Raw genomic sequence first — 62,603 nt, 5'->3', positions numbered from 1 at the left:
AGTGATAGTGGCTGTGCGTCTACCATACGCCAGCATGGACTTTCCTACTTACCATATACGTACATTCTTTTGTTCTGTACTTACTTGGCATCCTGCCATCCCTCCACATGATTCTGGTACGTTCTACGATGTTCCGGACTATTCTAGACAGCGTCCGGATTACTCGCATTACTCAGCCATGGACTATCTGACCTTATGTCGATTATGCTCCCTTACTCAGCGTTACTCATCGCTCAGTCAGCGTCCTCTGGACGTCACATGCTCTCTTCTTATACGCTTACTCATCGTCCTCCCCAGTAGTATATAAGGAGGACTCTGCAGGCCTCTGCTCTTCAGTCGTTCTCTCACAGACTGAAGAGTAAGTCCCACACTACCTATGCTTCCTTACATGTTTACTTACTAGTACTTGTAGCCTCTCTTTGTGCGGCTTACAGGTACAGTACTATGCAATCATAGTCGTTCTCTCACAGACTGAAGACCTCTCTTTGTGCGGCTTACAGCCTTCCAGGTTCAGAGTTCATCACAGAGTTCTGCGGCGCTCTATGGAGCTATGCATATCACGGCGCGCGCTCATGCGGCATGCTACCTCACTGCGCACGAGGTTATAGGTCGTTCTAGGGAGCTTTGCGCGGGGTTCTCGAGAGCTCTCGAGAATCTCGCGCCGGGTGACCCAGCATGATCGAGACTCGTGCGCGACGTTCTGCGTCATTACGCGTCGTGCCGCCCACTCTCCCGACATTCATAGCTCCCACACGTCATTTAGTATAATTACATGGATTACGCAGCACGACGCCAACGACGTGGCGTTATCTAGAGCTACACGTCAACGACACCCACTTTGCTGATGCGCTAGTGAACACCCCAATTCCGCGGCCCTCCTCGGAGCGAATATCGCTCTGAGGAGTCCGGCCGGGGAGCGAAGGCTTTGGACATCGTGTTCACTGAGAAATGCACAAACGCATGAATCTGTGCTTCGGAGCCCACTTGCGCTCCGTTTGGGCGCCGTATGCAGGACGCGAACGTACTTTGGGAGTACGAGTCCAATAGGACCCCAAAGTTGGTGTGTATTGCGCCATGGCGCACCTCCAAGATAATGCCTTTCAGAGATCTTCTTTGGCTGGATTTTCTCTGCTCATGAGCTCGTAAAAGCTACAGCATCAGCCATTTGTACCCGGGAAGCCACGTCATAACGTACCATTCTACCTGCCAACCGCGAAACTGCTTTCGTGGGTGTAAGGTGATGTTGGGCCCCTCTCTTTCTGGTTTCGGGTGGCGGCATGGCCCCGCGTTTTTGTGGGCAATCCTGAACGATGTTTCTCCTGCGGGTTCTGTGGAGTATAAGAGGAGGCTCGCGCGTGGAGATCGAGAGACGAATTCACCAAACTGTTCCTACACGGTGCATCCTTGACTACCCGTGCCTCCCTCTTACAATTTCTACCGTTGCCCTCGGTCGCATGCGGAGGATATGACAGACTCGACGTCGTATTGGAGTGGTAGGGGCGAGCATCGTCGCACGATCCTCGGTCGGGTGGTGTGGCTCTGCAGGCGATGGTCGGCATCGAAGCTGAGCTATGCACTCGCAGCGAGATGCCAAATACTACCTCTGGTCTACGGGCAAAATTCGCGTTCGAGGGGTTCTCCGTACAGAACCCACTCCCTCGTCACTCGTCTCGAGGTCTGCACGCGGTGTATGGTGAGTGCGATGCCCCACTCGATATGAGTTTGAGCACTGAACAATGGCGCAGGCAGAGAATGCCCGATTAGGACGCGTCGGAAAACAAATGAAACCTCCATTGTCGTCACGTTGTCGCGACACGGTCGTGTGCGTCGATGGTCAACAAAATAGAGTTCAGGCAACGACGCGACTCAAAAGGTGAACAGCGCTCCATTGTGGCTCGCTTTCGCGCTTTTCGTCTTACCCGCCCAATCTACACGCTACACTTTCCCGTTCAACTTCTCCCCTCATCATCCACACAGAATGGACTCCAACACCTTCGCACTTGCACCATTCGTCAACATCGACCCATTCGAGGAAGAAGTAGCGGACCAGACTGGGAGCGACGACGATTCGCAGTCTGAGTATGGAGGAAGCGAGAGTTCAAAGGTGCGTGCAAAGTCATGTGCTTCAATGTCTATGGTCTGAGATCTGGTTCTGCGATGCTCTGCAGTCGATGGGTAGCAGTCACGTACGCCGACCTATCTCCTCTGCCGCTTCGCCCCCGCGCGTCACCAGATCACAACGAGCACAACATGCCATCCATGCCGGGGAAGCTCTCCCAAGCAGCGAAGGCAACAAAGAGAATCGCATTGCTGTCAACCCATCTACCGTCGCCGTCGAGAAACGCGAGCCTCCCCTTCGGTCTCAGCTCGGCCCACCGCCAGCAAAAGCCCGCCGCTCTTCTCGCGGACACGAGGAGCAGCCTTCCGCAGGGCCGTCGCCCATCACGCTTTACATATCGGCGTCGGACAAACGTTGGACGCACTTGAACGTCGTCACGCGATTTAGGACCGGAAGCCAGAGGGCTCAACCCGCTCCGGTTCCATCGTCTATCACCATCGAAGACCTAGACACACAGGAACAATTGTCAGAGTCCGATGAAGAGACGAAGGAGGTTCCCACGAAGCGTCCACGAAGCACGCAGGACGAAGTAAAGGCCGTGCAAACCGCTGCTCGAAAGGTATCCGTGTGCGGGCTCGACGGCGGCCAATGCCAGCAGGCGCTCACGGACGACCCAACGTCCAACAAGCAGCACATAAAGTCAGCGCATCCTTCTCGCATCCCGCAGAATGCTGGCACGGTCTCCTCGACCACGGGGCCTCTGAAGACTCGCCAGAAAGGCGTCCTATCTGACGCGGAGGTGCGGGAAGAGGTCGAGAAGGGTTCACTCGCATGTACGTGGGCTGCTACACCTGGGGGCACGCGTTGCGGGACCGTGTGCTCGGGCAAGACCGCGCAGGCGAATCTTGCGAAGCATGTGGAGAACTCGCACTGGGGGCGGGAATTTGGGTGTGACAAGTGCGCCTTCAAATGCAATACGCTGTTTTCGCTGGACCGGCACAAGGAAGGGACCCACGACGCTATTGCGGCTGCACCGGAGAGCGAGCATGATAACAAGGACGCCGAGGATTAGGATGAAGACGAGCCGCCACTGAAGCGGCGGAGAGTTCAATGATGTGAGTAGACCCTCGTAATCAGGCTTCCATTTCAATCTCGACTGACAAGGACGGGTTTGTGCGATAGTATAGGATTCGGCCAGACCACCAACAGACGTCGAGTACGCGCGTTGCACCTGACAACCCCACACGATTCTTGGGCCACCACGCACGACGCTACAACGTCTCCACCAACAGGCTTTTCCATCCTCACCGGACATCCACCACATCTCGCCGCGGTAGACAAACCGGGCTCCAAGAGGCATCACTCTATAATACCAGCGCTAAAGCCATACAAACTCCGAGACGGAGGCAAAGATGCTTGCGCAGCGCAATCGTCGGTACTCTGCAAACCGCGCCGGGGCCTTCCCCTAGGACTGCCGAAGCGGATGCGATCTACGCAGATGCACCGGGCAACTATGAGTTCCCCTACAGGCACGTTGTAGTACAGCTGAGAGGGTAACACATTCGCGACCTGCGGGAGTTACTCAAGATTGTCGACGGCGATGCGGTGGTGCCCGGAGCTAATACATCGGTCTTAACGATGGTAGGACCCCCGAATTCGCTCGCCCCTGGTATTTACCTGCGTCCTCCATGTACACTTCTACGATATAATATAATGTACGAAGAACAGTAACACATTCCTATAGGATCTGGCGTACTACGTACACGCAGGCTGATGTCCCCACCTTGGCGTCCCAACACGGCCCCGCAACCGCGACGAGCTTTTCCGTCTTAAACCGCAATGCAATTAGCAGTGTAGACCGCCTTAAGAAGGCGTTAGGCACGCCGCGCTGTTACAGTCCTTGCCCTCATGTACGAATACAGTGTGTCTGACATACAGTATCATTCCTTATATCCCCTCCGGCCATGCACGAACCACTAGTACGTATCTCAGTATCGACAGGTAGGACATGTAGAGTAAGGTACTCATAGGGTCACACTTTAAGTGCACACGGAGCGGTGATTCGGACTACTAGTACACGGGCGAGGAATGCAGAATTCGCGCGCCGCTGAGGCGCGTGCTCCCTCGCACAGTCTCCGGATTTGGGATCCAACAGCGACTTTACGAGGTTGAAAGTGTTAAAGTCAATTACTAACTCTAGGTACATCGAGTAGCAAGGATCCATACAGGTCGGAGATAACTGTGGCAGCAAAGGCGACAGCGACAACGAAGGGAACATAGTAATACAGCAGAGCATAGTGTGACAACGGAGAGTACAATACCTGGGGAGATACGAGAACATACGACGATATCATAGCCACATGTTGTGGCTGTTGACGAGTCAGGACCAGTGTGCACCCCGCGAGTTATCACGAAGACTCACCTCACCTCTTCGTCCTCTTGGGCGCCTTCTTAATTCCCTTCGCCGCCGGTATCTTCTCGTGAAAGCGTCGTACATGTGTGGTCACCTGGTCCTTCCGGGGGTACACTTTATCGCAGCCCGGCCAATAGCAGCGCACCTCCCCGGTCCAATGCACCGACATGACGTGCCTGTTCAGACTTTGCTTCTTTTCGTAGCCCGACGTCTCCTTACTCGGATAGCCGGTGCACCCGGGATACGTACACGCGAATAAATTGTCGTCATTGCGGTCTCCGTGTTCCTTCTTGAGGTGATCCCAATCTTTGTCGAAGTTCTTGGTCAGCTGGTACTCGCACTGTCCGCTACCCAATCGACACCGCTGCGCCCCAGTGGAAGGCCCTGCTTGGGGCTGCGTTGCCACAGACGGGAGCTGCTCTTGCTGGTGTGAAACCTTTCTCCGCTTGCGGGGGCGAGAAGGCGCAAGATGAGATGTGGCTTCGTCGACGGACTTGGAAGAATGTTGCTCCGGGAGGTTCTCTTTCCCTTCCTGATTCCCGTTGTCCGTGGTGTGTTTCCTCTTCATTAAGCGTGTAGATCTTCGAGCGCGCAAAGGGCTATGAGAGTCGGGAAACGCCTCAGGGTCGGATTGAGAGATTGGAGGTCCAGAAGAGGCCTTCTGGGTTCTCGGAGATACGGTCAGGGAATCCTCGGATGATGCCGCAGACTCTTGAGAGTCTGGAACCCCGTAATCAACAGTCGGGCTTCCAGGGGTGATACATGCCTTGGGGGACGACGCTGCGATTGTTTCCAAAGCCTACCGTCGTTATACGTGAGCAGGAAGTATACAGGAACGTGAAGATTGGACGTACTGCATCTTCAGCCCCGTCCTCGTCACCTTCCGACTCGTTCATTCCCACGTTGTCCGCTCTACAACCTGAGGAAAATGACGGCGAGTGCGAACCTGGGGCCTCAGAACCGAGTAAGTCTGATTCTTCCGGAACACGCGGACTAGGCGGACACGAAGGGCTTGGGGACAGTGCGTTGATCGCTCGGTACGCCTCAGCAAATGCATCTTGAAAGGGAGTCGGCGACCGGGAGCGGAATGGAGCTGAGAAGCATCCGTGCTCTTGGATATCCCGTCCAGGATCTTTGGGCGCGTCGGAGTGCCATATCTAGTTGGGAGCGGTCAGGGTATGTCGGGAGGACATCGCGACATAGAAGGACTTACTAGGAAAGGTGACCTGCTCCCCGAAGTGACAATCTTTTCCTCGAGCGGACGTGGAGGCGGGAGAAGCTGGTCGAAGTGATCCAGAAGAGTGTCGATTGATGAGATGGCTTCCATGTTGAGAATAGCGTAAGTCGATGGCGTTGTGCGCACAGGGGTGGGGGTGGGATCCTAAAGCCGAACGAAAGTGTATAGGGAGGGAAGCCAAGGACGCGCGAGGGTTTATAGCCAGCCACAATAGCGAGCAAACAGAGGCAAAGAACGCGCAGGCGCGCCGTTGACCATCGACGCGCTCGACGCGCACTCCGCGTGACCGCGACAAAGCCATTGTCCGGGTAGGCTCTGTCTGACATCAGCCGCGTATGGGTCAGCACATTGTCCCGGGTTCAACCACTTGCGGCATGCACATACCTGTAGTCCCAAGGCTCTAAACCTTCGTCCGCGTGCACCCACAGTATCTCGACAGATATCTGCGATGCGGCCGGGATGGACAGTTTGGTTCGAGAACACAGTCCTGCGCGGTGCTCCATAGCGTTCTTGACGGCACCGGCATTGGGGCCCCGCTCTGGGCTCGAGATTCATCACCACGGGCTGGAGAGGCTAAAGGTATCCGGGGAAATCGAGTATCGGTGAGTGAGGTATACCCGCCGTGAAAACGAAACTGAAGTCATCCCCAGCGAAGCCTACGCCCGTATTTAAATCATGTGGGGGGATAGCGAAGGCCATTGATTGCGAGGCCTGTGATAATCCCAATCGACAATATGATGATATCGGCCTGGGAGGAGAGCTCTCACAGAACAAACATTTAGGATTGCGTATAGACTCAATCCACATGTCTCCGTCGGTGGTTGCGAGGACCTCGTTGTCCAGGGCTCCGCAACCGCCTAAACGAAGTTTGATGGTCTCAAGGCCCTTAAAACGCCAAAAAAATGTTCAACATCTATCACAAGTACAAAGCACGATGTAGTGTAATATTTTTTAGGTGCTTACAGTAGCTTTTCAGCTTTCTGGCCACGGTAAGCACCACCGCCTAGCCACGTGGCATGACGAGGACGCTCACCCTCGCGCAGTATCACGGCGATTCACGTCTCAACCGGTGCAAAGGCGGTTTTTGGACATCGGGAGCCTTGCGAAATGCGCTCAACAGCGGGATGTATCCCCTAGGTCTGCAGAAAGCAGTGAGACACGCATCAAGTTCAACGGCCCATTGGAAAACATACGTGCAAGTGTGGCATTTCTGAAGAAAGCTCTATCTCTCCCATAGCTTCGAGTACGTGCGCGCAACAAGAGATGCATTGACAGTGATCGATACGAGTTGAGTGGTTTGAGGAAACGATTGCCTCACTAAATAAACTTTTTCGACTAACTTTAAACGCGTGGCAGCTTCCGGGCCCCCGGAAGCCATGAGGTTTCAGCGTTGCCAGGGGTCCTAGCCGTTTCTCTCTCTTCCGTACCTCCATGATCCTGAGTTGTTATTCCTACGAGTTTCAGGACAAGTGTGGTGCGCTCGCGGAACATTGAAGCTCGCACATGAGTGAGTATGACGATATTTCGCGAAGGCAAAAACACACAATCATCCTAAGTGGTTTCACTCAACGCGAATGGAGCACACTAAATAAGCACCGGTAACGGTTGCCTGGAGATACGTCAGGAATTGCATTTCGGTCGGTCGTCATTGCTCCGTGTAGCTGTCTGCCCGCCATCGCATCAAGACCACGGCGGCTTCTAGATCGGTGCCAACCGCTGTAGGCATTCAAGTTGCTGCTGAGGCCGAGAATGAGCCAGGTAAAATATTCAACCATTCTAAGTCGGGACGCTAGCTGTGGTCAAACGGTTCTCATCGTTGCAGGAATGGGACAGATACCCACTTTAGTAACAACTTGAAAGTCATGGACGACTACCATGGGCCGTCGTATCGCTGCCCTCACGTACACCCACGGTTGTATATCTCATGCCGCGCGCTGCCGAACGTGGCGTCAAGCATACATAGGATCTTGCGTGTATTGGCGGCGTCGTGCATCTACACTAGTAGTAAAGGGTGCTGGCGTGTAGGCATGTGAGCCAATCCTCTCGTGGTTATTTTTAGACGTCACAGGGAACATTGGCAGCGCCGCGCATGGGGATGGTCAGGTCATCGTACGATGGGTCGCGTAGCGAAGATTGAATGTATCCTGAGCGGGAGAGGGAAGGGCACCAGGAGCGGCCGAACGAGCGAAGCAGAACCTTGTACGGTGAGTACCCCTTGAAGATACCGGTCGTCTCTTCTGAACATTCACAAACCTACTCCACCCGCGCTTCGAAGGCGTCCCGCACCCTCTCTTCCCCCGAACTTCAGAATGATGATCTACACCGGCTGCAATGGAAGCGCGTGCACGTGTGGTACTGTATCGACTTCGTGCACGCGGCTTGGAAGGCGGGCACGGTACCTCCAGAGTTCAGTCGACCTCAGCAGCCGCACGGTTCGGCATCAGCTTGGCAGGAGAGCGCTCGTATACTGGAAGGCGGAGGGACGCTCGTCATTTTTTAGGTTTCGCAAAGCGGTGAGTACGTCTTGGACAGTCGTGAGCATGTTCGCGGCAGCGTACGCGCTTATCTGTCCCTCGCTAATTTTGTCCTTGCGTCTCTCATCTGCCAGGTTTTACGCGGGCCATTCCAGATCAGAAGCGCCATCGTACGATCCCTCGTCCGCTAGACGCGATCGCGCCGCGCAGTACTTCATGCAACGTCTACGACGCGACGTGTTTGTGTACAAGACGGTAAGACATCCGCGTAAGGTGGCCACTGACAGCGTCGAACCGCAGGACAGTGAATATGGACGACGTACTGTGGGGACGGACGCTGCTATTGGCGTCGGCACAGCTATTGAACGTCGTGACAGAATACCTTCTGAAAGTCGGGATCCTGCGTCCGCCACGGGGGTCAATCGTCTCTTCATCCCGCGGTGTTACTGATTATTCTGTAGTGGTCTTGAAAATTCGCTTTCCTTCACGTATGTCTCGAGGCGTCCAATCGTATACACTACTACATGTCAGTCAGCGACGTGCACATCGAATTCGAAAATGCAGCTTCCCGTGGGTGATTGCTGGCGATCAGGAGCAATCTCCATCTCTGCCGGCGTCGTGCAAGGTAACGAAGTAGCCGAGTACTAGGCTATGAGGGAGGGAAGGAAGAGACGCTGCCAAGCAGGCTCACGAAGTGTTGACTAGGCGGAAGCAGTGGGGGGTCGGGGGAGACGTTCGAGCAAGCGTTGCATCTCCCGACTCCCCCTCTCAGGAGGCCGCCGTGTCTAAACCGGGCTTTCTTACTCACCCTACCCAAGCTCCCGTCTCACCCGCTTCTCCTTCTCCGGACCGCGATACCTCATATAGCACGTCATGATGTACCGAACGTCAGTGCGGCCCCGTGCTGCGTGCACGGCATGTCGAAGCACCGACAACACACTCAATATGGCAGATCCAGTCCGCGCAATCGGTGTCTTTCGCATTCGTCGGCGTCTCGTACGGCTACATGACGACATAGCCAGGGGAGGCGTGCCTGGGTGTCCGCGCTCAAGTCATGAGCTCGAGGTTTATCATGATGCGCGTCACAAATGTGCTGCTCAGCGAAGATGCCACTCGCCTTGGCCTTCGCACGGCTCCACGGAGGCTCCGACGAGCCTGGATCTATGATCTCGCTACCGACGGCGTACATAACCTGTCCGTCCTCGGAGCGGGCCCGCGGGGGTGATACGGCGGAGCGACGGTACCGCAGATCATGAAAGTTTTGCCCGACGTGTGTCTGCTATTCTTGCACCGCGACATGTGGTGTCCGCGGGCGTTGACGGGGCCAGTACAGGACTGCATGGGGGACGAAGGTTAGAGGGTACGGCAGCACCGACGACGCTGAAAGAGGATAGAAGCTCCGGTAGGCGCGGTAGAGAAGACTCACAGCAAGGGCACAGCGCTCCGTAAAAGACATGCGTACCGGTCGAGCACGCCAAGGATTCCCGGACGGGGGGGAGGGGGAAGGGTAAAGGAGCACATATGTGGTGCGGGTGCCTCCTAGTCGATTATTGGACCCGGAACACATCATGCGCTATTCGCAAGAGCTATTCGCCATAGCCGACCCGAGTAGAGGCCCAGAAAGGTGTAATGGTGAGAAGCTAGGAAGGCGTGACCGGGTGTACTAGATGTCGACAGTTCGTGAGGCCAACTTGCACCTCCGCGGATTCCCAGCCCCACCGTGTCGAGGTATCCAGGAGACTCATCAACTCGACGAACCGGACATCCTCGGGCGTGACGAGCTCTTGATGCACAGATTGCGATACCTTGTCTGCATGAGGCGGGACCGGCCTGCGCGCATGTACGTGAGTGCGTTCTCGGGAAGATACGGTACACGTACAAGTGGAGTTGGGTCCCCGAGAATCAGGCGAGGACATACCAGGTCAGGCGAGACGTGAGACAGCCGTCTCGATGTCTCTGCTGCGACTTCTGATCTGATGAGGCAATTCCATCCGGAGAGTGAAGGGCTAAAACAACTTTCGCAGAGAAGAATATCCCTGTAACATGGAAGCGGTGTCACTATATTGTAGGGTTTAGAAGTGCGCTGAGAATCGTACTTCTGGCCGGGAGAAGCTTCGGTGCTAACGGTCGCCGCGACAGCCTGGGCCGCACCGACGCTCCCTCCGCCCGCACTGAGACGGGCTCGAAGGAGACATCGCCGCCCACTTCCCGCGAAGTCTTGGGGAGCTAGAGGCGGCTAGAGACGAGAGGAATTGAAAACGTTCTCGCCGGCGCAGATCTGGACACGGTCGAGCACATCGTTGCACGAGGAAGACACGGCGGAGGGAACGGTCTCGCCTTTTGTTTGGCCTTGCTGTGGGCGGGATCTCCGATCTTGAGCGCCCGATGGCCCGTGGGAAGGCGAACTCTAAGCCAAAATTCTTGAGTTTATTCAACGCCTTCTGCCATCTACTTCCAACTAGCTACGGTCTTGCAGCTTTGGGCGTACAGTTCTACTCGACTATCCTCGTGAAATATGTTCATTCAATGCATTGCACACTCCAGTCAAACCATTGCGCTATCACCCCAACGCTCTGAACATCCCGGGCGCCTGCGAAACATGGCTCGTCACTTCGACCGCCTTATGTCCTCCGCTCCAAAATACACCACGGGAACGCAACATTCCTCGCCTGTTTCGAACCCCCTGATGCAGGATGGGATGTATATTTTGTCATCCGGCGCAATTCGTCCCTGATGTCCTCATCCTGCATCCACCGTTCGCAATCGTTCATTTGCTACGTACTTGGGGCTCTGGTAAAGAAGCCGAGAACACCTGCCTCCCGCCATCCTCCGCGGGCGATGAACGAAGTCTTCTATATCCGCAGTGTTGACGCCTCTTACCCAGGTACCGACCGAGTCTTCACGAGCGCTGGGCGCGCCTCGGCCCCCTATTGGTTCGCTAAGATGAATCAACACGCGGCATCCCGATTTTGGGGCGCGCACCGTCCGCCGCTCAATCAACGCTGTCTGGTCCGCAGTCATTGACTTTTCGCAATGCTCCCAGAACCGCAGAGTCACGAAGGGCGGCCTATTCACTGGTGGAGTACAAGCTACCGTGTGATCGATGTGTCTCTCATTGGCGTTAGCGCGCGGTTCGGCTGCGTACAGGCAAGCTGTGAAACGCCGAGCTCCCTCTCCCTGCAGTCGACGAAGTGGGCGGAACCGTGCATGCGTAATGACTTCCAAAAATGCAGATGGGGCTGCGACGCGGGTATAAAAGCACGCCCTTCCTGAGGTAGGTCGACATTGGCATCCAGTCAGTCTTCTCCCAAACTCATCCAGTCCTTCCAGTCGCTCAGACACTCCCTTCCCTACCCCCCACAGTCAAGATGTTCTCCTTCAGCACCATCGCCATCTTCGCCACCTTCGCCTTAAGCGCGGTCACCTCCGCCATCCCCCACCCGGGTCAGGCTGGTGAGCTCAACGCGGTCCCCGTCGCCGCTGCCGTCGCCCCTCGTGCCACGCAAGACAGCCTTGCGTCGATCTTTGCGGACGCCCAGAGCCAGCTCCTTCCCTTCACTAACCAGCTCAGTACGTCCACATCACGAGTCCCCCGGTCAGACAGCATTTACTGACGGCCGACGCAGAGTTCGCCACCACGCAGAACGCGACCGTTGAGGGCCTCACCCCCTCCGTCAACGGCATCAAGAACGTCCTGACCACCTCGACCACTCGCGTCCACGGACTTGCCGGCCTCCCCGTCAAGGTCATCCTCGCCTCGCTCGACGGCACCCTGGTACTCACTGCCGTCGAGGTCGCCCATCTCCTTGCCGCCGTCAGCATCGTATGTTTTCCTCGTTTCTTGTTCGACTTCGCAAACTTTAACAGCCTCCGAAATAGCTCGTCTTCGAGGCCGTCGGCGCCGTCATCACGCTCCTTCACGGCGGCATCGCCCCCGCTGTCTTCCTGCTCCTCGTTGGCGTCGGGTCAGTTCTCGTCCTTCATATGTATTGATTCCAGTGACTTACTGGTCGACAGCGAGCTCGTCGGGACCCTCCTGAAGGCCGTCACCGTCATTGTCGGAGCCGTCCTCGTCGACCTCACCGTCATCCTGGTGCCCCTCCTTGCTGGGGTCGTCGGCATTATCCGCACCCTCGGTCTCACTGTTCTCCTCGCCCTCCTCGGTCTCTAAGCAAACCAAGGTGGTACGTACTTCTTCCGCCACCGGCCTGCGTCTTCCACAACGGTCGCTGATTCGTACTGTATCCCCGCAGATCGCGGCGCGGCCATGTGCACGGTGGCTTGCCGCCCCAGCTAGACTCGCGCGAAGTCCCGCAGCGCGAGCCGGCGAATCCTAGATGGCGCTCGGAGCATCTGAGTGTCTTTCATTACTATCCTGTCTGAGCCCTGGTTATCTGTTTCGATGGACTGGATATGCTGTGTGCATGTATGACTGTGATCGTGATTGGAGATATATACGCGGTTCCCAGAAATTCGGCGTGCAGCGCGGCAACCTCACCTTGCAGTCCTATCGACTATGTGCTCATTTCAGCAGTATTTTGGAGCCGAGAGGAGCCCTGGGGGCTTCACCATCGCTCCACTCTACTCCCATTTCGCTTGAAAGATGGCCCAGCGACTGGCCTAGCCTTGCACATGGTTTGGAGCGCGAACGCATGCGTTTCCGGAGGATATCCCACGTTCCTCGGCGACGATCCACAGCACCTGCCTTTCTCGACGAAACGTGCCCTCCAGACGCCCGCTTCTGGTGCACGCGGCACTTCTGTCAAGGGGTGGTCAAGTGCCTACAGTGGAGTCTCGACTCGAGTCGGGAGGCGCGAATCGCGCGGGCATCTCAAGGCGTGGCATATTTCGAAGAGTCGTGGGCCCTCTATGTCCCCGACGCCATTCTGTGGTCTGTGGGCCTGTGATTATCTTGCGGCTCCGTGGACGGCGCATTGACAGCCTGAGCCGGAGCGTGCAGATTCTCAGGCTCTGCGGCTCCGCTCGCTCGCCGCCGCACAAAACGCGAAGTTGACCTGGAACGACTTTATGCAACGCATAGCGATCGTTCGCAGCGACCGGGGGATGTCCGGTTTGGTATCGATATGGGAGACACAGCACGGACGTCCTCTCTGAACTGGTCGTTTCGGAATGACATCACACGCCGGTTGGCGCAAGCCATGTTCTCTATTCGCTCGTCAAATTCTCCAACTCTTGTCGATATACCTACGCGCACGAAGATCGATTGAACTTGCGCGCGTCCGCGACGACAGGCTGGAAGGCCCAAAGCGCGGTCTTGATGGGTTCCGCGACTAGCCAGTTCTCGCTGCGAGGCACCACATGTCATCGTCTGAGGAAAGCCTCTCTCATGCGTCGTCCTCGCTCTTGCACTTGTGTGCGGCGTCGCAGTTGTGTATGCCGTGGCCCAGAAGCTTCGTCATGGCAAAGCTCGACTCGCCCATTTGGTTAACAACACCGATGACGTGTTCCTGGATTCCGAGGACGTGTCTGGGGTGGATCTCCCAACACAGTCACTGCAGCTGCAACAGACATACCTTCAACGGCAATGATGAACGTTCCTTCTCTAGACATTGATAAGAGAGATCTCACAAGGATAGCATGATCAATAGAGGAGAATAACTTCGTGGTCGTGGTCAAAGATGCTCACGAACGTCTAACGCGCGGGAATGCTTGTGTCTATTTGGCTTCGCTTGGGCGCCTTTCCAAACGCTACTCAACGCCACGAAGCTTCGAGCGTCTTGCCACACTGTTCTCGTACTTTCGTCGTCCCACCTAGACCTGGTTCAAGTAAGCCTCCTGATCAAATGATAACATTCCGGAACAGTCACGAAACCTCGGCGCCAGTCCATGCTGACGCTTAAAAGCGTCCTGCCCTGCGCTCGAGCAGGTCAGCAAAAAAACACAACAAAGCACCTGTTGAAGTCGCCCTTCTCCCTGAACATTTAACTGAACGCACCCCTACCACTTATCATCTCATACTTCTCTCCCTTACCTCATAAATGGCGCTCATCAACCTGTTCAACGACTCCATGTTCAGTGACCCCTTCTCCGAATTCGACCGCCTCTTCGACGAGGCCTTCGCTCGCCGCACTGACGGGACAGCATCTAACAACCAGCTGCAGAAACAGCAGCCCACAAACAACGTACCCCGCGTCTTGCGCCCTAGGTAAGCTCAGCATAGTACTCATTCTACATACCAAGCAGCAAGGACTGACGCGCGGCGTGCAGAGTCGACGTCCACGAGGACAAGGAAAAGAACCTCGTCAACGCGACGTTCGAGCTCCCGGGTATCAATAAGCAGGACGTAAACATCGACCTCCGTAGCAATGTGCTCACCGTCTCCGGAGAGTCCAAGGACGAGTCAGAGAAGCAAGAGAACGGCTTCGTCGTGCGCGAGCGACGGTTCGGCCGCTTCGCGCGTTCATTGCCCGTCCCAGAGGGGATCAAGGTATGTCGGCTCTGACATTTGACGTATAAAAGCACAGTGTATAATTTTTGCTCGTAATAACAGCCAGAGGACATCAAGGCGTCGATGGATAATGGTGTCCTGACCGTCACCTTCCCGAGACAGGCAGCGGTTCCTCAGCCCCAGCGGATCACCGTGTCCTGAGCGTGACTTCGTTACCCATTGGCAGCGTGTCTATCCTCTGTTTAATCTTGTATTCATAGTGGGCTGTGTCCTTACGAATGTATCGCAATTCATTTGAACATCGAAAGGCTTATTGGCAATCGAGAACTTTGCAGGCTATGGCGGACGCGGTGATTCACAATATGGCCACTCGCGTCCGGTACGGAACATTCTGATATATATCATCATGAGGAACGCTTGATATTACACTAAATTTTACAGCGAGATACTAGTAGTACAATCCCGATACGCAGGCTATCGGTTGGCATACAAGAAACTACTTTGATAAAGCATCATCGCGCATTGGACCCCTGCTTCTGGGATGAAGCGAATGGGAAAAGACCCTCCAAACCCGAGCCTCGGATGGCGTCAGCTGTCGGTGCTGCGAAGGAACGGCGGGCAGTCTCCGCAGTTCGAGATCTCTCAGTCGCGTTCGAGTTGCTCCCAGCTACGACCTCGAGCAACTTCTCGAAATCGGGAGTTCCGAGCCCAGTGATCTACACCTTCACATTAGTTTCCACACAGAACATTTGGGTGATTGACAAGACATACCGGGTCCCATCCTGTGGTTGCGGTGAAGCCGCTCGGCTCGCTGCTGCTCCCAGAGACGATGTCGTTCAGACCTGGGAAGCCCTTTGAGTACAGCAACGGGTTCAGGAACCCCAGCGGGGGTTTTCCGGCGTTCAGCCGGTGATCGTTGAGGAGCGCGACAACGGCCGCAAACGTCGCGCTCGAGGCACTCGTACTGTTGACGCTCTGAACCTGACCGCCGACTTCAACAACAAACTGGGAACCCTGCGCGGCTACGTCTGGGTATGCGCGACCAGTGGTGTTGACTGAGCTTGCAGTTGAGTTCTCTACTTGCTTCAGATAGCCACCCACGGCGTCGAGCTGGTATGCAGGGCGAGGGAACACGTTTGAGAACCCGCCAGAAGAGAAGTCTGCTGCGCGCTCGGGATTGCTTCCTTGAGTACTGCCCACGGAGGTAACGCTGCAGGACAACAATTAACTGAGAGACCTGACATCATCCTACAAACACTCACTAAGGACACGTCGCAGCAAACATGGCACTGGAAGTATCGCCACTGCTTCCAGAGGTAACGATCACGGATGTTCCGCGCGCCCCGAGTTGCGCGAATGAGTTACAGAGAGATCTGGTTGGGCGTTAGACGACGGAGACACCAGAATAACGTAATACTTACTGCGCGACCTCCGGGGCCGTCTGGAATGCAGCCTCTTCGTACTGAACGTTTGTAAGGAACACATTTGGTGGAGTGTCCTGGGCGAGCAGGAAACTTGTGATATCGAAGAGACCCTGGATGCCGTCCGCGTCATCTTCTGGTCCGGGATATACGACTGTGGTGGACACGTTCGATGCCAGTCCGACCGTGTACTGCACACCAGCAGCCTGGTAATTCAAGTGTGAACACTCAGGCAATCGACCGTCATAGCCCGGCAGGCTCAAGGTACGCACCGTTGCTACCGAGCCTGTACCGTTTCCTTGTACTGTGGTGCCATTGATGAATTGCATCTTGAACGGAGCGTTTGCGATGTCCGGTCGCTCTTGAGCCAGAAACACCTGTTCCGCGGGACCTGTTAGGACGGCGGAAGATTGTGAAACATGCGAGGCACACCTTCAAATCCTTGAGGTCCGCGGCTTGCCCTGCGGAGCCACCAATGACGATGCTATTTCCTGAAGCGGTAGCTGGCGTGGAAGGGATGCTATAGAGCTTCTGCAGACACTGAGGAGTCATCGCTTCTGCGCAGGTCGCGGTCTGGTCTACACTCCCGGCGGCCTGTCCCGTTTCCTGTGTTGTGATCGCCGCGGGAACCGGGGGAGGAATGAATCTGCTCGTATCGAATCAGACTACACAAGTATGATGCGTTTCTCACTGATACACACTGAGTGGTCGGATATATGAAAGACAGATGCTCGTCGATGTGGGCGGGGACCGAGTATGAGAGCGTCCTCCAAATTGTTGTGTTCGTGGCCGTATGCACGTACGCGGAGTAGTTGGCGTTCAACAATGAGTTGGCTTTCTCAAGCGACATGGGAACGGTGAGCATATCTCCGGAGGGTGAAAAGGCGTTCGGCACCAGGCAATTATCCTGCAGCCACCCCATGACCGCTTGCACACTTTCCGGAGCAGGGGCTGCCAGCTGTGCTACCTGGGCGAAATTCAGCGACCCAGAATCTATAGGAGTCGAGAAATAACAGGTGCTAGCATACCTGGGCTTTTGACAAGTGTTGTCCATATCCAGGGTCGAGAGGATCACTCGTAGCCATCAAGGAATCAAGTAACGCAGTCTGGTTTTGCGACTGCAGCTTGATAGAAAAACGGACGATGGCCGCGCCGAAGTCGCCATGATTTAGATTCGAAATGTGGGAACGGAATTGGGCATCCCCTGGTGAAAGGTGGACGGTCTCGCGTCGAGCATTCGATGAGCTTGAACTTGGTGGCTGCTTGACGGACCTGCCCGAAACTATTGCCAGGAGGGTATAAATGAAGATAGAGACGGAAAACATCGCAGACAGGAGAGGATGTGGGACGAGGGAATCTGGCTCACAGAGCTTGCTCTACAGAAGCAATTAGGCAGGCTTTAAGTAGTTTGAGGTGGGTAACCATACCGCAGATACTGCGCGAAGCACTCATCATCATCTGCCAAGGTTGGTCTTCGAAGTTGATGACCGTCCCGGTATACATGTTGATATGTCATTGTTCCGTAGTATCCGGCCAGGTTCGAGGGCGTTCATCTTATGAAGTAGTAGCGTGTCCTTGCTAATGCGGTGGCCACCAACTTATCTTCGCTAGGCGACCAGATGCGAATATCTATCTGCTCAACATAGTGAGACAGTTCGGCATGTTCATACCGCTGAAGCTGTGACCTTCAAAATATCGCTCAGCTATGGGACAATATGTCTTGGCGACCATCCCCCGCGGGTGGCACAGCAGTCCGTACCACACGCGCCTAGCATGCCGAGGCATGTGATAGGAAAGGAGCACTCATACAACACAGAAGGGCTATGAGCACAGGAACCGAGCATACGGCGACGACGCAGCCATGGCGTACTGCGAGCGATCGCGACAGCAAGATAAGAATATACGACAGAACATATACACGCACTCGGACGAAGGGGGCGCCTAGTCGATCTCGAAATACGTCCGGGTCGCGGTCCTCCTCGATCTCCTCGCCCTTGTTGTTGAGCATGGTCGGCCCGCCCGCACCGGCGTCCGTGCGCGTTCATGTGGAGCGCAGTTGCTCGGAGTCCTCTGGCGGGGTTGCGAAGGGAAACAGGCCCTCCAAACTCGAGCCCCTTGTAACGTCAGTCGTCGGTTCTGAGGAGGACCGGCGACCAGCCGTCACAGTCCCAGACCTGTCGGCATCCGCGTCGCTCCCCACCACAATCGCGAGCAACTTCTGGAAATCCGGAGTGCCGAGCCCAGTAGCCTGTACCTTCACGTCAGCTTCAACCGTAGTAGAGTGAGTATCGAGACATACCGGATCCCATCCTGGGGTCGCGGCGAGGCCATCCCGAGCGCCGCAGCTCGGGCTACTGCTACCGGAAACGATGTCATTCAGAGCCGGAAGACCCTTGGAGTACAAGAGCGGGTTCAGGAACCCTAGAGGGGGTTTTCCGGCGTTGAGCAGGCGATCATTGAGGAGCGCGACCACGGCTGCGAACGTCGCACTCGAGGCACTCGTACTGTTGAAGGTCTGGGGTGGCCCGTTGACCTCGACAACGAATTGAGAACCTTGTGCCGAAACATCTGGATAGGCACGACCGGTGGTGTTCACCGAACTTGCGTTTGCGCTTCCTAGTTGTTTCATGTAACCAGCTACAGCGTCGAGTTGGTACGCAGGGCGAAGGAACACGTCCGAGAAGCCGCCGGAGGAGAAATCTGCAGCGTTCTCAGTGTTGATCCCTCGCGTACTGCCTACGGCTGTCACACTGCAAACCTCGTAAGCCTACTACTACCTTATTAACGACAGAGGACACACTCACTAGGGACATGAGGCAGGAAACATGGCATGAAAAGCATCGCCATTACATGATCCCGTTCCAGATTGGTTACTGTTTCCGGACGCAGCGATGACCGATATTCCACGCGCGCCAAGCTGCGCAAACGCATTGCAAAGAGACCTAGCTGAATGTTAGATATCATAGATATTTTGTAACGACTAGTGCTTACTGCGCAATTTCAGGGGCCTGCTGGAACGCAGCCTCGTTGTATTGTACATTTGTTAGGAACACAAGTGGCGGAGTGTCTTGAGCGAGGAGAAAGTTCGTGATGTCGAGAAGGCCCTGGATTCCGTCCGCGTCATCCTGGGGTCCTGGGTATATGACTGTCGTGGACACGTTCGTTGCCAATCCGACAGCGTACTGCACACTAACAGCCTAGTAACAATGTCAGGATGAACAGGCAAGCCACTGACAATGCCTATACGCACCGTTGATGCCGAGTCTGTGCCGTTTCCCTGAATTATAGTGCCATTGACTGACTGCAGCGTGAATGCAACGTCACCGATGTCTGGTCGCTCCTGGGAGAGGAATGCCTGTGCCCGAACGTGTTATGATACTGGCCGAGAACACAGCGAAGAACCCGAAACACACCCTCAAATCGTCGAGGTCTGCGACTTGCACTGAAGAGCCGCCGATTGCGATGCCGTTTCCTGCAGCGGTAGCCGGCGTGGCAGGGATGTTATAGAGCGCCTGAAGGCACTTGGGCGTCATCATCTCCGCGCAGCTCGTTGACTGGTCACTTCTCTTCGACGGAAGTCGAGCAGCGAGCCCCGTCATGCGCGTCATCGCTGGAGCGACAGGAGGCGGAATGAATCTGTTGATATCAAACTAATATGCATATCGGATCACCCTCCTCGTTTTATGATGCTCACTGAGTGGTCGGGTACACAAAGGATAGATGTTCATCAAGATGAGCGGGCACAGAGTAGGAAAGTGTCCTCCACATCGTGGTATTCGTGGCCGTGTGCACGAACGCGGAGTAGTTGGCGTTCAGGACCGAGTTGGCTTTCTCGAGCGACATGCGGACCGTGAGCATGTCCCCAGAAGAGGAGACGGCGTCCGGGGTGAGGCCGTGGTCCTGCAGCCATCCCGTGACTGCTGCCATGCTTTCCGGAGCAGGAGCTGCAAGTTGTGCGACCTGTACGCCCCAAATGAGTTCATAGACGACAGCATATCAGGGCGGAATGTCCATCGGCATACCTGGGATTTCGACAGGTGCTGTCCATAGGTAGGGCTGGTCGGGTCGCCTATGGCCATCAAAGAATCGAGCAACGCGGTCTGGTTTTGAGGCTTTAATCCGACATGAACGACTACTGCTCCGTGCCCGTGAAGAAAGCTAGCACCCTGATTTGAAGCGCTTGATTGGATAATGTCGAATTCAGATGGTACCTCCACCAGCTGCCGGAGAGCCAGTGGTGTGGACCGACTAATGGATCTGCCAGAGACCACCGCTAGGAGCGGAAGGGCGAGAAAAGCCGCTACCACAGTCATGGAAAAGAGAGGATGTCGATCGAGGGGGTGTTGCTGGTGGGGTGTGCTCCAAGAGACTTTTTTGCGGCCTTAAGTACTCAGTATCTGGAAGCTTGATGTTAGTCTGGAGGGGGCGGCGACTCCAATCAAAGCGACCCGAAATGCTCACATCTGGTCATCAGCGCGAGGCAGTTCTTGAACAATGGTAGTAGCGTAGAAACGCATTCTTGGGCTCCGCGGAATAGTAGGACCCGGCGAGGTGTGTCTCTTGCCTTGTGATTAGTGATCTCGCTGCCATTGCACATATTAGGCGTCTACGTGACTGGGGATGGACGACCAGATGCAAACAGCCCGTGAGCTCACGGCAACAGATCAACAATATCACTGTTCGGAGTTGGGTCAAAATGCTGCTCGTTCATGGAATAGCATGTCGCAACGATCTTGCTCCGTGGCACGATGCTTCCAGCAGGCTGCACGAGAAGGAACCTCGGGCAACAAAAGATCGAGACGCTGTGTACATCATTGTCATTGTAGAAGGCGTTGGTAGTAAGGCTACGCACGATTGTTTGTCCTAGAGGTTCGCATCGCATGCGCCCACGCCGAGGAATATGATAGGAAGGGGCACTCATACAACACAGGAGGGCCATGAGCACAGAAACCGAACATACGTAGATGAAGCAACCATAGCGTACTGCGAGCGATCGCGACAGCAAGATAAGAATATACGACAGAACACATACACGCACACGCACTCGGACGAAGGGGGCCCCTTAGTCGATCTCGATCACGTCCGGGTCGCGGTCCTCCTCGATCTTCTCGCCCTCGTTCTCGAGCATGATCAGCCCGTCCTCCTCCAGCCGCCGCTTCTTGCTCGGGGTGAACGGCAGCCCGCCCGCACCGGCGTCCGTGCGCGACCGCTTCGCGGACGGCGCGTCGAGCTCCTCGATCTCGTCGTCCGGCGCGGAGCGCTTCTTCCCTGCCAGCGCGGGTGGGGGTGCAGGTGGAGGGGTGACGGGACGCGGCTTTTCGCGGCGCGGGGGCGCGGGCAGTGGTGAGGGCAGGATGAGCGCGGGTCCGTCAGCGGGGTGGTTTGGTCTGTACACGTCCCCTGCGTTAGCCGTGTGCGAGATAGAGAGGGGGGAAAGATACGCACGGAAGCGCGCCAATGGCCACCTGGATCGTCGCATACTCGCCGTCCTCGTCGACAATAGACAAGAACTTCCCGCGCGTGACGCTCAAACTCTCCAGCGTGCGCCCGTCGTTCTCGTCCCAGTCCGGGTCACTCAACACGCGCTTGTCCTCATACACGCTCACCTCCGCCGGCCCGTCCCGCTCGCCCTCCCCATCCGCCCCGCTCCCGTCCTCGCCCTCGCTCCCATTCGCGCCCCCATTCGCACTGGCCCCACTGCCAGCCCCACGCCCAAGGACCCCGTCGACGACCTGGCGCAGAGTGACGCGCGCGGGGTCGCAGCGCACCTCCGTGTACGTGTCGCGGCACACGCCACATATGGGATTCGGCGCGCACATCGTGATTGCGCTGAGGGGCATACTAGGCTTGAACTGTACGTGTACGTTGCGTAGCGCGGAGTATGACCGCCGCAGGAGGTGTAGCGCCTGCAGCACAATGAGCCCCGCGATGATCGCGTTCGTTGTCGCGATAGCGGGGATGATGTTGCCGGCCATCTCTGCGCGCAGGGGTCAGCAATTAAGGTGGGGAGGGTAGACGAAGGCGAAAGTGCAGACCTTTGACTTCCCAGCGGCTCTTGCCGGGGATGTCGTATGCGGCGGAACGCAGGTTGGCGGCGGCGGTGACGAAGTCGAGTGTATCTTCGTCGTCCTTGTCGAACGAGATCGTCTCCTCGCCAGCACGCAACCGCGCGGCGAGACGTTCAGCACTGCCACAATAGTCTATAAGCCTTGCCTCATTCCGCCTCGCTCAAGCTGAAGTACGGACCTCGCGACGAAGAGCTCCAGGTTATCCTGCAGCGTTAGTGCGCGCTGATCCTTCAACTTGGCACCGTTAGTTTCCGCAGACACGGATGTGCTGCTGCCGTTCAGCTGCTTCTCCGTTGCAGAGCTGCCGGTCGTGCCGTTCGTTTGCGGCGCGGAAGCACCGTTTTGCGTGTTCCGCGTGAGGACGAACGTGCCTGCACGGATCGCGTCGAAGTCGAGCGGGGTGGGTGGTGCGCGCGACCGCCACATGTCCCCCATCGACAGCAGATTCAAGACGTCCGAATGGAAGACCTATATGGGCGTCCATAGAAGGTAAGGCGTCAGGAGGCCAAACGAAACGTGAGGCGTTCACGGACCTTGTCGAAGGCCTGCTTGGCCGCGCTGGAGGACGACGATGCGTCCGCAGACGTAGAGCGGAGGGCTGCACGGACGGACTTGAAGGCTTGCGCCTCCTTGCGTAGCGTCGCAATCTCCGCGGCTAGAAAACAAAAACACGTCAGAATAGGGCTGTACAGACGCCATACCAGGATTCCTTACAGTTCTCGCCCTGTTTCTCAGCCTCATCCAGCTCACTGCCCTGATCCGCATCTTCGTCCTCGCCGAATAATTGACTGTCCGCACAAAAACATGAACCTACTGAGGATGTAACGGCACCGCACGCATGTGCCTTACTTACGGTATGAGGTAGCTCTTCGCCCACACGATGCAGTGTATTGGTTGCGACGGCGTTGAGCGGATCGTGCACACAGGAAAGGTCTTCGGCGTTGGCTTTGGGATGCAGTCGAAGCATTCAGCCCTATCCTATCGATGTCAAATGATGTCAGTCTGAGCAGTAAGGACTAAGAACATGGGGGATGGGAAACGGACTTTGAGGATGGGCTGTACTTGACCGAGGTAGCCAGCGGTACCGGACTCGACAAGCGGCACGTTGGCCGCCATGCACATCTTATTGACGTGTCGTCGTGCATCTATTAGGGAGACGATGGGTTAGTACCGTTATTGCACGTAATCTCCACCCTAGTCCATGTATGCGCTTCGTGAACAGAGCAAGGTCATCGCCAGAAAGAGGGTTCAGCGCTCCGAGGGTACCGGACGCACGCTGTGCCAAGAGGTTGAGGCGGTGTCGGCGTCCTCTGACAGGTTGACCGTTTTGCTATGGTCGTGGTTGCGACAACTTGGAGGGTGGGTGCGAAAGAGAGTAAGACAGCGACAGAGATAGCAGCAGGAGTAGAGCATTTGCGTATCCCAGACGCACCCACACATCCAGCAGAGCCAACAGGACGCGTCGAACAGTACACCCAGCTCGTCTCCAGCAGTAGAACAGCCCCAAGCCGACGAGCGTAGCTGAGGACGGAGGAAAGGAGACTTACCAAGGTTATCTAGCGCATTCAGCACTATGTCAAAGCCACGGAACCAGGCAACGTCGAACTGAGGTTCCTTGATATTGGCATGTATCGGCGTGATCTTGACATTTGGGTTGAAAGCAGATGCCGTCTTGGATGCCACCTGGAGCGGAGATACGTGGTAACATGAACGTCTATTTGTGGCGGAGAAGCAGGCGTGGAGCTGCGCTAGAGTGCGTACCATGGCTTTGCTCTGCTTCACGTCCTTCTTTCTGAAGAGGAATTGGCGGTTTAGATTAGAGAGGTCTATAGTGTCGAGGTCGAGTAGTGTAATGTCGCCAAAGCCAGTGAGGACGATGTTCTTGACTATGTGTCCCCGAAAACGCGAATTTGGAGAAGCGCATACAATCACAAAGCAAGGTAAGTGCTTTAGGCTTCATATTTCACAAAAATTACGCACGAAGTTCGCAACCAATACCTCCTGCACCCACCAGGAGGACCTTGGTATGGGACAGCCGACCATAGAGTTCCTGGCCGAGAATGGCCTTTGCGTGCACAGCCCTCCCGCTCATTATATGCTGGACGACTGAGAATCTAGCAGCTGATTTTGTGGGCGCACGGCAGTAGACGAGCGGGAGAGAAGGAAGCCAGAGGGGGAGCAGGAGGGGAGGAGAGCGGTTGCAGTCGCCACAGTCGACGCCGCTGCGAGATGCAAGCGCATGCGTGACACTCTCCGCCCCGCTTGCGGAGTGACGCGTCTCGTGACCCGACGCGTCCAGACCGTCACAAGGCGCGTGGTCGGGCGCTACGTACTTCGTCGTTTTCTCCCTCAAACCTTCGTGTTGCACTGCACGACCGTGTCGTATCCACGTTGCAGCGAATCCAGGATCCCTCGGAACTCACAGGGTTAGGCAGATTGAGCTCCTGATCAAGATCAAATTTTGCTCACCAAGACCGGCGCACAGCGAGGCATCGCTGGACTCCTCCCCGACTTTCAACAAGAACGGCGTTGCCAGAGAAAGCATACAAGGAGATAGCGGGGGCACATGCGTGGCCGCGCACTCAAGAATACGCATCCTCTCGTAGACGGCGAGAGTAGAGGTGATGAGCCAATTCACTCAACTCTACGTAGTGCAACTTTCGTGCGATGTGCCGGACGACTGATGAATATCGTGAGAATCCCAGGTCATCCTAACACATCAGCATCCACGGTTTCGACCAAAACCTCTGGACTTACATGACGGAAGACCACCTACCAGAGTATGGACCCGTTTCTTGACCCACTGCGGGCCTATGTGTATTGATCATGATGGACATAGTTAACGTTGTGTTGCACCAAGCTCGCTGCATCGCGCGCGCAGGCACTCGCACATCGACTAGCTTTAACCTTGCTCAACATCTCGTGGCTGGTGGCGAATCAAGGGCTCCTTCACATCGACGACCTCAAGTGATAATAGCGGTTTGAAACGCGAAGTCCTGTATACATCTCCGCTATCTACGTTGATGCATGACCTCGAAACATCTCAGATCGGTGCGATTCCGCTACACGGAAAGTTGGCGTCCTTATCAATAGCAGAAGGTGACACTCTACGACAGTGTTCGAACTTCCGGCACCTTGGTCCAAGCTAGGCGTCGTACTGGAGCGAAATACGGCGTTCTATATTTATAGATTTTCCTACAAGCCCTCTCAGGCCCTCGCATCGTTCACAATGTCCCAAATATTCCCCCTTTCACATCCGACAGCAAGCATGGTCATATTATATATAACCTGCAAGCCTCGCAGGCACATTCCGGGGCGCTGGCCCGCCTAACGCCCGTCACAATTCCACAACATCTGCAGCCCCAGCAGAAGCTCTCGTCGACGGCCGGGTCTCGTAATCGGCCACGAAGAACTACGCGTACAAATCACGATCCAGGGGCACCGAGTCGCAATTAATCTGCGAACATAGAACGGACGGCGGCGCGCTCGCAATCGCCGCCATCTCGCGTCGAAGTACAACCCAACGTAAGTTCGGCTGCGGTTGCCATGTTTCGACACCTGTACTAATAAGTACTCCTCACAGAAATAACCGCGGCGTATGGAGGGCGGGGCCTCCGTGGCCGACCAGCCTCGGGCTATGGCATCCGCGTCGACGGTCGTTGTTATCCATGCCCGCGCTTCACGGGTGCCGGAGGTCCTTGAGGACCGCTGTGGGAGGCAACGGCTTCGTCTAAAGCGTCGTTGACAGGGACGCGGCGGCGGCGCGCCCGCGAAGAGAGCTTGTCCTGCATGCCCCCTGCCTCGCATGGCAGTTGTTGCAGTACGATCTGCCGGTGTCCTTCACAGCACAATTATCCGAGTCGCACGTCGTCCGATCCAGGGAAGCGCGCTGCATCTCCACTCACGAAGAACCCCTCGACACAATGAGGCGTGGTGGACCACCGCTGGCACAACCTAATATCCACTGGCGTGTGCCACCGTGAAGGTTCGCGCTCTCCTCCTTTTTCAGCCTCAAATCCCAGGCTCTGGCGAATCTCGCGCAAGCGTCGAGAATTCCGGGGGGGGGGGGCTTATCTTACGTCCCCGCGGGGCGCGGAACGGGCTGCGTATAGAAGGTGAGTAAATTACTAGTCTTGTATAAAGACCCCGGCCGGCAGCCTGCGGTATCCGTAGGCACCATCAGCCGGCGAGTATAGCACGGCTCCCGGCGGAGGGCCCTCCCTACTCGCTACCGCTCGCCGCAGGACAACACGCTCCGCGGGCCCGTGTGCTACCGGACCTCTACTATCATCGTAGTACCCTATTCAGATTCAATATCAATGGGAGACACTGCCTTCAATCTGTTCTTGTTGCACTCGCATGGCGCACGGCTCAAAGTCCCGCCCCGGTCGCAGTCCGAGCAATTTCGTCGTGCCCGCTGCCCACCATCACCCTCCGGACCAGGCTTTCACCGATATCACCGAGCTTTCCCTCACGATTCACGAAATCGAGCCCTGCCATGCCTCCGGAGGACGTAACAGCAACCCACACTCCCACCCACTCACCTGCCCCCGGGGTCCTGCCGAGCAGTGCTCGCTGGGTGCCGGGCGTTCAGTATGCACATGTTGGAGCAGCCGGCCGGGCGCACACTCAAAATGGCAGGTTTCTGATATCTCGCGAAGCGCTCCTGCGGACGCGGGCGCACTTGTCTAGGTAAGTCCTCCGGTGCTCACGCGCACGGACCGTGAGCTGATTGCGTACACCGACGACCGTGCACAAATATTATCTTCATCGTCATCGTATGGACTGAGGTGAGGCCATTTCGTTACCCGGACATAGCGGAGAGTTGACATCTGCCCAGCAGGGCTGCGACGTTACGATGGATATCATGACGAGGCTGCACCTGCGCCATCGTGCAGGGTCTAGACATATGGGGCGCTAGAAGGTGCGTCAATTTCGACGCGGGGTCTTCCCGCAGAGCCACTTGGCTTGTTCTTCTCGCCGTCACCGTGGTGCACTGGAGGCATGACACTGTTCGGAGCACTCTTGAATTCGGACGCGTTTACATCTTCTGCTCACGCGGATGATGTGCAAGTGGCGTTCCGCGGCGTGCGATACCACACCCAAGCATGAAACGGCCGCCACCGCGAATCGTATATCCTCCGCCGCCGGTCCATTTCTAAGGTCCCTTTGCATGTGCAGTTCGCGATTCCCTTAGCGAACGATATGTTCTCACCCCAGCTCCTCCCAGAACGATATGTTCTCACCCCAGCTCCTCCCACAGATCCCCTGCACGTTGCGCACCCGTGAGAGCGCACGCCCTCGGAGCCGAATTCCTGGCCTCTGGCAATATTGCAGAAGCCCCGTCTCCCATAGCCGAAGTTCTCCCCGTCGCGCCGTTCGCGCCGTCGCCACCGGAGGACACGACTCGGACGTGCCTCCGCCTATGCCATGCCTGCCGAGATGCGCGTGTCTGCGGTGACATTTTTGGCAGGTCTTTCGGCGCCGGGATGTGGTACGGTACATACGTACTGGGATGATGTCACCGCGGGAGGCCGCATGACAATGGTCGTGTCGCCCGCAATACAAACCACACCCTTTGGGGCGGCGCCCTCCTGGGCGCGCCGTGCGTATACGCTGGTGCCGGACGTCTAATCGACAGGCCTCGCCGTCTCCGCACGCGCCGTGGTGTGCCCACGACGTGGGGGAATAAGCATCGGTGGAGCTGCCTTCCCCGCATCTTCCCAGAACTCCACACGCCGTCAGAAGTAGAACAGACGGCCACCAGCGGGAGGTCGTGCACACAAACAACGTGCATGTCGCGTGCGGCCTTGTCTTGTCAGTGTCACCGATGTCGAACGTCCCGAAGTACGGCGCACCACTACTCAGCACACGGAGATTAGCCTTCACGCTGTCCTCCGCACGTCCCTGGCCCTGTTCAGCTGCATGTTCCAAGGGGTGGCAGTCACGATCAGAGCAGCAATATCAGACTACGACTCCCTGAAGGGTGACCTCCTCAAGTTAGCCCGCCGGCGGGCCTCCGTCGCCCCGGCCGCACCCCTCCCGGCGTTCCCCAGGTCCTCCCCAATTCCTTCCGACAGTTCTGCCATTCGCCGCCGCGCTCGTCCAGAATCCAGATGGCGCCGTCGCCGTCCAGGTTCATTTCGCCCCATCAAACCCTCTCCACGCTTCGCACGCCCGGGCCAGGCCTGATAGGTACCCGCCGCGATTAGAGGTGACGCGGATATGAGGTCGTGCTGTGCCCCGCGCCCACGCCCACGCCCACGCGCAACGTTGGAACGGAACTAGTTGGGTAGGTCTAGAGTCGGTCTATTGTCGCTATGGCACTAGGTAAATCAACAACATCTGTCCGCAGGAGATAGGAGGCACTTGGGGTGGGTGCTATAAATTCTGCTAGTAGGGCGTGGTATATGCAGGGCGTGCAGGCAAGTGTATGGGGGGCGGCGTGGGTAAGGGCGTAACTAGCTACTTATAGGAGAAGATGCAGGAAGGGCGCAAAGGGTGCGTGTAGCGTGAGTGCGAAATGAAAGAGCGGACGCGCGAACCGTGCGCGGGGCGTGCATTACCAGAACGTAAAGAAGACGGCAGCAGGGCGGGGAGGCAAGCAAAAATAGAACGCGGCATAAACATACAGCTGAAAGCGGGTGGGAACAGGGGCAGCAGCACACTAAAAGGACAAGCACGCTAGATGTAGCAGACGCGAAGAGCGGGGTGCCGCGACGGGCGCGGGTGATCGTACAGTCGATGGGGATGGGATGAAGAGAGATCTAGCAGCAAGTCGTGTTTGCGTATACGTCTGGAATGCGAGTGTCTGAACAACAACAATATCTTTGTCCGTGTCAGTTAGTCCGTGACGGATCGAGGTTTTCGTCGTCAGGGGGCCGTGTGCGAACCGGCAGGTCTCTACGGCCGGTCGACCGTCTGGCGGAGAACGGAGAACGGAGAACGGAGACTGTAGCGCGGGGCTACCGGTCATGATTATGAGCAACCGCCCAAGCTGTACATCCGGACATAGTCGCTGTAGGAGCACGTAATTAGCAACAAGCCCCCTTGTAACACTGCACCAGCTATAGAGTAAGATGACTCACATCCGGAACGCCCGGTCGTTGGCATCATCGGGCCAGGTGGCCGCCCAGGTGTCCTGCGCGCTGGCAAAGTCCCACATCGCATCGCGCGAGCCGTCGAACCACATCTTACCGCCGACGTTGTCGGGGAACCAGCCGCTCGTGCCACCGACCGCGAGGTCAATGATGAGGTAGAACTCTGTTCAAATACAAATCAGAACGCGCCACTTAGAAGTAAACGCCACACCGCGCCTGTACGAGCGGAGCGCGGGAGGTCAGGTACGCACCCTGGTCAAATGGAGCCGCAGCGCTACCGCCCGCCTGCGCCCAGATGTCCTCGACGACGACGGCGACGGCGGAGCCGTTCGTGGCCGTCGCGGGGTAGTTTCCGCGCTTGAAGAAGTCCTTGCCGCCTTTGCCGGTGATCTTGAGGTTCATCATCGCCTGCAGGCGCGAGTCGACGTAGAAGCGCATCCAATCCGGCGTCCACTCCATCGAGTACACGTGGAAGTCCTTGTCGAACGAGCTCTGCTTCTGCGACCACCACCCAAAGATGTGGGTTTGGACGGTTTGCAGCACACCATAGTTGAGCGATGCGCGGATGTAGTTCACGCCCTGCGCAGCATACGACGCGGCGTTCCCACGTGCTTCCATGAGCTGGCGGCAGCGGCGTTAGCATAATCTGTCCACGATATAATGGTGTCAATCGAAACACTCACGTCGATCTCGCCGCTCATGGGCCACGCGCCATACTTGTTGTCCTTGGGAAGCATCCAGATCGCGGGCCAGAGCCAGTCGCCGCGAGGAATCTTCGCGCGGACTTCAATCTTGCCGTACGCGATCGACGTAGAATTCATCGTGCTGATCCGCGCGGACTGCACGGGTTGAATCGCATTCTTCTGGCTCTTGTCGGACTTGACGGAGCAAGCAGTCTGTGTGAACATGTTAGCAGCGTGTTCGTGTCGTAAGTCACTATGGACACATACCGTATTGCTGGTCGTGCACGCGTCTCCGAGGTCAACGCTACCGCCGTCCAAGATCGCATCTCGGCCGATCTTGTCCGAGGTGAACGTGGGCATGATGTACAGCTGGCCATCTTGAACGTAGAGGTTGTCGCTCGAGTCCGTGGTCATCTGGAACTCGCCGTTGCCGAACCCGCCGAGCTCGACGTCGCGCTGCCACCTGGTCGTCAGGTCAAGGTCGTCGAAGTTCTCGTCCATGACAATGCAAATGTCCGAGTCCTTGAGGAGATGCACGCTGGTGTACCCGAAGAAGCACAACACCGCAGCGCCACCGATGCCGATAAACATCGCGAAAAACGTGAGCCACCACGACGCGCGGTCGCGGCAGTCGCGCTGCTTCAGCCACGGCTTTTCTTCGGCGGTGAGCTTCTCCGGGAGACGCGAAGACGGCATGAGGGGCTTCGCCTTGCGGGGAAGTGCGGTGAACGACGCGTTCGTGCCTGTGGGTGGGTAGGGGTAAGGATACGACGGCGGCGCCCAGAGAGACGATGACGGCCGCGACGCAGGCGACAAGAATGGTGCCCGCATGTTGATCGCCGGACTCGAGTTGGTGCGGGGGATCCCGCCGTCCTGAGCTGCAATCGAATGTAAACAGCCGCGCTCGGAAGGAGAAGACGGAACCGCAACTTACCGAAGTTCTGGTTCAGGGCTGAGCTGCTGCCAGCCATGGCTGCTGCCGCGCTGTTCCTGTACAAGTTATTCTGGCTGGCCATCGGGCTTGGTGGCGTCGAGCTCCCCTCACGGGAAGGAACACCGTGCTCCATGAATGGCGCGTAAGGACGGCCGAGATCGCCCTCGTACTCCGCCTGTCCAGGCGAGATCAGCCCGTATCCAGCTGCGCCGGCGCCGACAGGGTAAGTCGTGCCGTAGCCGGGCGAGCGAGGAAGCCCTGCCTGAGCGGCCTGTGCAGCCTCGCGTGCACGAATGCTGTCCAGCGAAGTGCGACGTCCCACACCAGGAATGGGGGTTCCTGGGTCAGGGTTGCCGGGGTGCGACAGGAACGGGAAGGCTGAAGGCGGCGCGCGAGCGCCTGCCACGGCCGGTGGCGCTGCACCCGCGGGCATCCCGTAAACCGAGCTCGTTGGGGTATCGAACGGGTTGGCCTGTGCGACCGGCGAAGAAGCAGAGGTCACAGATGAACGTCTTGGTACTGCAGCTGTCACATCCTCAGTCTCGGCCTCGGGCGCGTATTCGTTCGCCACCGAGGAGCGGCGGCGATGGTTGCGCGCGCGAATGCGCGGGTTTGAGGGAGACACCGGCTGCGTCTGGGAGGTGGAAGTGCGCGAACGCGAGGATGCACCACGCGTGTTGGAGGGGCGCGATGCTGCGCCTGCGCCAACGCCAGCAATACCAGAAGACGCCGGAGCGGGGGGGCTGTCAGAATCACTCTGATCGTTTACCGAGTTGTTCTCCGAGCTCCAAGAATTGCGCTCATTGCCCAGGAAGAACGGCTTGGGCGGCGACAACGGGGCTGCACTGCCTGAAGCATCGGAGGAGCGGCGGCGAGTGAACGCGGCGGCGATGGGCGTGACAGTCGGGACGGGGGAGTGTAGGTTCGTCTCGTCCTCGCTCGAATCGTTGTGTCCCGAGTTCGAGTGGGAGTTGGCGGAAGGAGGAGAGTGCAGGGCGCGATACGCGTCGGCGGACGAGTACGCGGTGCGCCCGTTGGAGTCCTTCCTGCGGTACATGATTGGCGAAGTACTTGCCTGGTGCTCCCTGTATGCTGCACCTATTAAGCGGGGAGGACGGACGACGGAGAAAGAGCGGCAGTCGTCGTGGTCGGGAGGAGGAAGGGGAGGGACACTCGACTCGGGGTGGGAGCCGTGTTTTGTGTGTGCGGAGGTGAAGGGAAGGGGAGCACGAGGAGGATAAGGCCAGTCTTCGATTTTGCAAGCCCGGACGTCCTGAGCTTGAGCAGATAAGCCGCCAGACGGCCGGTTTGCGTTCAGCGCTCCTCGATCTTACGCGAACGCGGTGTACGGGGTCCGTCTTCTTCTCCGAAGCAAATCACTCGGTGGCGATCTCAGGCCTGGCCCGCTCCACCCGTTGCCCGGGTCACCCAACGTCAGTGCAGCGTCGTCCAACGCGCGTGAACGTGTTTCAATTTGCGCCGTGTTTTTTCACCATTCCCCGCCGGATATTCCGTCGGGGCTGCCCGCGGACAGTGAAGAGAGGCGTCGGGGCGTTGTGCAGCGGCGCGTGAACCTTCGGCATGGTATTGCCGCACCACCCCATTGAGCAGTCGCTGCGCAATGTCGTGCGGGCAAGAAATGCCGAAGAGGGGAGGTTGTGCCGTCCTCGCAGCCTCGTTCCGGTCCATGGACGCAGCCTTCGCGCGCGCGTTGTGCAGGCCGCACCGCGGCCGCTGGGCAATCTGTCATGTCGGCGCGACAACATTCCAGATACCGCGTGGCCTTACAGCGGGTTCGGCACGCGCATCAGAGCCCTCCGCGGTCGAGTGCACGGACCTCCAGGCTGCCTCCCGCCTCCTCGCTGCCTCCCGACTCCTCTCGGACTTTGTTACATGAGTAGTGTTTCGGGCAAAAACTACCCAGCCCTGCCTGTCTGCAGAAATAGCATAATCTGGCTACTGCGCGAGGCCGCTAGATACACCGCCAGCTGTGTAGGCGCCCAATGTCTAGCAGCATTCTGTATATGAATTAAGGTCGTGACACATATTTGATGCGCGTTATTGTGAGAGCTTACCGTGTTTTTTCGTCTTACGACCTTACCTACGGGAGTCTTACCGTTGGGTAGAGACAACTGAGAACAAAAAACTCGCCCTCCCTTTACGCAGTCATCGTCGAGGAGGCAAAATGTGGGACGCAATCTAGATCTTATCTGGATACGCTTATGTAACATTCCCAGCCCGCGAATGTGGGCGTCTGGAGGAACGTTACCACTGGCATTCCATCTAGCTCTTCGTACCTGCAGCAGCCCGGCTTGAACTCCTACGACGGATATTTATACGCTGAAAAGTTTCTCTAATGGTTTACGGGTGAGTTACGCCTCACGAGAACGTCTTACAGCTGCGGGAGAGCTTGCGTCCGACAGTAGGCCGGGCGTTGCTGTTACCGGTAGCCGCAGGTCGTGCAGGAGGTACGGACGGTCTCGCGGGCGGGCTCGCGTTTCGCACGCACTCTACAAGGGGGTCATTCTCCACGGGTAACTTACCTGTTACAGGAAAACTCACATATAGTTTTACTCTGACCAGGGAGTTACAGCGCTCACTTCGACGAATTGCAAGTATACCTTCGTACGGGAACGTTCCACTTCACCTATCTGTATCATTCAGACGAGGGGAGCCCGTACGGAGCACGGGCACAGACGTCTAGTTGTGTTGAAAGAGAACGAATGCACACAACATGACGAGGCAGATATAGCGGGCTAACATAATGTTTCACTGCATTCCTCGTAGCGTATAGCTTCCGTTGTATGCGATTACGAACAAACGGTGCGTTCCTGAACATATTGCTTCAACTCACAGCGCATCTATTAGCGGAGGTCTAGTAGCGCCCGTGCAGCCTTGCGATTGAAAGGTACAGCCGTCGAAGTACTCGAGATCGAGTCTCGTAGTTCTCGGAGAGGTTTCTCAGCTGCAGCAGATAGATGAACCTCGCAAGACGAGCCTTATAAATCAAGAGCTGGCTTGAAAGTGTTTATATCGTTGGATCCCGCTTAGTACATTTTCCTACCAGTGTTGCTCGATCCCTCCGGGCTCCCCGGCAGTTACTAGTTAATGGCAAATGCCGCCCCATGCCGACTGCAATTGCCCGCCGACTGTCAGAACGACGGTGATGGCGACGGTGATTTTTATGCCCAGCAGGGGCGCACGGAGGAGAGATATGCCGCTCCCATATGGGGCGTGAGAGTTTTATGACGTCGTCAGCGAGATCAACAGCCACTGTGTGTGCTGGACGCGCGGTATGGGGGTGTCAGGGCTTTTCCGGGGTCCTGGGCGTAGTAGTGAATATATGGAGCATCAATCTCCCGAAATAGAAGTCGCGTGTGCCTATGACGCAGCTATGATCTATGACGGTGCGCGTACCCGGGCTGCTGTCCTGTGTGTGTCCTGCCAACGCCTGGCGCAGGGCGGGGGCCAGATGGGCGAGAGGGCGAGTCGGGAGCGGCGATGGTGGCTGCTCTGCCCGGGCGCGGAGGACAGAGACCGGGGACGAGGGGAGGCGCGGGACCGAAGAGAAAGTCCGGAGGACAAGGGAAATGATCGAAAGCGGCGGAGGGGGAAGCGCCGGGGATTGATCTGAAGAGGCGATAAGGAAGCCGGGCAATAATTGGCTGGAAGCGGAGGCCATGCCGGCGAGTGCGCCGGGGTCGCTGGATTTTCGTGTGAAGCAGCGCCCGCGCGCGTTCTGGATTGAGAATTGCTGAAGAAGTGCAATCGCCATGCGCATCCACGCACTCCGCCCTCCTCCTCTGCTCCGCGTCGGTCCTTTGCCTCTTTACCACCACCCTCCCCTCCCCGCTCCGCCCCTCCCCCTCCTGCTAAAATAGTCCTCTCCCTCGCCCGCTCCCTCTGAGCGACCGCGTTCCAAGGCCGTACTCGCTCCGTAGTCCTCTCCGCCCCCAAGACACGACGGCACGATGGATTACGACCGCTACGACGCCTTCCTCCACCACATATTCAAGCAGACCCAGGGCGACGCGTGGTTCCGCCCCAACGAGGACAACATCGCAGTCGGTGTCGCTCTCCGCGTCGACAATGGCGAGTACCGCGTCTTCCCCTACGAGAACCTCGGCCTCGAGCCCTTCGAGGCCGCCATCCGCGTTCTCAACCCCGCCGTCGCCATCAAGGTGCGCAGTGCGGCCGTGCACGCCGCGTTCTCGGAAGTGTACGTCAAACCCTGTGGATTTGGACGTGCGGCGAGTACTTACCGTGTTACAGAGGACCGGACGACAGGTCCATCTACATTGATGCCAACACGCGCATCCAAATCCTGGACACTATGGTCGACCTGCCGACCGCCGATAAGGAGCAGAGCGCGGCGTTCATCGTGAGTAGTCTGCTTCTTCATCTATCAGCTGCGCCTTGCCCTATCCGCACTACCTGAGTGCGCCTCGTCGCGCCGAGACGCCACCTTTCTCATGAACAACGTCCTGTTCTTCATCTTCATCCCAACATTATTTGCGCGCCTGCACTGCATTGTGGCGACTGCTGTAGTATCACGGGAGGGTTGAAACACCCGCCGCCGCGTTGCGGTCGCCGTCTTCCGAGGGGGTGGACCCAATTTTCTTGTCTGGGTTTACCCGCCCCACTCGTCCTCGCGCCTGCGGTTCCGCAGCAACGCTCTCGCCCCGCTCAGAGCGCCGCAGACGACGATGTTTTGTGGTGGCGGCGAGAGCGATCGAGGGGTCTTCTTTCGGCAACAAGGGTATACCCAGGCACGTTTTCACGCGATCACTGTGATCGAGGCGCGAGTGGGCGTCAAATCGACACCGACGCATGATTGTCGACGAAGCTGGCATAGACGGCGGTGTCGAGCAACCTCAGCGTAGGCTCCTGCCCTTGCTGTGCATAATCATGCTTCGGGGCGCTGGCGGCGCCCACAGTCTGCCAGCCGCTCAGGGCGTGCGTGCTTCTCTTCGGCGGCGTTCCTAGGTTCGAATTAGCGGGATTGGTTGCTGACGAACATGCCTTCAGCGTGACGAGCGGGTGTTGGTGGTCTGGTCAGACTCCATCGACAACATCATCCCGACATGCCACGATTTCGAGGAGCGTCTCATCAAGCTGCTTTGGCGTTCACGACCAGGCGCGTTCCCTGGATCGCACCCGACCAGCACGAACAGTCATCCTGCCAGCGTATCAGGTGAGCGTCTTCCTCCTTATCGTATGCGTGTTTTCGGGGAGCGCGATTGCCGCGTCTGTGTTGCAAGCGGCGGCGCGCCGCGGGTAGAAGACCCGCGCTATCGGCGGCGAGGCGTTGACCCAGCACTCCGACTAGCGTCCATTGCTCTCGGGGATCGCTGCGAAGCCTGCCGTTGTCGTAACCGCGCTCATCGCTGCGATGCTTGCTTGAGAGAAATGCTTGTGCACCCGCACTAGCTTCTGCCCTGCGTAAATCCCCTTCCATTCCGGCTGCTCCTCCCGGCTGGCACTTTCCGTTTCCGGCTTCCTCTTGGTCTCCTTGCGTGGTTTGGAATGTGCGCTGACCCTGTTCGCCCCGGGTCTTGTCAGGCTCCGTCTCTGGCCACTCGCTACAGCACATCAACACGCGTCTGTCGCAGTCGCAACTCCGGCGCAACTCCGTGCTTCCCAATGCCACCGGCGCGTCCGGACTCGGGACGCCTGTGCCAGGCACGCCGCGTGGGGTCTTTATTGGCTCCGGCGGTGTCCTCGGTATGAGTGCGGAGGATCTCGCGCTTGGCGAGGAGAAGGATACAGACGTGAGGGAAGGGCAGGTCGGGCCGACGACGAAGACGAAGCGCACATGGTATGGCGGGAAGAAGACCGTCGTTGTGTCGGAGGCTGCGAGCACTGTAGACACGTATGCTGACGTCGAGGCTGGACCTGAGCCAAGACGACCCATGCTCCTCGCCCCGATTTACAACGGCCTGGCTGCCGGTCTGAGTATCTGTGAGTCAATATGCTCAAATCGGGAAGACTTCTGCTGATGAAGGTTTCGCGCGCAGTCTTCATCGGCAACGGTGTCAACATCCTGCTCCAGGAGGTCGAGCTCGACGGCAACTACATCCGCTTCGCGCTTTGTTCGGTCATCCCGTTGTTCTTCTGCGTGTCTCTGGTACGTCGTCTTGGCCACTGGGTGGCGGACAGTCGGCTCATCTTGTCCCGTGCAGTTCTTTTCCCTGCAGATCATCCAGAACGTCTCTATGTGCATCGGTCCTATTGCCCAGTTCCACGAGAACTCTAAGTACTACTCCGCGGTCAAGCCTCGCGCGAACAAGGTCGTCGACAACAACCTGCCTCACGTCACCATCCAGATGCCGGTTTACAAGGAGAGCCTAGACAGTGTCTTGTAAGTCGCGCGTCAATCCTGTTCAGGGCGTAGGCGCTAATCCACTCCCAGGGCGCCTTCGATCGAGTCGCTCAAGAAGGCCATGCAGACGTACGCCCGCCAGGGTGGTACCTCCACGATCTTCGTTAACGATGATGGTCTCCGACTCCTTCCCGTCGAGGAGCGTGACGCGCGCATCATGTTCTACGCGAACCACGGTATCGGCTGGGTCGCGCGCCCGAAGCACGACGACTCGAACGACGGCTTCAAGCGTGCAGGTCGCTTCAAGAAGGCCTCCAACATGAACTACGGTCTTGCTCTCTCGCTCAAGGCAGAACGGCACCTCGACGCGCTCCTCGTCCGCGAGAAGACGCGCCACTCCCAGGCTGGATCCGTCGCTACGCGCAGCCTCCCCGGAATTGGCGCTGTGAATGAGGAGATGCGGTACGGCATGCAGTACCGCAACCACGATGGCTCGGACCAAGGCGAGCTCAACCCCGGCTTCGGTGAACGCGTAAACCCTCCGGGCAGCGACGTTGGGTCGCAGGATGAGTGGGACGACCTCGAGGAGCGCGCACTCCAGCTGGCCATCGACGAGGTCTACGAGGCGAGCGGGCGGCGGTTCCGGCCATGGGCCGCGAACGGGCGTGCGTGCCGTATCGGCGAGATCGTGCTCATCGTGGACTCCGACACCATCGTGCCCGAGGACTGCCTGCGGGACGCGGCGCGCGAGATGGCGGAGTGCCCGACGGTGGCGATCATCCAGCACGAGTCTGACGTCATGCAGGTCGCGCACCACTACTTCGAGAACGGCATCGCGTACTTCACCCGGCGTATCAACAGGTGCATCTCGTTCGCGTGCGCGAACGGCGAGGTCGCGCCGTTCGTCGGGCACAATGCGTTCCTCCGCTGGCGCGCGCTGCAGGACGCGGCGTTCATCGACCCTGCTGATGGGCACGAGAAGATCTGGTCTGAATCGAACGTGTCTGAGGACTTCGATATGGCGCTCCGGTTGCAGATGCGTGGGTACATCATTCGTTGGGCTACCTACTCTCTGGGCGGCTTCAAGGAGGGTGTCTCCCTTACCGTCGACGATGAGCTTAACCGCTGGCAGAAGTACGCCTATGGTGAGTGTCCTGTGCACATTCGAGCGGAGGGGGATGGACGCTGACATTGACGGGGATATTCTTTCAGGATGTAACGAGCTGCTCTTCAACCCGATCATCCAGTGGTGGCGCAAGGGCCCCATCGCGCACCAGATCCACCGCTTCCTGTGGTCGAACGCGCCCCTGCACTACAAGTTCTCGATGATGTCGTACATGTTCTCGTATTGTGAGTGCTGTGCCCCGTTCGCCGTATGTTGCCTTCGCTGACTTTAGCGCCCATAGACGGTATCGCCGCGGCTATTACGATCAGTATTGTCAACTACATCTTGCTCGGCTTCCAGTTCCCCGTGGATGGCTACTACATGCACAGTTTCGAGATTTGGCTGTCGACGACGATCGTGTTCATCGGGTCCGGCAACGTCGGCTTCACGCTCCTCGAGTACCGTCTTGGCGAGAAGTCATTGGTGCGTAATGCTCTGACGCCTGGTCCCGGATCATAGTCTAACAGGCACAACCTTGCAGTTCACCGCGTTCTTCCAGAACATCCTCTGGGTCCCCTTCTTGTGCGTATCTCCGCTCCGCGTTCCGGTGACGGGGTAGCTAAACTGACGTCGCATGTACGCAGCTTCTTCTTCTTCGGCGGGCTGTCCATTCCGGTATCGCAAGCGATCCTCGCGCATCTCTTCTCGTACAACATCACCTGGGGCGCGACGAAGAAGGAAGTCGAGCGCTCGAACTTCTTCAAGGAAGTACCGAAGATCTTCAAGCGGTTCTGGTTCATGTGGCTCGTGTCCTGGATCGTTGTCGCGGGCATGGTCATCCTGAGCACGTCGCTTGTGCCCTTCGAGTGGCGCATAGACGGTTCGGCTTGGGCCGTCATCTTCCCGCTCGCCGTCGTCGTAGGGTGCCATATCCTCTTCCCGGTACGTCTTCTGCAGCGTTTCACAACGTGTCCTCAAGCTGACCTCCAATTGTCTCCAGATCGTGCTCAACCCGTGGTTGATGATCTTCTCGTACTGAACGCGCGTTCTCCGTGTCAGGACCAGCACATTTCCTATTCGCCTGTCCATATACCATTACGATACCTCCCGGACGATGACAGCCCGCATATCTCCCTACATAGTACTCGCCCCGCCGCATGGACTGCTCCCCCACCCTCCTTTGCCTCCCCGCACCGCACGGCGTGCGGCTCGCTCCTTACCCCCGTGCGGCGCGCCCTACTGCAGCGCCGCACGTTCCCGCCGTGCACGAACTGTTACCGTTCGCCCCCATGCCCATGACCCCCATATACGCTTCCCGTGTACGCTGCCCGGGTTCATGGACTGAACGACTGCCCGCTACGTACGTCTGCGACTCTGCGTCGGCACTGCGCGCCCCGTCCTCCCCTCTCCCCTGTCCCGCTCGCCCGCCTACTGCTTATACTGATACTGCTACATACATCTCCGTGTTTGATGCGCAGGTGCCGACGCGGCGTGCTACGACGTCGACGTCGTGGCTACGGCGTACTCTTACTGCTATTTTTTCATGTTGTCCTATCACGTGTATCTCCTTGTGTTTTCTGCTGCCGCACTCACGCTTACCTAGACCGCTTGCAATGTCAATCATCCATCGAACCTATGTTTTTGAGTGGCTGTCTCTGCGAGATGCCTCTTCTTTCAGGCTAGGCAAGGCTAGAGCTTTGAAGCTCGCCACCTCTGACATACCGTTCGCCGTCATTGGTGATCTAAAGGATGCGATCATGATGTCAGAGCCCATTGGCCATCGTCCACGACGGGTTCTTGCACCACTCCATTGAGGCATATTGCTACATCTTGAAACTATCCTACAACTTTTCGAGGCTTAACACGCTCCTAATTTCACCGTTCAGCTGTCCATCCCCTCCTCCAACCAGTCTCCTCCTCCAGATGACCCTGCGCCGTAGCTGGACTCTGCGTAAACTACCTTCCCGGACGCGGCAGGATCAGAGCGGGGAGCGCTGCCCTCTGTACCGACGTCTTTCGCAGGAACATCGCTGGTTGCGTCCCGTCGGCCTTCGTTCGTATAGCCTGTGACCGCATCAGACTTTGCACTCAGGAGGACCGGAGGGGATGAACGTTAACGGCGAGATTGCTCACCAGGAGAGTCGATTTCGGGATGTTTGGAGGTGGTCATCTCGTCGCGAGAAGGGTTGTGAGTGTTCGACATATCTACGAGTAGCAGGTGGCCGCGTTAGTTGTAAGATGGAGTGTAGTTGCATAATAGTCATTGTTGAGTGCATACTTCAGTGGGTTAGGCCGTCTGGCGGACGTTCTGAGATGACACTGATGACGCGCGGTGGTGGTATGAGGCAGAGATGCTCCTGCGAGCGCTAGTGTGCCTCGAACTCCACGATACGCCCGGGCGCAGGCTTCGTGGAACTAAACTTCCATAGCGAGACGAAGAATGCTAAATGGCTTTGAGCGGTGAGAAGATATTATGCTATGTCTACAGGTGCTTGAGTGTGGTAGTACAGTGCGGGAAAGCGGTGGTGGCGACAACAACGATGGTGGTAAAGCGATGGAAAGCGATTAAGGCAAGGTTTAATGTTTTCAAGAGACAGCGACTTTTCTTGACTGCTGTTCCGAGGGTTTCCTCAAGTATGCGGCGTTCAGATCACCATGACCCGTTGCCGGCGTCCCTTCGGGCTGCAGGGCGCGTCAATCCTTCGGGCGTAGCGCTCTAGCAACAAACGGGATCATACCTTGGCACCCGCGGGACTAACCCCGTTCTTCTCCTTGTGTTCATGCGCCTCTGGTCTGGACGAAATGGTCAAAAAACGACGATACATATGGTAATGAATCAATATTGCTTACGATGGACGTAAAACATGAGACGTGTTGTTCGCCTGCTGGACTTGGTGATGGGGCGCAGCCGCGGCGCGTCCAGGGAAGGCGTGATCGAAGAGACGATCGAACTCGGAGAGAGGATTGCTGAAGCTGAACAGAGAGTCGTCGAAGAACTGGACGAGATCCATGCTAGCGTCGAAGAGGAAGGTTCTGCGAAGGGTAGGGCGGGACTGGGATGCGTTATTGCTGTCAGCTGGCCTGCGTGGACACAGGCCGAGCACCTTATAAAGCAGGCTCATGCGCGGCTTGCGCGGATGGCATGTGAAGTCGAGACAATGCTCGCTCTGTCCAGAGGCATTCTGGAGCCCAGACCGCGTGCATCTGCGTAGTAGGTGCGGGAGCGGTCGGGTTGTGCAAGCGCCCTGCGCAAATCTGGAGCACATCCAAACGGAACCAAACATACCCAAGCAAAGAGGTGGCTGGCGCGAAGCGGCAAATATATCGAGCTTCACTGACTCGGATGCGCGTGTGCATAGTCTTGCAGCAAAAACTTGATAGAGGCGTGGACTACCGTAGCGCATCGACGAGGACTGTCTAAAACGTCGCGCGGACCCATACCTCAGCCTGCCAGCGGAGCGAACGATACGCCAGGCGCAAGCGCAAAGCCCGGTGCGTTTTCTCGCAAATAGGAATTTGTCTGAGATTCGTTGTGTGCCGAATGGGAAATCGAGGAACCTCGGTGGCTCTGAGAGTAGGAACGGTATAGGATCATGGAGGTACGGAAGGGAAAGGTACTGGCGGGCAGGACCCCTGGCAACGCCTGTCCACCGACTGTCCGGGGGCTTCGAAGCTGTCGGCGCCGTTGTTGGCAGAAATGCGTGGAAGTTTGTTGAGGCGGTCGTTTCCTCATACCACTCAGCTCGGATTCCATATTGCTGTTTATCGATCTCTTGTCGAGCGCATCTCCTCGAACCGCTGAAAGAGAGAAGACATTGGTAAGCGAAGTTGCATTTGCACGTATAAATTTCGATCGGCCCTTTGACCTTTGACACGTATCTGACTGCTTTCCGCAGGCCTCAGGATTAATGTCCAACGCTCGTTGCATTTGAGAACGATTTAGATGCTTGCAAAACCCATCAATCCCTCTTGAATGCCCTAAGAGAGACGGCAGACGTTTATTGCCATGATACTGTTGAAGGATGAGTGCCCTCGTTGGCCACATGGCAGAACAATGATGTTTATGGCGACGAGACATCTTCACAGTGCTCGCACTTTGAGGACATAGCACTGAATGGTGTTTTGTTCTCAAAGTACGCGCTCAGTAACTTTGGTATGCTCTTCGTGTTTCAGCGGCTTTGGCGCGGCGTCGTTTCAATTTTTTATGAAGTCCTACATGCCGAACTTGTGCTCACAATGATCGATGCAATCGTATGCTTTGACCCGCAGTTACGCGCCATGCTCAAGGTCCGTTTTTCTGAGACTCTGCCCGCTTCAGTCGATCCGTGCGCGTCGTACGTCAGGCACGCTGTAGCCCTCGCGCAGTCAATGGGCTTCGTCGTCTCCCCATGCATTATATAGGTGCGGGGCGGACGTTGGGCCATTGAAAAGATTGACATTATTTTCATCAAGAGCCTCATACCGACGCCGTCGCAAGGTGCGCGGTCGACTTGTCTAACCTGTGGCAAACGACGTGGAGTTCGAGACTCGACAACGAGAAGCCTGCCGAGGACAGCGTAGACCGCTGCGCTCATCCAGTTACGTCGACTCCGGTGGCCTGGCGGATAGCACTCCAACTCCGATTTTCGATCGACAATGGAGACCACCAGCAAACGCGGAGTGGCGCCGCAAGTGAGTGCATCTCGTGAATTCGAACCCCGGGCGAATTGCTGACCCTCGCGCTTATGTCAGTCGGGGCTCGACACCACAATAGCATTGTCGCGGTCACGCGGAAAACGCGTCCAGTGCGTCGACGGTCAACAGCGCGTGCGCGCTAGAGCTTTGTCCCTATTTGCACGCTATTGTGGCTCGTTAAAACTCCTGCGCGCGCGTCCGTTTCGTCTCTGTTTAATTCCGCCCAACTCCAGCGTTTTATACCCCACTCCTCTCGCCTCTCTCCCCGCGTACATCCTGCTATCCACCTACCCGCGTTCAACATGGCTTTCAACTCATCGTCCATCCAGGCATATCTGGATCACTTCGACCGACTCCTCGCTCGACCGCCCTCCCCGCGCTCAACACGACCACTTGCGCCCGTCAAAAATGTCTACGAGGCTGATGCTCCCGTTTTCGGAGATATATTATGGTGTCCAGTGAGTTGCTCTACACCACGCTGCTCCCCTGTAGCTTGACCGTCCCCAACCAGACGGATCTGGAGAGCCACATCTTAGAGCGCGTAGACAATCCACCCCAACTCCACCCCCGGCCTTCTACTCCCGTCAACATTCCACTACTTGATTTTGAGTCACCTCCAGCCGTAAAACCGTCGTCCCCAAGCCTTCCACGTTCGGCAAGTGGATATGTACCCTTGGACGTGAAGCTACCCTCCAAGGCTTCAAGTTCCTACACACCCTACGACCCTTTGGACGCTGAAGAGGACCATGACGGGGTGGATGATTACGGCAGTAGTACCAGGGCTCAGACAGTGCGCGACGCAGTGCGTTCAGTCTAGACATTCCTGCGTCTTCGCCGCTGACTTGTCATGACTGCAGGCCCCCCAGCTGCCTCTTCTTCCTCCGCCCGCCGAGTCCGTGGTACTGCCAAGCGCTTCAAGCCCTGCCCGCGTCCGACGCTCGACGCGGTTGTCGCAGAAGAGGAAGTACGACCCGGAGAGCGAGGAGGATGAGAAGGAGAACGTTTCCGCGAGACCATGCCGTGGGCCTCAGCCTTCCTCCGGCTCGTCTTCCACCAAACCTTCTCGCCCTTGCAAGCGGTCCAAAGCTTCTGTTGAGCAAACGACGCCCAAATCCCAGCCAGTACCGCCCCAAGCAGGGTCTTCTACCAAGGCGTCGAGTCAGAAGTGCCGATTGGGCGACACCTGCGAATACAAGCTCACGTGGAACCATAAGAAGGACTGGGGCCACCTCGCGAAGGTTCACAAGGGACGCAAGGCCGATTGTCCTTTTGCATGCACCTACCCCGGGTGCACCGGGTCTCCGACGGGCGGCGCGTCGAGATATCAGCAGAAATGTGGCCTCAACCGCCACATCATGTCCGAGCACTGGGGTGTGCCGGCGCCTTGCTCCTGGCCAGGCTGTAGCAAGACTTTCGCGCGGGAAGACGAGGTGAAGCGGCATATAGACAGTGTTCATAAGAAGAAACCAGCACCGAAGCCGAAGACGCCGAAGCCGAAGCCAAAGGTCTCCGCGAAACGGACGAAAGCCTCTGTGAAGCGGACCAAGAAGTAGTAAGGTGAGCCTTCGTGGTAACTGGCAGTGCCCGTGTACACCGGTCCTGACTCGTCGACGAAAGCCTTAACAGATGGCTATGCAATCGTCATGTATTCCCCCATTGCACACACTGTACTCTTCGCTGTCGCGCGCCGCTATCCTGCTTTATCGCTTTACTTGTCTCGTCTTTGCCGCTGTCGTCTTTGCTACTATAGTTACAATCGTCCTGTATGGCTCCTTGCTAGTACTAAATATACTTCATGCCAATACTAATCGACCTGAACACCTCTCCCGCCTGAGTAACAACCGTCGCGTCTTGAAGCTCGCGACAGTGTGAACACGCGTAAGGCTCATAATTCCTGCAAGCGTTGTACCCCGGTTTAACTGGCTCGTTTATACTAGGGTTCAGTTTGTATCAGGCGGTGGTTTGTGCATGCATGTGGAGTTGCAGGACTCGGAGTCGCCCCCAACATGTTTGCCTCATACGAACAGCTCTCTGGGATTCCTCTCAACTACCATCGGCGCAAGTCGTTACAGAGAATCCCTGCCATTGCGCTCGCGTTTGGACCACTTCCGTCCGCGTACTTGCTCTCAGGCTCTCTCGCTCCCGAAATACCATTGTTACTGTACAAGCCATTTCCCGGATCCTTCGCTCCCCTAAACCGACTATCGATCCTGCTCTCGGGAGATAGTGAATGGGAAAAGGCCCTCCAATCCCGAACCTCGTATGGCATCAGCCGTCGGTTGTGGAGAGGACTGGCCAGTAGCTGACCCAGTCTCGGAGCTATCGGAATCCGCGTCGCTCCCAGTGACGACCGCCAGCAATTTCTGGAAATCAGGGGTACCAAGCCCGGTCACCTACAGCATCTCATTAGTCTTTTCACGGAGTAGTAGCCGCACGAGCAGTGGCGGCATACCGGGTCCCATCCTGGCATCGCAGCGAAGCTACTCTCCCCGTCGCTCGTGCTGCTGCCTCCGGAAACGATGTCGGTCAAAGCAGGGAGGCCCTTGGAGTACAAGAGTGGGTTCAAGAATCCCAGAGGGCTCTTTCCGGCATTCAGAAGGCGATCGTTGAGAAGCGCAACGATGGCCGCGAAGGTTGCACTCGAGGCACTCGTGCTGTTGATGCTTTGAACTTCGCCGTCGACCAACACAGAGTACTGGACGCCCTGCGCGGACGCATCCGGGTATGCGCGACCGGTGGTGTTGATCGAACGTGCACTTGAGTTTCCGAGCTGCTTCAAATAGCCGTCCAAGGCGTCGACTTGGTAGGCAGGTCGAGGGAATAGATTCGAGAACCCGCCGGAGGAGAACTGGGCGGCGCTCTCGGGGTTTATTCCTTGAGTACTGCCCACCGATGTGACGCTGTAGAGAATCGTGAGGCTCCGGGCGTGGAATGATCTATGGGATATGCAGACTCACTAGGGGCATGTTGCAGGAAACATAGCGCGGGGAGCGTCGTCGTTTCCTGAAGCGTCCGACGTGTTTCTGGAAACATTACTGTCTCCGGAAGCCACGATTACGGATGTTCCACGCGCGCCGAGCTGTGCAAAAGCGTTACAAATGTATCTAGGTGGATGTCAGACACGTTTAAGGCGAATTATTCAGACGGCACTTACTGCGCGACCTCCGGAGCTGTCTGGAATGCAGCCTCCTCGTACTGAACATTCGTTAAGAAGACAGTCGGCGGGATCTCTTGGTAAAGGAGGAAGTCGATGATATCGATAAGGCCTTGTATTCCGTCTGTTTCGTTCTGTCGTCCGGGGTATAACGCTGTCGTGGACACATTCGTGGCTAGCCCGACCGTGTACTGTACACCGACGGCATGATATTGCAAGTGTGAACGCTCAAGCAGTCGATGCCACAACCCAAGCTCGTACGTACCATTCCTGCCGAGCCTGTGCCGTTTCCTTGAACCGCAGTGCCGTTGACTGACAGCATCGCGAATGGAACGCTTGTGATGTCTGGTCGTTCCCGAGCTATAAATGCCTGAGCAAGGACGTGTTATAGTAGCGTTCGAAAATAAGGAAATACGTGAGGCGCACCTTCAAATCATGGACCTCTGCGACTTGTGCTGCAGAGTCACCGATTGCGATACTGTTCCTCAGAGCGGTAGCTGGGATGGCAGGAATGTTGTAGAGGGTTTGAAGACATCGGGGCGTCATCGCTTCCGCACAGTTCGCGAGCTGGTCCGGTGCCCTCTTTGAGGCAAGCTCCATGGACAACGCCCCGGTGATGTGCGCTACCGCTGGGGAAATGGGGGGAGGAATGAATCTGCTCGTATACGATCAGCACTGCGTTTATAAGCGGTGTCCAGATACCTACTGAGTGGTCGGGTAGACGAAGGACAAGTGCTCTTCAACATGTGCGGGGACCGAGTAGGTGAGTGTCCTCCACACCGTGGTGTTCGTCGCTTCGTGCACGTAGGGCGAGTAGCTGGCGTTCAAAACCGTGTTGGCTTTCTCCAGCGGCATACGAACCGTCGCCACGTCTCCGGAATGGGAGATGGCATCAGGTGTTAGGCCGTGGTCCTGCAGCCATCCTATGATCGCTTCCATGCTCTCTGGCGCAGGTGCTACGAGCTGTGTAGCCTGTGCGATGTTCGGCTGTGGATCATCCAAAGCAGGTTAAAATATAATAGCGGTTGACGAACCTCGGATTTGGACAAGTGCTTTCCATAGGCAGGGTTGAGAGGATCGTTGGTAGCCGTCAATGAATCCAATAACGCGGTATCGTTTTGCGACTGTGGCTTGATAAAAAACTTGAATATAGCGGGGAATCCACTGACACCTTGATTCGAGCTGTGAGAGAAAAAATGGAAATCTGGAGTCGACACCTTAACGCGCATTAGCTGCCGTGGAGAAACCGATGAACTTGACATCGGTGGCCGGTCGATGTACCTGCCCGAGGCCATTGCTAAGAATGATGAGATGAAGATAGTAGGTGACCACATAGCGGCAAAGAGAGAATATTGGTTGAGGGGATCTGGCTCGCAGAGCTGGCCCGGAAAACGCAGTCAGACAGGCCTTATATGTCTGCAAGTGGGTCTCACATACCAACATGTATTACGCAAGATGGCCGTGACCATCTACTAACCTTGATGGAGGTCCTTGGAGGCAGGTTGGATACCCATCTTGATTAAGGTGATATGTCAATGTTCAGCAGCATCCCGCGCGGTACGAAGACGCTGAGCTCGTGGTAAGCAGTGAATCTTTCCCTAGGTAGCGGTGGACGGGAAGCTGCCAGCGCTGAACGCTGAATGATCACATATCTAATAAGATCAGATAGCTCGACAAGTTCATCCCTTCGAAGCCGGTCGAATCATTGTTCGGCCTTGAACAGCATATCGGGACTACCTCCGCCGGCGCATGTGGTGGCATTTTGTGAGAGACCGCTCAAAATCACCATCGTTCGAAGCACTCACAGGGTGGTTCCTGCCAAAGGCGCTAACAACAACTTGAACAAGGCGACCTGCTATTGATCGTTGCCTGCGCGCGCGATCTGTCGCACCCTTTCAAACTTGTGCCACGCCGACTTATCATATCACAAGAAGTGCTTTAGTACAGAGTGAGCACGGGCCTTGAGCATACGTGACGGAGATGCAGATATGGCGTCCTGCGCACGACGCATCATGGTTAGCAGTGGAATACGCGACAGAACACACGTACGCAGAAGGAAAGAGGGCGGCACGGACGGGCACTCATAGTGCATCTTCATTGCATCGAAATGCGATTCTCCTTGGCAAGCATTATCAACCTGTCCTGCGGCCGGCGCTTCTGGCTGGAGAAGTCCGAACTTCCGTGCTCAAGCGCCTCCGAGCCGAAGGGGTGTCGAGGTCTGCGACCTCGTCGCCCGGCGCGGCGTAATTTCCCCCCGTCGATGCGAATGGAAGTGCAGGGGGAAGTGTCGTGAGGCGCCAGAGCAGCGAGAACAGGATGTCTGTGAGATGATGTTTCAATCTGCATCCATTTCACATGATGGTAGCAACTCGTGTGTTCACGAGTACGGTACAGAGAACGTGAACGTACGATAACGTCCCAATGGAAACCTGGCCATCGTAGCATGCTTGCGGCCCTCGTCGACTATGGACGGAACTTTACCACGCACGGTGATGTTCATGCTCTCCAGTCCCCAATTGTCGTCGACAGCGGGTTGCCATAGCGGTAAGGCGCAATGAGGGTCACAACGTAAGTATGCCCTTTGGATCGAACAAGTGATACGCGTTCCTATCGCAAGCCCATAGTGCCGGGCCCAGCGAGGACAGCAAAACGACTCACTCATCATTTTCCAAAATAACTCTATTCATATTGTGGCCGCAGCCCCATACTCTAAGGCCGCTCTAGGGGTCCTGTACATCAAGTCGTGCGAAGACATACGTGTATCGGCGACTTACCGAACATTAGTATATCTTGAGGTTGCAGGGAATTTTGCATTGAGAGGACGTCGAACATAGGTACGGTATGACTCAGAGACCTGCGGGCCAAGGCTAGCAGAGACGCGAGATGTTTCGGGGAGGCGCAACGGAGGCTGATACTAAAAATTCGACAGTGAGTGCGAAGCTGCGAGTAAGAGCGCCGGGGGTGTTCGTGTGCAAAGGTTGGGACCCCTGACAGTGGCAACTGTCAGGGGACCTTCCTGATGCCGTCGTGGTAGAGCGGCCAAGAGAGCGAGGGAGAGCTTGAAAATGCGACAATCTCTTCCTCGTATATGACCAGGCTCGCTATGAGAATCTATGGCAACTCAGGCCGCCTTCATAGTATTCCCCTGTGGCGTGCGAACTCTAGTCCCAGAAAACGATGCTCTCTTTGTTATCTCCTCAAAGCGTCCTGTCGTCGAATGGAAATCAGATTAGTTCGCTTCGAGTAGGCTTCACCATGATGCAGCGGTCTATTTTATTACATGCCACATCTAACTACTCTATACAGGCACTTTATCTCGCATACAAGCACGCCAATGTCAGGGTATAGCCCAGAGCACTGAAGAGCGCGCTCGTCCTGCGTATGCATCGGTATCTTAACCATCAAGACTCGGGGCGCAACACACAGCGATTGGCATGCCGAGTTCGCCGGCGAATGTCCATCTCGTGGCCCAACCTCTGCACTTACAAAGAGTCTAAGAAACATCGTGTTTATGATTCGATGAGGGCTGTAGTACTTCTTTGGAACCTGGGCAAGGTTCATTGGCTGGCTGCCGCACCTCGGACCTGAGTATGATCGCCGGCTGTTTGTCGGTTGTGCGATTCTACTCAGCTGAGCCCTATACGCGTTCTTCGATCTCTAACGCTGGATGTAGACGTTTTCCTTTTGGCAAACTCCGCGCGAGTCTTTTTCGGCAACGACCTCTGGCTGGGTTTGCACCGAGTCACAATCGCTGCTGAGCAGAAGGGGCTTGCTACTATGATTGAGGATTGGCCGTCGAAATGCAATGCATCGTTACTCTGTGCTAAAGTGCAGGGCGTCGATACATGATCGCAGTGGTCAAACCGGTAAGACACAACTCCGACTTGCGCTATCTCTGTTACTTCGGTGACCTCCGAGATGTTTATGCTATGGTGGGGGGAATAGAGCCTTCTCATTGTACGATCGTCAGACCTTGTAACCCGAAGGCGTCAAACATATTGTTTTAACATACTACATAAGACCGACCGCAGGCTGACACCACGCACCACGCACCCGCCAACCACAAGGTACTCTATCGTGCCTGTACTCATCGCAATTCCGCCTACCTGCTACTGAACATGGCCGACAGCTCTGCTCGTATTATCAAGCAAGGTGCGTATATCCACTTCGACTTATGTGACGGGAGCAGCTCACGACGGTCGCCGTTCAGAGACATCAATCATGGACTTCGATACACCCAGCCCTCCGCTATTCCGATCTGAGGATCTAGAGGCCATGCACGTCCGTATGCTACGACGTCCGCCCCAGTACGCAGCAGCTACCATGACTTCTTCTGAGTTGTCCGAGTACATCAGACATCAGCGTATGTTTCTGCAGGATCACTTGATCAACTGGGAGCAGGTAAGTGGAATTCAATCAATCGTCCTCTACCTTCGCAGACCGTCTCCGATCAGCGACCCTGGTTCTATGTCGGCGAGACTGTGAATGGTACAAAACCACCGTCCCCCCTCCCATATGTACACGACCCCTTCTTGTTCATGGCCGCGTCCCCCGAACCAGATGCCTCGCCTTTGGGGTTTACGTCGCCGCTCCCGAGCCCGTCCAGCCCCGATCATTCGCTTTCGACAACTCAGTCGTCGCCTCCCGACATTGCATTGCCAACCAATGCGTCGGAGGACCCCTCAGTCACCAGTCCAGCTACCCCAGAAGATGCGCTGGACGAGGATGAAGTGGACGAGTACCTTTTGCAACCTGGCGAGGTATGTCCCCCAGTATTGTATACATTCGCGTGCTTGACATATGATAGAAGGTGGCCGCACGAGCTGCGACTCTCGCTGAGCCAGACCCGCCCGCCCTTCTTTCTGCATTCACCAGAGGAAGGGCACTCCTCCGTAAACTCCTCATTCCCTCCAAGCGCGGAAAGAAGCGAACCCGTCGACAAGTAGCGGAGGAGGACAAGGAGAACGAGAGGGCGCAGCGACTCCGCGCGGAGGAGCCAGCAGCCGGTTCATCGACCGCGCCTGCGAGATACCCAGCGCGCAAGAGAGCGAAGCGAGCTTGAATTCTACGGTCCCTTGAAGTCCCGGAAGATGTCCCCGACGCTTGCTGTGTGAACAGGGTATTTACGAATACGTGCTGAAATCAGTTCCTCGTCTTCCAGGCATAGCCCGTCCTTCAAGTTTCTCGTATGCTTCTTTCGCAGATGCTATGTCTCGCCTGTTTGATATTCCCTTTTTGTCGTGTTATGCCGTGTTGTGAACACTGTTTTATATGCACCTTGTAGTGTCGCCACAAACGTCTCTCCTGGAACTTCTTATGTACGTCTCGAACACTGGTATGCCGCAGCTGTTGTATTGCTTTGTAACAACCGCGATTATACGTCCCCAGCCACTTACTATGATATATATGCTTTATAAGATCGTGACGCCGGAATGCAATTTTGGAATCGCGTATGAGACTCGCGCTTTGGCCCAAGTATTTATCTGGTAGCTCACATCGCCTGAAAAATGCCGTGCGCAGGTCTAGTTCCGTTCTCCATTACCATAATTTTACCGAGGAGCGCGGGTCTTCCGGCGGTATGCCGCACACTAACGTCTTGATAAGACCGTCAGAATGGGCACTCGGGCTACTGACTTGGAGCTCCTCCGTACCGCGAGTTCTTACTGGAGTGGACGACATTTCGCTCACACCCCACTTCCGTGCACGAACGTTTCGCCGACGGCGCGTCGACGGTGACGTTCTCGGTCTCGTTATCTAACGCGCGTACTTCTTCCCCCTGGTCGGGGCGTATGGGCGCGGGGATGCGTCGCAAAGCGCGGCTTTTCGAGGAACGAGAAGCAAAAAGTCTGTTAGGATAGGTGTGGATGAGCGTCCACGGCATAATATTCACGCACGTCGTAGACGTCAGACACTCCACGCGTGCACGATAAGCAAACGAAATGGACGTACAAGAGCGCCCTGGTCGCGACCTGGATTGTTGCATACTGCATCTGGCGCCGCCCTCATGCACGATGGAGAGGAACTTACAAGGCTCTCGAGCGTACACATCGTTGTCGTCCCAGCCCGAGTAGCTCAGCACGCACTTGTGTTCGCCGCGAGAGCATGGCGTCACTCAACGCGGGGGCTGAAGATTTACGGCAAATAAGCATACTGCGAATCCACGTAGAGTTGCATGCACTGTGGAAATCTGTCTGATTGATGCATTAGTCCCCAAATTAAATCACTCTCACCCTTCGTGAAAGATATGTACGCCAGATTTTCAGTCGTGATCGCAGTGAAGGCAGGCCAGTAGGGATTATTATGTAGTTGTGGTACTCGGATCAGAGCTCAAACGTCAAAGCGCAGCCATTGAACAGCCTTAGTACAGTCATAGAAGCCGTTAGGGGTATTCTTGAGGCCTTGGGGAAGAAAGGAGTAGGAAAAAGGACGAAAGAGCTCGAGTCAGTGTGCCAGGCGCAGACGCCTGCGGCCGACTCGCAGGACCCCCGGCACTATGATTACGTGAGGCGCATTTCTCAGGACTGTCAGGGGACCTACCGCCGGATTGCCATGTGTTATGGTTGGTCCACCAGGAAAACGTTGACATGCAAAAATCAAAGGTTCTTACTCGTCGTGATTATGTGTCTCTGTGGCAGCTCAGGCTGACCTCAGTGTGTCTGCCTTTTCATGAATCTTTGAAGCCTCATAAAGGATTTATCTTTGGCTACCCCCGAATATGCCACGTCACCGAATGGACTCGCCCGACTTCGGGCAGAGAATATGTACGATGGTGATAACTTCGCACTCATGAGATCTAGATGCATCTAACTATTATACAGGTACTGTGTCTCTCATACCAGCACAACAGTGCCAGGAGTCAGCCTAGAGCGCCATAGAGCGCGCTCTTCATGCCGATGCATCAACGTTTATTTCGTCAATGCGCAACACGTAGTGATTGGCAGAGCAAAGGTTCGCCTGCGAAAGCGCATCTAGTAAGCCTATCTCTACGCCCGAACCAAGTTTAAGAGTTCTCGTAGCCTCGATGAAAGCGGTAAATACTTCTGTAGAGGCACAAACTCGCCGGCTGGTTGCCGCGCGGCCCAGCTAAACGATGTAGTCCCCTTCCTAGTAGAGACACACAGCGGCATGAACAGCAGAAGCATGAGTGTCGTCGCCTGACCGACATACGGTCGGGCGATGACACCAAGCTGAGCCCTGTGGGCGTTCTTCGGCCTCCGGCTCTGCGTGAAACCGCTCGTTCAGAAACGATCTTTGGCTGGATTCGCATTGGAAACACTGTCGCTATCGAAGGGGAGGTCAGTGGGCGGGATGCACTGTATCATTTCTTTGCGCTCCAGTGCGGATCATTGTTGAAAATAGCCCGATAGTGCGTAACACACGTCTTGCGCCTTTCCCATCTTCTCGGCGTCCTAGTTTGTGCCGCAGAAGCATATAATAACGCTTCTTCATAGCTCGTCTACTAAAGGTCTTAGCAGTGTGTGAGATTCGCCCTGCTATATAAGAGCAGGAACGGAGGGATACTGTATCGCGCGCGACCAGATCCCTCACCGCGCATCGGGAACGATTCTGTACAGCGACTCAGGACTTAACGTGCCGAACAGCTTAGCTTCAAGGGCCTAACAAGGTGCGCACGTCCGAGCCGAATTTGCGACGAAAGTGGCTCATGACTTCCGTGGCTATGCAAGACACAATGGCCTTCGACAAAGGAAGAACGCGGTCACGCGTCAAACGCGTCGTGTGCGTCGATGTTCACCAACTCCGCGCACGCGCAATTTGGCATTGTTTGCGAGCGGTGAGTGTGGTCGACCTCTTTCTGCGCGTCCCAAGACGCTCAACCTTACTCCCCCTCCCCTGCGCTCACCAGCTTCGCATCTGCGCCTACGGACCGACCAAACCGCTCCCTGCTTTACTACAACCTACTGCTTCGAGGCGTAGATCATGGACTCCCGCGCGTCCAGCCCCCCGCTGTTCCGTACTGAGGATCTCGAAGCTGCCTTCGCTCGTCTGTCGGACCCCTGGCCAGAACACGTCGCCAATACCAGTACATCCTTCGAGCGGGCCGAGGACGTCAAGCAGGAGCACAGTTATACGGAGGCCGATAGTTTATACGCGGAGGAAAGTGAGAATTATGGTATGAGACCTCCATCTCCCCTCCCGTATGTCGAAGATCCCTTTGTGTACATGGCGGCGTCGCCAGACCCGGATCCCTCGCCTTCGGAATGTCTTTCACCGATCCTAAGCGGATCCAGTTCCGGTGGTTCGTTTCCGCCGACCACCTCGCTGCCTTTCGCTCTCGAGGCACCGAGCAATGTACTATCGGCGAACTCGTCGGCCACGCTCCAACTCACTCCGGAGGATGCGTTGGACGAGGATGATCTTGACGACGACGAGCTAGATGAGTACATTCTAAGCCCTAGCCAGGTACGTCTCACTCCATGTGGTATATAATCGGGTGCTTATTATTTTGTAATCCAAGGTACATGCACGATCTGTGGCTTTTGTAACTCTTCTGAACTCGGAGTCCTCCTCGTCTCCTTCCGTGACCGCTCAAATGGGGGTGCTCGACCACACAATCACTACGACGGAATCCACCACTCCGCTTCTGGCGACTGTGTCTCCGTCCAGCGTCGATGATCAGCCTGAGAACAACCCCAATGTCGAGTCTGTTCCCTTTAGGCACGGCAAGAAGCGGGGTCGTCAGCAAGTAGAAGAAGAGAACAAGGAAAACGAGGAGTCGCAGATATTCGGAACGGAGGAGCCCATAGCGGGCCCGTCGACTCAGACAGCATCCACCGACTTGGACCACCGGGCGCCCAAACGGGCAAAGCAGGCGCAGGTTCTCCAATCGGTCGAAATTCCGGACGGCAGCCCCGACGTATGCGGTCTGAACCAGGGCACCTGCAAACACGCGCTGACGCACTCGCCGCGTACGGATGGACGCCATCTCAGCAGCCATGCAGTCGCTAGCCCCGATGGCACGTTTCCTTGCTCGTGGTCGGGATGCGGGGTGAAAGCTTACGCATACGCCGACGGAATTACGAGGCACGTTAAGGAGATGCACTGGGGGTGGCGATTCGTGTGCGGACCGTGCGGAGCCGACTATGGGCGTAACGACATGCTGAAACGACATCAGAAGAAGTGCATGAAATTCAATGCCTTGTGAAGTGAGTTCTTTGTCTCCGTGTACGCGCACTCTCTCATATACCTCTCTCGCAGGTCGTCTCCGCTCGTGGCTTGATTCGCTTTTGCTGTCGCGGCGCTAGTATGTTGTGCTGAACACTGTTTTGTATATGCTCTGTCGTATAGCTACGTCTCTCCCTCTGGATCTTATACGGTACCACCCGGACGATGCTATACCGCTGTCGTGATGTATCGCTTTGTAACAATACTGTTGATGTATCCCTAGCCACAACTGCTACTCTGATATTTATTCCTACACTTTGCGGTCCTGTACCCCGAGTGCAACGTTAAGTTCACGTATACATCTCGCGCTTGAGCCTTCAGCTTGAGTGGATATCCCTGTGAGTAGTGTTCTCAAAGTCTCTAGATAGTCCCAAGACGAGTCGAAGAAGAAAGATAATGGCTTTGTCGCTGTGCGAGCGATGGTTCGTCTGATGCACACGTTCATTCAGGCCATCGCAGCGTGCACTGGCATACAAGAAGCTACGTCGATACATCATCATCGTGAATGGGAGCCCTATTTCTGTGAAGAATCGAATGGGAACAGACCCTCCAGGCCCGAGCCTCCGATGGCGTCAGCTGTCGGGGCTGCGAAGGAGCGACGGGGAGTCTCCGCAGTTCGAGATCTCTTCGCGTTCGAGTTGCTCCCAGCTACGACCTCGAGCAACTTCTCGAAATCGGGAGTTCCGAGCCCGGTGATCTAACCAGAAGTGCCGACTTATGTCGGCACTGACCTGAGCCTGATTGTACGCCTGTTTTCAGCATCGCATATTTTCTGTCTTCGCTACTTACAATCTCAGAGTGCTATCCGAGCTTGCAGTTCCCTCTACCGCTTTTTTGCGTATACTTATTTGTGAACTCTGAGCGGCGCGGGCGCGCGACGTCGCGTCGGCGGGTGCGGGCGCTTGTACCCGAACAGCTGCGCTACACAATTTCTAGAATATCCCGAGCAACAAATTGACCGTCCATTGCCCACTCATATAGGGCGCAATTTTATTTGGATCTAGTTACGCGCTACTCACAATCGGGTGCGTGACCGTTGAGACTCGGAGAACCCGAATATTCTCGATATTTCAGCAGTTTCGGCATTTGCCGGTAGGTTTGGCGCCCGCGAATTTCAGGCCGCAGAATTAACCTTCGCAGGCTCAGGTAACCTTCACATTAGTTTCCGCGCAGAACATTTGGGTCATTAACAATACATACCGGGTCCCATCCGGTGTTCACGGTAAAGCGGCTCGGTTCGCTGCTGCTGCCGGAGACAATGTCGTTCAGAGCTGGGAGGCCCTTGGAGTACAACAACGGGTTCAAGAACCCCAACGGCGGTTTCCCGGCATTGAGCAGGTGATCGTTGAGGAGCGCAATGACGGCCGCAAACGTCGCGCTCGAGGCCGTCGTGCTGTTGACGCTCTGAGCCTGACCGCCGACTTCGACAACAAACTGAGCGCCCTGTGCAGATACGTCTGGGTATGCGCGACCGGTGGTGTTGACCGAGCTTGCGTCTGAGTTCTCTACTTGCTTCAGATAGCCACCCACGGCATCGAGCTGATATGCAGGGCGAGGGAACATGTTTGAGAACCCGCCAGCGGAGAAGTCTGCTGCGCGCTCGGGATTGCTTCCTTGAGTACTGCCCACGGAAGTAACGCTGCAGAACGACGATGAACTCCGAAACATGGCATGTCAGACCAAGACTTACTAAGGGCACGTCGCAGGAAACATCGCACGGGAATCATTGCCACTGCCTCCAGACGTAACGATCACGGATGTTCCGCGCGCCCCGAGTTGCGCGAATGCGTGGCACAAAGATCTAGTTGTGTGTTAGATAGTGGGGACACCGGAACGGCGTAGTACTCACTGCGCGACCTCCGGGGCCGTCTGGAATGCAGTCTCTTCGTACTGAACGTTTGTAAGGAACACATGTGGTGGAGTGTCCTGTGCGAGCAGGGAACTTGTGATATCGAAGAGGCCCTGAATGCCGTCCGTGTCGTCTTCTTGTCCGGGATATATGACTGTCGTGGACACGTTCGTTGCCAGTCCGACCGTATACTGCACGCCAACAGCCTAGTAGCTCCAGTGTGAACACTCAAGCAATCGACGGACATAGCCCGGCAGGCTCAAGGTACGCACCATTGCTACCGAACTTATACCGTTTCCTTGCACTGTGGTGCCATTGACGAATTGCATTGTGAAAGGAGCGTTTGCGATGCCCGGTCGCTCTTGAGCCAGAAACGCCTGTTCCGCAGAACCTGTTATGACGGCGGAAGGTTGCAAAACATGCGAGGCACACCTTCAAATCCTTGAGGTCCGCGGCTTGCCCTGCGGAGCCACCAATGACGATGCTATTCCCTGAAGCGGTAGCTGGCGTGGAAGGGATGTTATAGAGCTTCTGCAGACACTGAGGAGTCATCGCCTCTGCGCAGGTCGCAACGGTCTGGTATACACTCCCGGTGGCCTGTCCCGCAACCTGTGTCGTGATCGCCGCGGGAACCGGGGGAGGGATAAATCTGCTCGTATCGAATCAGATTACACAATTATGATACGTTTCTTACTCATACTCACTGCGTGGTCGGATATATGAAGGACAGGTGCTCGTCGATGTGAGCCGGGATTGAGTATGCGAGCGTCCTCCAAACCGTTGTGTTCGTGGCCGTATGCACGTACGCGGAGTAGTTGGCGTTCAACAATGAGTTGGCTTTCTCCAGTGACATGGGAACGGTGAGCATGTCTCCAGAGGGGGAGACGGCGTCCGGCACCAGTCCGTTGTCCTGCAGCCATCCAGTGACCGCTTGCACGATTGCTGGAGCAGGGGCTGCCTGCTGTACTACCTGCACGACAATTAGCGAGTCTGAATCCACAGGCGTAGAGACGTAACAGGCGCTAGCGTACCTGGGCTTTCGACAAGTGTTGTCCATATTTAGGGTTGAGAGGATCACTTGTAGCCATCAAGGAATCAAGTAGCGCGGTCTGGTTCTGCGACTGAGGCTTGATAGCAAAGCGGAAAATAGCGTCGCCAAGACGTTGATTCGCACTGTGCTCATGGAATTGGATATCCAACCCTGGTGGAAGCTGGAACACCTCGCGCCGAGAAACCGACGAGCTTGGACTTGGTGGCTGCTTGATGTACCTGCCAAAAGCCATTGCCAGGAGGGTAAGAATGAAGAAAGCGGCAGATACCATGGCGGAAAGGAAAGGATATGGGACGATGAAATTCGGCTCACAGAGCTTGCTCTATCGAAGCACTTAGGCGAGCTTTAAGTACTTTCAAGCTGGATGATTAAGTACCGATGTATACTGCGCGAAACCCTCTTCATCATCTGCCAAAGGTGGACTTCGAAGATGATAGTGGCTTGGATATCCATCTTGATATGCGGCTGTTCAGTAGTATTCAGTGCGGCTCAAAGACATCAATCTTCCAAGGAGTAGCGTATTTCTGCTCGCAGGGTGGCTACCAACTTGTCCGCGCTACCCGACCAGATGCGAACATACATCCGTCCAACGTAGTGACACGGTTCGACCACCGAAGCTGTACCCTTCGGAATATGGCTCAGCTGTAGACAGCATAGCATGTCTTGACGACCATCCCCGTAGCGCAGCGGTAGAAGAGTTCGCAGAACACGGGAACTAGAGTCATGGGAAGATAGCTTGCGGACGCTGTGCATATTGTTGCTACTGCGGTAGGTGTCAGTAGTAAGGGTACGCACGATCTGTTGCCCCCAAGGTTCGTACCGCATACACTCATGCCAGGGCATATCATAGGAATGCAGCACACATACAACGCAGAGGGGCTATGAGCACAGGAACCGAGCATACAGATGATGCAGCTATGGCGTACCATGAGCGAGAGCAAGATAAGAATATGCGGAAGAACATGTATACATACGAAGGACGAACGGAAGGGGGTGCCCATCTTGATCACGTCCGGGTCGCGTCTTCCTCGATCTTCTCGCCCTCATCTCCGAGAATACTCAGGCCATTCCCCTTCAGCCTCCGCCTCTTGCTCGGGGTGAACAACAGCCCGCCCGCGCCCACGTACGCGCACGTCCGTGTGGCACACAGTCACTCGGAGTCCTTTGGCGCGGTCGTGAACGGGAATACCCCCTCCAAACTCGAACCTCGTGTAGCGTCAGTCGTCAGCTCTGGGGAGGACCGGCGAGCAGCCATCACAATCCCAGACCGCTCGGCATCCGCGTCGCTCCCCACCACAATCGCGAGCAACTTCTGGAAATCCGGAGTGCCGAGCCCAGTAGCCTATACCTTTCCATCAGCTTCAACGGTACTAGAGTGAGTATCGAGACGTACCGGATCCCATCCTGGGGTCACGGTGAGGCTATCCCGAGCGCCGCAGATCGGACTACTGCTACCGGAAACGACGTCGTTCAGAGCCGGGAGACCCTTGGAGTACAAGAGCGGGTTCAGGAACCCCAGCGGGGGTTTTCCGGCATTGAGTAGGCGATCATTGAGAAGAGCGACGATGGCTGCGAACGTCGCGCTCGAGGCACTCGTACTGTTAAAGATTTGGGGTCGATCGTCGGCCTCGACAACAAATTGGAACCCCTGCGCAGATACATCTGGGTAGGCACGACCGGTGGTGTTGACCGAACTTGCGTTTGCGCTTCCGGACCGCTGCAGGTAGCCAGCTACAGCGTCGACTTGGTACGGAGGGCGGAGGAACACGTCCGAGAAGCCGCCGGAGGAGAAATCCGCTGCGCTCTCGGGGCTGATTCCCTGCGTACTGCCCACAGATGTGACACTAATAAACTCGTAAGCCTACTGACTTGGGTCATTCGTAACTGAATAACGCTTACTAGGGGCATGTCGCAGGAAACATGGCGCGGGAAGCATCGCCATTGCACGACTGCGACCCGGAAGCTTCGCAGTGCCCAGACGTGGCGATTACAGATATTCCCCGCGCGCCGAGCTGCGCAAACGCGTCGCAAAGAGACCTAGCTGGACGTCAAAACGGTACAGACTTCGTGAAGCAGCTAATGCTTACTGCGCGATTTCGGGGGCCTGCTGGAACGCAGTCTCTTCGTACTGCACGTTTGTTACAAACACAAGTGCCGGAATGTCTTGAGCAAGAAGGAAGTTGGTGACGTCGAGGAGGCCTTGAATTCCGCTCGCGTCATTCTGTAGTCCCGGGTATATGACTGTCGTGGACACGTTCGTTGCCAGCCCGACCGTATACTGCACACCCACGGCCTGGGGGTACCGTTAATGAACGCTCGTGTTACCCATGGCTGATACGCACCATTGCCGCTGAGTCTGAGCCGTTTCCCCGGACGGCACCGCCATTGACCGACTGCATCGCGAATGGAGTGTTTACGAAATCCGGCCGCTCCCGGGCGAGGAATGCCTGTGCCCGAACGTGTTATGATACTGGCCGAGGAAGTAGCGAAAGAATGAGAATCACACCTTTAAATTGTCGAGGTCTGTGACTCGCGCTGAAGAGCCGTCAATTACAATGCCGTTTCCCGCAGAGGTAGCTGGCGCGGAAGGGATATTATAGAGGGCTTGAAGGCACTTGGGCGTCATCGCTTCCGCACAGCTCGTGGATTGGCCAGTCCTCTTCAAGGGAAATCGGGTAGAGAACCCCGCAATGTGCATCGCCGCTGGTGCGACGGGGGGCGAAATGAATCTGTTGATATCAAGTTAGTATGGATATTGGACAACCCTCCTTGTCGCATAATGCTCACTGAGTGGTCGGGTACACAAAGGATAGATGTTCGTCAATATGAGCGGGGACAGAGTAAGCGAGTGTCCTCCACAATGTAGTATTTGAGGCCGTGTGCACGAACGCGGAGTAGTCGGCGTTCAGGATCGAGTTGGCTTCCTCCAGCGACATGCGGACCGTGAGCATGTCTCCAGAGCTGGAGACGGTATCCGGAGTGAGGCCGTGATCCTGCAGCCATCCCGTGACTACAGCCAGGCTTTCCGGAGCAGGAGCAGTTAGATGTGCGGCCTGCGAGGCCACTAGAGGTCAACAAAAGGTAGCCTTTGTCGCAATTTTTAATCAGCGCACCTGGGACTTCGACAAGTGATGTCCATAGGTAGGGCTGTTTGGATTGCCAGTGGCCATCAACGAATCAAGCAGGGAGGTCTTGTTTTGGGGCTCTAGTTTGAACACAAAAGTTTGGGGAAAAGACGAAAATGTGCCGCCCCGCAAATTCGAGCCCCCGGATCGAAGAATGTTAAATTCGGACGGTACATCGACCAATTGCCGGAGAGCTAATGAGGATGATCGATTGATGGACCGGCCAGAAGTCATTGCCAGAAGTGAAAGAGTGAGGATGGTCGCCAGGAACATCACGGAAAAGAGAGGATAACGCGTACAGGGGTCTTAATCGCGGAGCTTGCCCTACGCAAACGTCTGGCAAGGTTTTATGTTGCTGAAAATGGGCGTTAGAATGACCGACGCCACCGGCACAAGATATACGAACTGCCCACAAGTTTTTCTGTCTCCTCCTTGCAAGCGACAGATGTCTGTGTATGCATCTCGTGGCGCCACAGCTTGATAGTCCCCAGTTCTATCTGTAGGCGTTGAAACCAATATAAGTAGCGTTACTGTCCCTCGGAGATTGACGTTACATCACCAACACCGCACGACCAGATACAACGTCAGCTCCATCTGTTCAATAAGCTATTCCACATTTCAAACTCGGCCATGCAGGAACAGCATGTCCATACGACTGACCTCCGCGGCGTAGCGTGTAGTGCAGTGCTGGGAGATTGCAACAACGAATACCCACGACACCGAGGTCCGACGCCCATCTTTCCCGGCGCACAGGTGCGAGGTGCCACCGTATGAGGAGGCTACTGAAAATTGCAAACAATGTAAGTTAATTTTCTTGCTTGACGGTCCTCCACCGTCAAGTCTTACCCGACGTGAACGGGCCCATACCCATGCCCGCTTCCATGCGCGAGCGTTTCGCCGATGGCGAGTCGGCGTCCTCAGTTTCGTGGTCGACTTCCTCAGGTCAACAAGGATGCAAATGCGGAGGGATGCCTCGCGAGACGCGGCTTTTCGCGGTGCTAGAATTGGCAAGGGCAGAAAGAGTGATGGTCCTTCTGCGGTACGAATCACCCTACACGTCAGCCGTGGCCGACACGCATGCGAGGCGCTAGATACGTGAACGTACAATCAGCGCCTGGATGGCGACCTACATAGATCGTCCACGATGGAAATGAATTTGCTGCGTGTGACGTCCAGGATTTCGGGCGTGTACGCCTGTCATTGCCGTCGCAGTCCGAGTCGCTCAGCACACACTCATTGCAAAACACGCACCACACCGGCTGGGTCGTACATATGCGGCCGCCGGCAATGGAGGACGCAAAATGTTCATGCGCGTAACTGCGCATATGTCACAGCACCGTCT

General features: G+C 56.3%; 15 protein-coding genes across 15 annotated transcripts; 6 read left to right on the top strand and 9 right to left on the bottom strand.

Annotated features, from left to right (window-relative positions):
- Positions 1 to 4,482: 4,482 nt before the first annotated feature.
- Positions 4,483 to 5,799, bottom strand: TRAVEDRAFT_50440 (uncharacterized protein; the record flags this gene model as incomplete). The annotated part of the gene is made up of 3 exons (XM_008042961.1): positions 4,483 to 5,271; positions 5,327 to 5,629; positions 5,686 to 5,799. The coding sequence occupies 3 exons, from the start codon at positions 5,797 to 5,799 to the stop codon at positions 4,483 to 4,485; spliced, it is 1,206 nt and encodes a 401-aa protein (XP_008041152.1).
- A 5,752-nt stretch (positions 5,800 to 11,551) lies between these two features.
- On the top strand, positions 11,552 to 12,354 carry TRAVEDRAFT_130193 (uncharacterized protein; the record flags this gene model as incomplete). The annotated part of the gene is made up of 4 exons (XM_008043337.1): positions 11,552 to 11,753; positions 11,810 to 12,006; positions 12,063 to 12,148; positions 12,201 to 12,354. 4 exons carry the CDS (start codon positions 11,552 to 11,554, stop codon positions 12,352 to 12,354), a joined length of 639 nt encoding a protein of 212 aa, XP_008041528.1.
- Positions 12,355 to 14,182: 1,828 nt separating this feature from the next.
- TRAVEDRAFT_73658 (HSP20-like chaperone) lies at positions 14,183 to 14,793 on the top strand (the record flags this gene model as incomplete). Its single annotated transcript, XM_008043336.1, has 3 exons — positions 14,183 to 14,349; positions 14,412 to 14,631; positions 14,695 to 14,793. The coding sequence occupies 3 exons, from the start codon at positions 14,183 to 14,185 to the stop codon at positions 14,791 to 14,793; spliced, it is 486 nt and encodes a 161-aa protein (XP_008041527.1).
- A 311-nt stretch (positions 14,794 to 15,104) lies between these two features.
- On the bottom strand, positions 15,105 to 18,021 carry TRAVEDRAFT_50437 (subtilisin-like protein; the record flags this gene model as incomplete). Its single annotated transcript, XM_008042960.1, has 8 exons — positions 15,105 to 15,308; positions 15,364 to 15,802; positions 15,855 to 15,965; positions 16,014 to 16,219; positions 16,286 to 16,390; positions 16,446 to 16,659; positions 16,715 to 16,980; positions 17,938 to 18,021. The coding sequence occupies 8 exons, from the start codon at positions 18,019 to 18,021 to the stop codon at positions 15,105 to 15,107; spliced, it is 1,629 nt and encodes a 542-aa protein (XP_008041151.1).
- Positions 18,022 to 18,054: 33 nt separating this feature from the next.
- TRAVEDRAFT_50436 (subtilisin-like protein) lies at positions 18,055 to 20,092 on the bottom strand (the record flags this gene model as incomplete). The annotated part of the gene is made up of 8 exons (XM_008042959.1): positions 18,055 to 18,261; positions 18,313 to 18,763; positions 18,818 to 18,955; positions 19,005 to 19,210; positions 19,264 to 19,368; positions 19,427 to 19,649; positions 19,708 to 19,973; positions 20,036 to 20,092. 8 exons carry the CDS (start codon positions 20,090 to 20,092, stop codon positions 18,055 to 18,057), a joined length of 1,653 nt encoding a protein of 550 aa, XP_008041150.1.
- A 751-nt stretch (positions 20,093 to 20,843) lies between these two features.
- TRAVEDRAFT_171877 (E1 ubiquitin-activating protein UBA2) lies at positions 20,844 to 24,173 on the bottom strand (the record flags this gene model as incomplete). Its single annotated transcript, XM_008043335.1, has 11 exons — positions 20,844 to 21,400; positions 21,459 to 21,990; positions 22,049 to 22,200; positions 22,260 to 22,549; positions 22,615 to 22,736; positions 22,796 to 22,869; positions 22,935 to 23,059; positions 23,126 to 23,226; positions 23,629 to 23,764; positions 23,843 to 23,967; positions 24,062 to 24,173. 11 exons carry the CDS (start codon positions 24,171 to 24,173, stop codon positions 21,076 to 21,078), a joined length of 2,094 nt encoding a protein of 697 aa, XP_008041526.1. The 3' UTR covers positions 20,844 to 21,075.
- A 4,886-nt stretch (positions 24,174 to 29,059) lies between these two features.
- TRAVEDRAFT_129521 (concanavalin A-like lectin/glucanase) lies at positions 29,060 to 31,231 on the bottom strand (the record flags this gene model as incomplete). Its single annotated transcript, XM_008043334.1, has 6 exons — positions 29,060 to 29,099; positions 29,170 to 29,344; positions 29,433 to 29,802; positions 29,865 to 30,077; positions 30,132 to 30,742; positions 30,799 to 31,231. 6 exons carry the CDS (start codon positions 31,229 to 31,231, stop codon positions 29,060 to 29,062), a joined length of 1,842 nt encoding a protein of 613 aa, XP_008041525.1.
- Positions 31,232 to 34,705: 3,474 nt separating this feature from the next.
- TRAVEDRAFT_171869 (uncharacterized protein) lies at positions 34,706 to 39,851 on the top strand. The gene is made up of 12 exons (XM_008043333.1): positions 34,706 to 35,017; positions 35,071 to 35,179; positions 35,827 to 35,992; positions 36,361 to 36,759; positions 36,816 to 36,925; positions 36,981 to 37,159; positions 37,211 to 38,265; positions 38,333 to 38,470; positions 38,527 to 38,708; positions 38,767 to 38,807; positions 38,870 to 39,167; positions 39,226 to 39,851. The coding sequence occupies exons 1-12, from the start codon at positions 34,770 to 34,772 to the stop codon at positions 39,262 to 39,264; spliced, it is 2,964 nt and encodes a 987-aa protein (XP_008041524.1). The 5' UTR covers positions 34,706 to 34,769; the 3' UTR covers positions 39,265 to 39,851.
- A 173-nt stretch (positions 39,852 to 40,024) lies between these two features.
- On the bottom strand, positions 40,025 to 41,437 carry TRAVEDRAFT_73654 (uncharacterized protein). Its single transcript, XM_008043332.1, has 5 exons — positions 41,076 to 41,437; positions 40,964 to 41,018; positions 40,504 to 40,907; positions 40,359 to 40,430; positions 40,025 to 40,289 (listed from the first exon to the last, which is right to left on the bottom strand). The coding sequence occupies exons 1-3, from the start codon at positions 41,345 to 41,347 to the stop codon at positions 40,812 to 40,814; spliced, it is 423 nt and encodes a 140-aa protein (XP_008041523.1). The 5' UTR covers positions 41,348 to 41,437; the 3' UTR covers positions 40,025 to 40,289; positions 40,359 to 40,430; positions 40,504 to 40,811.
- A 2,703-nt stretch (positions 41,438 to 44,140) lies between these two features.
- TRAVEDRAFT_90668 (uncharacterized protein) lies at positions 44,141 to 44,341 on the top strand (the record flags this gene model as incomplete). Its single annotated transcript, XM_008043331.1, has 1 exon — positions 44,141 to 44,341. A coding segment is annotated over one exon (201 nt), but the record flags the coding sequence as incomplete, so codon positions are not given.
- A 759-nt stretch (positions 44,342 to 45,100) lies between these two features.
- Positions 45,101 to 47,282, bottom strand: TRAVEDRAFT_129702 (subtilisin-like protein; the record flags this gene model as incomplete). Its single annotated transcript, XM_008043330.1, has 8 exons — positions 45,101 to 45,292; positions 45,352 to 45,799; positions 45,857 to 46,003; positions 46,054 to 46,280; positions 46,319 to 46,423; positions 46,480 to 46,708; positions 46,760 to 47,025; positions 47,088 to 47,282. The coding sequence occupies 8 exons, from the start codon at positions 47,280 to 47,282 to the stop codon at positions 45,101 to 45,103; spliced, it is 1,809 nt and encodes a 602-aa protein (XP_008041521.1).
- Positions 47,283 to 50,171: 2,889 nt separating this feature from the next.
- TRAVEDRAFT_50429 (uncharacterized protein) lies at positions 50,172 to 51,115 on the top strand (the record flags this gene model as incomplete). Its single annotated transcript, XM_008042958.1, has 4 exons — positions 50,172 to 50,205; positions 50,264 to 50,454; positions 50,508 to 50,813; positions 50,861 to 51,115. The coding sequence occupies 4 exons, from the start codon at positions 50,172 to 50,174 to the stop codon at positions 51,113 to 51,115; spliced, it is 786 nt and encodes a 261-aa protein (XP_008041149.1).
- Positions 51,116 to 53,991: 2,876 nt separating this feature from the next.
- Positions 53,992 to 55,020, top strand: TRAVEDRAFT_50428 (uncharacterized protein; the record flags this gene model as incomplete). The annotated part of the gene is made up of 3 exons (XM_008042957.1): positions 53,992 to 54,474; positions 54,530 to 54,928; positions 55,003 to 55,020. The coding sequence occupies 3 exons, from the start codon at positions 53,992 to 53,994 to the stop codon at positions 55,018 to 55,020; spliced, it is 900 nt and encodes a 299-aa protein (XP_008041148.1).
- A 730-nt stretch (positions 55,021 to 55,750) lies between these two features.
- Positions 55,751 to 58,407, bottom strand: TRAVEDRAFT_50427 (subtilisin-like protein; the record flags this gene model as incomplete). Its single annotated transcript, XM_008042956.1, has 8 exons — positions 55,751 to 55,933; positions 56,437 to 56,875; positions 56,927 to 57,037; positions 57,086 to 57,291; positions 57,358 to 57,462; positions 57,518 to 57,734; positions 57,790 to 58,055; positions 58,117 to 58,407. 8 exons carry the CDS (start codon positions 58,405 to 58,407, stop codon positions 55,751 to 55,753), a joined length of 1,818 nt encoding a protein of 605 aa, XP_008041147.1.
- An 879-nt stretch (positions 58,408 to 59,286) lies between these two features.
- TRAVEDRAFT_50426 (subtilisin-like protein) lies at positions 59,287 to 61,306 on the bottom strand (the record flags this gene model as incomplete). The annotated part of the gene is made up of 8 exons (XM_008042955.1): positions 59,287 to 59,478; positions 59,530 to 59,980; positions 60,036 to 60,173; positions 60,224 to 60,429; positions 60,479 to 60,583; positions 60,643 to 60,865; positions 60,924 to 61,189; positions 61,250 to 61,306. 8 exons carry the CDS (start codon positions 61,304 to 61,306, stop codon positions 59,287 to 59,289), a joined length of 1,638 nt encoding a protein of 545 aa, XP_008041146.1.
- Between the last annotated feature and the right edge of the window lie 1,297 nt (positions 61,307 to 62,603).

This window comes from Trametes versicolor, assembly GCF_000271585.1.
Source record: "Trametes versicolor FP-101664 SS1 unplaced genomic scaffold TRAVEscaffold_9, whole genome shotgun sequence".
Classification (NCBI taxonomy): domain Eukaryota; kingdom Fungi; phylum Basidiomycota; class Agaricomycetes; order Polyporales; family Polyporaceae; genus Trametes; species Trametes versicolor.
This window is presented reverse-complemented; position numbering and strand designations above follow the sequence as displayed.

Coding starts and splice junctions, on each gene's coding strand:
- TRAVEDRAFT_171869 (XM_008043333.1), top strand. CDS start 34,770: ATGGATTACGACCGCTACGACGCCTTCCTCCACCACATATTCAAGCAG. Junction 38,471..38,526: donor GTCGTACATGTTCTCGTATT/GTGAGTGCTGTG, acceptor TAGCGCCCATAG/ACGGTATCGCCGCGGCTATT. Junction 39,168..39,225: donor GGTGCCATATCCTCTTCCCG/GTACGTCTTCTG, acceptor AATTGTCTCCAG/ATCGTGCTCAACCCGTGGTT.
- TRAVEDRAFT_73654 (XM_008043332.1), bottom strand. CDS start 41,347: ATGAGCCTGCTTTATAAGGTGCTCGGCCTGTGTCCACGCAGGCCAGCT. Junction 41,019..41,075: donor TCTCATGTTTTACGTCCATC/GTAAGCAATATT, acceptor CATTTCGTCCAG/ACCAGAGGCGCATGAACACA. Junction 40,908..40,963: donor TTAGTCCCGCGGGTGCCAAG/GTATGATCCCGT, acceptor CGCGCCCTGCAG/CCCGAAGGGACGCCGGCAAC.